The sequence below is a fragment of the Urocitellus parryii genome, chromosome 14 (genome assembly GCF_045843805.1).
Source record: "Urocitellus parryii isolate mUroPar1 chromosome 14, mUroPar1.hap1, whole genome shotgun sequence".
In the NCBI taxonomy this organism is placed as follows: Eukaryota; Metazoa; Chordata; class Mammalia; order Rodentia; family Sciuridae; genus Urocitellus; species Urocitellus parryii.
Genome location: NC_135544.1, coordinates 14,841,701 through 14,913,789, shown reverse-complemented (window position 1 = coordinate 14,913,789; position 72,089 = coordinate 14,841,701). Strand labels below are relative to the sequence as shown.

The 72,089-nt window shown below is 40.6% G+C and overlaps 2 protein-coding genes across 3 annotated transcripts; one reads left to right on the top strand and one right to left on the bottom strand.

Annotated features, from left to right (window-relative positions):
• The first annotated feature begins 19,834 nt into the window (after window positions 1–19,834).
• On the top strand, window positions 19,835–47,119 carry Plat (plasminogen activator, tissue type). Of its 2 annotated transcripts, none has more exons than XM_077792578.1 (14): window positions 19,835–19,914; window positions 33,415–33,512; window positions 34,391–34,433; window positions 36,528–36,665; window positions 37,037–37,147; window positions 37,493–37,667; window positions 38,299–38,390; window positions 39,919–40,093; window positions 40,792–40,877; window positions 42,206–42,401; window positions 42,509–42,645; window positions 43,053–43,193; window positions 44,568–44,734; window positions 46,265–47,119. In XM_077792578.1, exons 2-14 carry the CDS (start codon window positions 33,420–33,422, stop codon window positions 46,421–46,423), a joined length of 1,713 nt encoding a protein of 570 aa, XP_077648704.1. In that variant the 5' UTR covers window positions 19,835–19,914; window positions 33,415–33,419; the 3' UTR covers window positions 46,424–47,119. The 2 variants fall into 2 exon arrangements, with proteins under 2 accessions (XP_077648704.1, XP_026265121.1); XM_026409336.2 differs by having other exon boundaries at window positions 19,853–19,917.
• A 3,959-nt stretch (window positions 47,120–51,078) lies between these two features.
• Window positions 51,079–69,487, bottom strand: Ap3m2 (adaptor related protein complex 3 subunit mu 2). The gene is made up of 10 exons (XM_077792609.1): window positions 69,464–69,487; window positions 67,320–67,664; window positions 62,858–63,029; window positions 59,784–59,921; window positions 56,778–56,863; window positions 56,361–56,494; window positions 54,803–55,010; window positions 54,357–54,501; window positions 53,107–53,293; window positions 51,079–51,528 (listed from the first exon to the last, which is right to left on the bottom strand). The coding sequence occupies exons 2-9, from the start codon at window positions 67,590–67,592 to the stop codon at window positions 53,193–53,195; spliced, it is 1,257 nt and encodes a 418-aa protein (XP_077648735.1). The 5' UTR covers window positions 67,593–67,664; window positions 69,464–69,487; the 3' UTR covers window positions 51,079–51,528; window positions 53,107–53,192.
• Window positions 69,488–72,089: the final 2,602 nt, after the last annotated feature.

Here is a 72,089-nt window from a genome sequence, read left to right as displayed (position 1 = left end):
CGATTATGGAACCCCAGATTCTTCCTCCTTTCTTTTGTTTCCTGGGTATAAGATTACTTTTGTTCCACCCACCCCCTCCTGGCCCTGATGTTCTGCCTTGATACAAGCCCAAAAGCAATAGCACCAACCAACCATAAACTGAAACCTCCAAAAATATGAACCAAAATAAAAAATGTTACCTTTATAAGGTGATTATCTCAGGCATTTATTACAGTAACAGAGAGTTGACTAACAAAGCATCTATATAAAATCCATATTAAAAATTTGTAAATAATTTTTTTAAATGTCGTTTATAGCTTTGACTGCCTTGCTATTGCTTATTATGTAGGCTTTGGTCCTTTCAGTCTAGCAATACTTCCTACCCCTTATTTTCCTCTCCATGATCTTGACTTTTTAAGGAAAGATAGTAATCTTGTGGAGTTGAATTTGTCTAGATTTGTCTACCTGGTCTCTTGATATCATTTAACTTTTTTCTTTCCTCTGTACTTCTGGGAAACTGGAAGCTAAGTTTATCACCTTGATTAAACTCAAGTTAAACATATGGTACAGGAAATACTTCATGGGTGATACGGTGTGCTTTTTCTATCACAAGAAGAGACACATACAGTCAGGTTGTCCCTCTATTTGCGGGGTTAATTTTGATCCCTTGATTAAAGTGGTATTCACCAAAGTCCTCTATTACAAAAGTAAATTTTCTCTTTGAAATTTATAATTATTATGCAGATTATTCTTTAGCACCATAAAAGTATTATGTTTACTACAGTTTACTACAGCCTTTCACCTACTCGTTTTTAACGTTTACTGATGATTCTTGACTTGAGTACCTTATTATAATTAGGATTATAAACTGGTGATTTTAAGAAAATGACTATAATATCAGAGAACAGGTAAATTGAGACCCCAAGAAGAATTAGATACTTTGTTATGCTTTATCCTAAACCAACAAAGACAAAATATTTATTTATTTATTTTGCCAAAGAATTGCTAGTAATGGTGCCCATCAACAGATAAATGGATTAAGAAAATGTGAGATATATATATATATATATATATATATATATATATATATATATATTATTCAGCCCTAAAGAGGAAGGAATTAAATCCTGTTATTTGCAACAAAATGGGTGGAACTGAAGGACATATGTTAAAGGAAATAAGCCAGACATAGAAAGTCAAGCATCAATGTAAAAAAAAAAGGAGGATGGATTTGATCAGTGAACACTTTATGCAAATCTAGAAATATCATACTGAACCCCATTAATTTATACAACTAATATATGTTAATTTAAATATATTGTTAGTAATGGCTTTAAATGCAAATAATGCATAGTGCTTATATTTGACTATATATTCTATAATTGATATTTTCCTATAAGACTCAGCTTTTGGGGCTGGGGATATAGCTCATTTGGCAGAGCTCTTGCCTCACATGCACATGGTCCTGGGTTCAATCCGTAGCACAAAAAAAAAAAAAAAAAAAAACCCTCAGCTTATTTACTCACCATATCAGCACAGCCTTCGGTAAGTGGAAGAGCAAGTACAAGCATAGTTGTAAAAGTTTTAGGAAATGATGGAATATTTGAATTAAAAATAGGATACTTTCAGGACTTGGTATGTAGCTCAGAGGTGAGATGCTTGCCTAGCATGAACTAGAGCCCTGGGTTCAATCCCCAGTACAAGGGAAAAGAAGGAACATAAAAACCAAAAACTAATCTATGTTCTTTCATTTAGAGTATAAAGTTTATGAAAGTCTTCATGAGGATTTAATAATTAATAAAAATAGTCAATAAATCTTTCCTTCTTTCTTTCACCTCAATGAAAAATCTGTAATTCATAACTATCTTAATTTTATTGAACCTTATAGAAGAGATGAGACAGAACACAGTAAATAGACTGAAAGATGAATCAAATTATAAATCAATCTAAGCAACCAATTTATTTGAGGTGCTATTGGGGCCACCTGATTATTCTGAACTCACCTTAATCCTTTCCAAGTCTAATTAAACTGTTTAACACTTACTCAAACATTCATGTTCAATAATTGAAATGGAAAAATACTGGGGATTCAGAAAAAAATAGTACTATCAGAAAATAACCATCAAGTAATTGTAAAAATTAGCAAAAACTAATACATCTTTTGAATAAAAAGTTAACAAGAAGTTGGTGCAGTGTTGCACACCTGTCATCCCAGCTACTCGGGAGGCTGAGGCAGGAGAATCACAAATTCTCGGTCAACCTGGGCAACTTTGTGAGACCCTGTATCAAAATAGAAAAAAAAACATTTAGTTTTATTGATTTTATTTTTTTAAATACACGATAACAGAATGCATTACAATTAAAATTTAAAAAAATTAAAGGAGCTTGGAATATAGCTCAATGATAGAACACTTGCCTAAAAATGCATGAGGTCCTGAGTTTGTACGTGGGAGAGAAAAGAAGTTAACCAAAATTATGTACTCAAAGTTTTATCAGTTTAGAATCTCATAAAAATGAACAACTCATGAACGATTAATAGGATGAAGTCATCAATGTTACAAAATAGCAAGGAGGGTTTATTTGTGGGATAGAGATAGTTATCTAAATGGAATTTAAGTTAAACTTTAGCAATAATAACTTTAAGGTCATTTTATGATTTTTTTTGAACTATTGATTAAACTCAGAGCCTCATGTATGGTACACATGTGCACATCCCCAGTCTCCTTTAAGCTATTTAACAGAAAAAGGAAGGAATGGCTGTTTTGAAATAGGAAATACTTTTGTTAATGAATTAAAAACACCCAAGAGCTGGGGATGTGGCTCAAGTGGTAGCGGGCTCGCCTGGCATGCGTGAGGCACTGGGTTCAATCTTCAGCACCACATAAAAATAAAATAAAGATGTTGTGTTCACCTAAAACTAAAAAATAAATATAAAAAAACCCCACTCAAATCCCTCGTGGGCATGAGAGAAGGAAACAATTAAGTGGCTTAATTCCTATAATTAACCATCACTCTTAACAATCCATCAGACTATTAGCTAATCCATATATTTGTAAAAGAAATAATATTTACATAAGCTAGAAATAAGCAAATCAGATTTCCTACCAAACTTTCATTCAAAGAAGAAGTAGACTGGGACTGTGATTTAGAGGAGTGCTAGCCTAGCATGCAGGAGGCCTTGGGTTCCATCCTCAGCATCCCCTTCAAAAGAAGAGGAGATGGAGGAGGAAGGGGAGAGGACAAAGAAGAATGAAGGCTTATGGAAGGTGGGATTGGGAGCAAATGTGGGAGACTTTGAATTCTAAGGAATTTCACATTCTCAGCTGGGAGATGCACGCACGCCTGTAATCCCAGCAACAAGGGAGGTTAAGGTAGGAAGATCTCAAGTTTGAGAACAGCCTCAGTAATCTAGCAAGGCCCTAAGTAACTTAGTGAGAACCTGTCTCAAAAAAAAAAAATTTAAAAAGGTCTGAGGATGTAGCTCAGTGGTAGAACACTCCTGGAGTGTTACTCCCACCTATACTTCCACCGCCCCACCCCCACCCTGCAAAAAAAAAATAAAATAAAATTCACATTCTCTCCTGGAAAGCAAAGTGCAATGAATGCTTTGCAGCAAGGCATTAATGTGAAGGCATTGTTTTGGAACCCAGGGCCTCAAGGTGCAAAGAATGTGCTCTTCCACTGACTCACTTCCCCATCCCCAAGAAAGTTGGGAGCAACTCAGAGTTCATTTTTCTCCTCCCTGCAGTGCTGGAGATAGAACCAGAGCCTTGTTCTTGCTAGGCAATCACTGTACCACTAAACTACAACCCCCAGCTCTCTCTTAGTTTGGGTTTTGTTTGTTTGTTTGTTTGTTTGTTATTGTCAGTAGTGGTGGGTGGGTGGTTTGGGTTTTTTTGGTGTTGTTGTTGTCTTCGTTGTTTTGTTTTGCTTTGCTTTGTTTTGGAAGGTGCCAGGGAATCTAACTTAGGGCCCAACACATGCCCAGCAAGTGCTGTGGCACTAAACTATACCCATAACCTGGGAACAACTCTCTGAGAAACCAGAACTAGTAACCTGTGAGTATCTACTATGTGCCAGACACTGTACAGGCCTAGTGCATACTCTCTTTATCATTTTCAGAGTCATTCTGCAAGGTGGTTATTGCTCCTGTTTTACAAATAAGGAAGAGACTCGGAAAGCATGTCTTTCACCAAAAGCCACACTATCAGTAAATCATGGGACTAAGATCCAAAGCAGATGTGTTCAGCTCTGAAGTTGGCCATCTTTCATCTACCCATGAAGAAAGCACCTGCCTCAAGCCTGGAAGTGTAGTACCTCTTCAAAGGAGAATGGGGGTCAAGCCAGTGCTGTCTGGTATGAATAGGGATGTGGGGGACCAGGGGGTTGTACTGTCTTTCCAGGGTCAGTGGCACGATGCAGGGATCCTCTAGGTTTAGATGTTCCTCTCCCTCACCCCCACTTTACTAGCTGTCCCTTTACCTTTACTCTAAATCTTGAAAGGCTTGGTAAAGGAATGAAGAAGTAGGGCATAGGGTACACATAATCTGCGTAAGATGGGGATTCCAAAGGTGAGGTACTTGGCTCCCACCCTCAATGTGTCATTGAACATTTTTCCACTCTCACTTCCTTCTAACCTATTCAACTATCATTGCACTGGAAAATCTACCTGTCTAACCATGACATTGCTGGTAAAAGCAGGAATGGGGGAGGTACACTCAAGGGAGTTGCAACAGGGAAGAGACCTGTAAGTACTAAACATGTTTTCTGGGTTCATAATATAGCTGGATTCAGAATATGTAAAGAATATCACTTTAGAAATTATCTAAGGAATGGAATTAAGATTAGTGACCATTTCTGGGTAAAATTGCCAAATCACATCTCCAGTGTTTTTCAAAATGTAATCTGTGTATGAACCACCTAAGTATCTTACTATGGTAAAGATTCATATCTATTAAGTCTGGGGATGGGCCTGAGACTCTGCATTTTTTGTTTTTGTTTTCTTTGGGTTTCGTTGGTTGGTCGGTTTGGTGATGCTGGGGATGGAACCCAGGGCCTCACAGGTGCAAAGCATGTGCTCTGCCACTGACTCATTCCTCCATCCCTAAGACTCTGCATTTATTTCACTGTGTTGTTTTCTTCATTTGGGGGTGGGGGGATGGCACTGGGGATTGAACCCAGGGGAATTTTACCACTGAGCTACATTCCCAGCCCTCCTTTATTTTGAGACAGGATCTCACTAAGTTGCCCATACTAGGCTTGAACTTGCAATGCTGCTGGTCCAAGTCCTCCCTTTGCATAGTAAGGAGCCAGATTTCCAAAAAGGACAAATCTCTGTAAAACGATTTCAGAAGGTCTTGATGTAGAGCAAATGCAAAAAACTAAATAAAAGACATTCATATAGACAATGTCCTTCAACATTAGTTGTTTCATCCAACAAATATTTATTGAGAACTTGCCAAATGCGTGGCATATGTGATAGGGGGAAAAGAGACCTATTTTTGCAAATTTGTGCCAATTTTCAGAAGGTGGAGTTAAAGAATCATAATGTTCTGATACTAAGCAACCAAGTAAACTTGGCATGGGGAAGAGATGAGCCAGGGCTGACTCCTCAGCAGGAATTTCTGGAATTCTTCACATTTATGACCTCAGGCATAGAGTAGCCACTGCCCCTTCTCTGGGTTCCAGGTGAGCCTCAGCGGAGGTGAATGTAACAGGACTGACATTTTGCCATAAAGGCACTCCTTTCTTCCCCCAAGGGATCCAGGTTTCCTCCTGGGCCCCAGACAACACAGCAGTGCCCATGGGGGCTGGCTCCCTCTGGCCTAGGAGGGTGACCAGCCAACATCCTTCCTTCTGGAGATACCCTCTCTGCACACCCAGGGTTCAGCTTTTGTTCTCCTAACCACAAAAGGCCATCCATTATTCAACCCTGGGAAGTCATGAGGTTCTCTAAACCCTTCCCTCTGGCAGGGGCTGACCACTGGCCCAGAGCAAGGGAGAAGAAGGATCTGCAGGTCTTGAGGGCAGCATGGGGCAAGCAGGGTATCTGGCCTAGAGCAGTTTGGGCTTGAGTCCTGATCTGCCATTTAGGGGAAGAAGTGAATTTTGAGCAAGTGTTGTCATTAACAAATGGGACTGATAATACCACCCTAATAGTATCTTGTGAGAACAAAAATGAGATCATTTATGTAGACTGTCTAGAAGAGTGACTGGAGCACAATGGCATCCATGTTTATTCCTCTCCCTCCCTCCACCCGACCCTTCAGAATGGCTCAAAGAACTTCCCTGAGCTGGCCACTGCCTGCTTCCCTAGCCAGATCTGGCTGATCATTTAAACCCACTACTTAGTCACACTAGCTACCCAAACACCCATGTGATGCTGTGCTGCATGGTCTTTGCTCTGACATGTGCCTCCCTGTCCAATAATGCTGACCCTTCCTTCCCCCAGCCCAGCTGGCAAATTCGTACTTCTCTACTTCATCCCAATGCCTCTTCCATAAAACCTGTTCATTCTTCTTCCCAGCCTTACCATACCAGGTACTTACTTCTGTCCTGCACACAGGGATTGGCAACCTATAGTCATGGACTAGTCCAACGTATCACCTGATTGTGCAAAAGCCATATCAGAATGCAGCCAAATTAATTTATTTACATGCTGGCTAAGGCTGCTTTCATGTTAATGGTATATTAGCTTTCTGTTGTTCTGACAAAACACCTGAGATAAACAATGGAAAAGTTTATTTTAGCTCATGGTTTCAGTCATTCTCACTTGGCCACATTGCTTTTGGGCCTGTGATAACACAGTGAGAATGTGCAGCAGAAGAGGCTGTTCACTCATAGGGTCCCAGAAACAAATAAAAAGGGTGGCGAGGACCAGGGTCCCAATAGCACCTTAGGTGCATGCTCCCAATGACCTCACCTTCTTCTCCTGGGCTCCCCTGGTAATGGTTGCACTACCTCCTAATAGTGCCACATGCTGGTTAACAAACCTGTAGAATATAGGCCTTGGGGGACATTTCAGATCCAAGCCATAACAGATGGCAGAAGTATGCAGTTATGACAAAGACTATACACCTGTAAAACCTGAACTATTTACCATGTGGCTCTTAACCAGAAAATTTGCCAACCATCACTCTAGTATATTTCCCCTCAAAAGACAGTTGAGTACTTGGGGGCAAGGAGTGAGGTGACTAGTCTCTGTTGCACACTGCCTGGCAAGTAGCAAGAATCCAATGAATAAGGAGTTACAAGACTACATTAAGTAATTGGGAGCACATATATTTTTTCCCTAGCTGGAGTGAGGGCTCGTGTGACTTGAATTTAGACACATAGGATCTGTTTGAGATAAAACTTTCTGCATCTCAGTAAGGATGCCAGAATGAAATAGTGAAATAAAGCAATTATCTGGGTCATGAAAAGCCCAACTGCATACAAGAGATTCACCCTTCTGCAAAATGCTCCTTAAGTTGGCACCTAGGACACCCGCCAAACTACAGGACAGTGGACAACGGAAGAAAAGGAAACCTGGCAAAGTTGTATGAACCTGCTTCTATTTGGAGAAGAGTTATGTGGTCAGGTGTTGTAAAGAACATATTTTGACAAATGACCAAATAAGTTTGTTATGGAATGATAATGACATCAAATTGGATGAGAGTTTTTATACCTATGTTTGTGGAGGGTAATAACTTAACGTTTCTTTAGATGGTCAAGATCTCTGACCCTGTAGCTGCAATGAACTTCGTCTGGTTTGATTTCCTTGAAGCAGTAATGTTTGTTTCACATTGTTCTAGAGCAAGCCCTAGAATCTAATCCTAGTTCCAACACTGACTGGTAGAACTAGGGATCTAGAGAAGTGGAGAGGTACAATAGTAAGCTGGATCAGGTGAAAGCTTAGGTATCTTCTAGTTCTACAATTCTGCAAACCTGATTTCTTTTACTTTTGGCTTTGATAATATGATGTTTCCTCCTGTTCATGGGAATGAGGAACAAGGTTCTCAGGGCAGAGAGAAACTGCTATGTGTTTTCCTGAGGTGGCAATCTTTGTCAATTATTTGTCTTCCTGGTATCCATCTTGCTATAGTTTGAATCTTAAATATCTCCCAAAGACCCATGTGCTAAAAATTTGGTCCTTGGGGTGGTACTATTGGAAGGTGGTAGAACCTATAGTAGGTGGGGCCAATTGGGAGTTCTTTTAGGTCATTTGGAGCATGCTCTCAAAGGAATTGGTGTTTCCTGGTCCCTTATGCTTTCTTCTTTGTTTCCCAGTTTGTGATATAAGCAGTTTTGTACACCATGCTCTCCTGCCATGATGTACTGCTTAGCCACAGGCCAAAAGGAATGGATCCAACCAACTGGAAGGTCTAAAACTAAACCTTTTCTCTTTATAGGTTGATTCTCTCAGGTATTTTGCTATAATATTGAAAAGTTGAGTAATATACCTTTCCTGTGCCTTCTGAGAATGAATCCTGATCCTCAAATCATAACGGTAGACACATGACCCAGACTGGGATGATCCTCAGGATATTTCAGTGGTCATAGGCTATAAAATTGGAGACTGGAGCTATACTGTATATGTCTCCATGGCAGAACACCAGACTGAGAGAGCAGCTGTCATGCAGAAAGAAGCAGAGAGATGGGGGAGAAAAGACTCAGGGTCTGCTACTCATTAGATCAGTTTACTGGTGTCTCATCCACTCTGCTCCAGGTAGCCCATGTGGCTTCCATCCCAGGCTTTTCCCAGCACGTCAGGCAGCTGCCCACTTACAGCCTAGAGTCCTGCCCTTTCAATACCCTCTCCGTTCTCTCTGGGAGAATCTTCACTGCAAGCTCAGATCTATACCAGGTGGTGTTGCATTAAGGTGACACAGGTAGTCTCTGGGGTCAGGCTGGATTAAAGCCTGGTTCCATTTAGTAGCTGTATAACATTGGGCAAGTGACTTCCCCTCTCAGGGCCTATTTTCTCATCTGCAAAATGGGGATAGTCATAGCACCTATCTTATAAGAATGAATGTATCTGAAGTGCCTGTGCATAGAAAGTTCTTTGCCAGAAGTGGCTATTAATACTCTCTAAGGTAGGCCAGTCCTTCTTTGAATAAAACTATAAAAAACACGTTTTCACTTAGAGTCAGGTCAAGGGAGCCAGCAGTGGGAAAATGTGTGAAATTTTGGCAACAGGAGTGGCAGCAATCACTCTGTTGGTTCCTGCAAGAAGCAAGACCCCAGAGGAAGCCCTCCTACTCTGGATCATCTTGTGGGGATACAGGGGAGCCACACAGGATCATAGAACTGTATGTTTGCCAGTGACAGCCACTCCCGGGAACACAGCCTCACCCAAGGACCTGACACCTCTGGGAAATACAAGTGCAGTTCCTGGGTCCTCGAAATGTCCTCTCTTGTGGGGCGTGCCTGTGTGCTGATAGAGGGAGTCACAGTCCTTTGACGTCTCCTGTTGCAATTGAGGAAGTTTGGACCATTGATTGAAACGTTCTCCTTTCAGCAGCAACTTGAGCACATTGATAAACAATTGTCGTTCTTTTTTGGCCAACTTCTAGCCGGATAGAACAACTTCAGATATATTTTTGTTTATGGCTTTACCTTGAATCATTTATAGGAATTCAGTACTCAAGCCACCATTTCCTGTTTGGGGAGGCAGGAGTGCTTCAGGGAAATGGTGCAGTGTATCCTTTTAGCACTTTGTTCCCTGGACTGTCAATCCCCAGTACTGTTAAACCCCCCTAGTACAGCTGGATGACCTCAGAGTGACCCAAACAAAATCTAATTAGTCTGGGTTGCCAGTGGAGTATTCAGAGGTAGCTGAACTTTTTTCCCCAACTTTTCTGCTCCCTACCCTCATTTCTGGTCTGTTCTCTTAATAGAGAATGCTAGTTACTTTTATTTTAATTATCTATCTATCTGTCTATTTATTTGTTTGTTTGTTTGTTTATTTTACATGGCTAGGGATTGAACCCAGGGTCTTGCACATGCTAGGCAAAGGCCACATGCCCAACTAGGGAATAATAATTTGATGTATGCTTACATACCCATGTTACACAAATTATCATTTGATTCTTCAAAACCCCTCTGAAAATAGATTACATTCTCATTTTACAGATGAAGCTCTGAGAAGTTAGGTGGCTTGCTCAGTGGCCCTCAGCAAATGACCTCAGGCATGGTCTGACTTCTGGATCATGTCTCTATTAATAGAGGAAGTCAGAACCTTTGGGAAGATGTGTCCCAGAGGTGGGCCTGCTCCTCTCACCGGCCTCCTCCTGCCTCTCTCAGCTGCAAAGCAGCTTCCCGCACCTGGCCCTGCAGCAGAAGGCAGGGCGGTTCTCCAAGTGGACATAACTTCCTCCTTTTCTGACATCCTGACAGCTATATGCCAGCCAGCAGGACCGGCCACCACCACTGCAGGGCTCCAGGTGCCTGCAGGGACAATTTTAAAGATTCTGACCATGGATGGCTTTTGGCATTTCTGGGGATGAAAATAGTGATCTATCCCAAGTCCCAAAGAGTAGAGCCTTCCCAAAGGCTCTAACTTTCTCTGTTAATAGAGACATGATCCAGAAGTCAGACCATGCCTGAGGTCATTTGCTGAGGGCCACTGAGGTAAAGTGCCACTGCAGCTGCAGCTTCCTGTCGTCAGTCCACAACAGGAGGCTGTGGCCACTGAGGCCAATGGACCCTGTGGCCAGATGGGGGTTCCTGATTGGGGTGGGTGTGGGAGCAGAGAGATAGGGGCAGGAGGAGGACTCAAGGAAGGAGCCTTCTATTCCATCAGTGAGTGAAGTAAGCAAGAGGAAATACTATTCAAAGTCTCAAGAGCCCACTTGCCTGCTCTGCCTCAAGCATGTGAAGTTGTGCACAGCACAGAGGTGGTGTGAGCTCCAGGAAGCCACTTGGCCTGCAAATCTACCACAACAGAATCCCTTTAGGCCAACACACCATCAGTATTTCTAATGTGGTGTGGGCTCTGTAGGTAGCAAGACAGACAAAACCATAACAAACTCAATTATTGGAGTTGTCTCCTAGGAGAGGCCGATATTGGTCTTTCTATGTGTTCACTGATGGGAGACCAGCAGAAGTGGAGCTCCTTTGCAATATGGTGTCCCAGAAGGAGCCCAGATTTGATTTAGGTTGATCTTTTGGGTTTCCTTTATATCCTGGCAAGTAAGTACTTGGCCATTAACAAGTTAGCTGACCTCTCCAAGCCTCTGTTTCCTGTTCTGTAGATTGGGTATGACACTGTTAAAGCTTGGATGCTGAATGCCCCCAAAGATGCATGTGTTAAAGGTTTGATCCCCTGGATTGTGCTATTGGGGTTCCTGTGGACCTATAGGAAGTGAGACGGATTGGAAAGTTCTTAGGTCATTGAGGTCATACCCTTGAAGGGGATTGTGGGACCTCAACCCATCTTCTTTACTCTTTGCTTCCTTGATCATGAGGTCAGTGGTTTGCTCTGTCATGTACTCCTGCTATAATGTGCTACTTTACCAGCAGCCCAAAGCCATGGAGCCACTCAGTCTTGGACTGGAACCTCCAAAACTGAGAGCTACAATAAACCTTTTTTTTTTAATTGTTGATGGACCTTTATTTTATTTATTAATTTATTTATATGTGGTGCTGAGAATTGAACCTAGTGCCTCACACTTGCTAGGCAAGCACTCTACCACTGAGCCACAACTCCAGTCCTAAACCTTTTTTCTTTATAAGTTAGTTACCTTAGGTGCTTTGATATAGTTACAGAAAGTTGACTAATACAGACATGTTCTCTGTACCTCTTCCAGCATATGAGATGTGAAGAACAGATATGATAGTGTATATGAAAGAGCCTTCTGAAAAACAAAGCACTATAGAGTTTGTCATTAGCAACAACCACATGGAATCTGTAAAGCATTCAATGTGAGAAGGTTTTTGCTTCTCTTTGTTGGAAGTCTCCTTCCTGTTTCTCTCTTCTCTCCAAATAGTAATTAAAACCAAGCCTTTATGAATGGGTCACAATCATATATGAGCATTTAATAAAGGAAGACCTTACAATATCTTTTACAGCTCAGAAGCCTCTCTCAAGGGCCTGAGAGCTATTCTCAAGAGTGTAATCATCAAAAGAAAAGGAAACCTGTCTCCAAGACTTCCTGGGAGGGTAGAAAGCTCACTTTAATAATTACCAGCCCACAAACACAGCAGGCCCAGTCTCATTCACACTAGCCAGTCCTTTGTACTTTTCACTTCTCTGACTTTGAGCCTTTGTGCTCTCCCTTCATTATTTGCTTTTAGTTGACTTTAAACATCTCTAATTCTGGAAGTCACACAGCTTGAGCTCTATATCATTACTCTCCCAATACCTTTAATGTAGGTAAAACTGCTGATGTGTGGGGTTATGATGATCACTGTTGCCTTGGTTACCTTTCATGGACTTGAAGGCTGTTTTTGTTAAATGTACTGACTCTTCATTTGGACCTCTGCAGGTGTCTGATGGGTGGCCTTTTGATATCAGGGGACTGAAAACTCCACTCTCAGCTCAGGCTGATGCTGCCATTTTCTGAATACACACCCCAAGAAGATCCATAAACATTAATGACTCGTGTACGTATAGATCACTGATTACTTCACCTCCAATCACCTTTCCCCATTCCTTAAATTGCCCACCTTCCTTACCCCATAGGTATCCTCAAACCCTATCCTTAGGGAGGTGGATTTGAGACTAGGGTCTTCCACCTCTAGGTTTGGCCACATTGCAAATATAGTCCCTCTTTTGCAAAACTCAACATTTCAGTAATCAGCATACCATAGGCCAGGAAAATTGGCTTGATTCAGTAATATCACCATCCTCTGGGTGTCATAGTGTGGTGTAGTGACTTATAGGCCCACATCATCAAGAATTAGGAGAGATTTTCATCTTCCTTGATAAACCCAGATACCTTTCACTTCCCCTCAGTTGCATCCTTTTCCATCTTCATGGTACCCAGCAGCTTTCCAAGTTCTCCTCTTCCTGTTTCTTGAATCTCCACTGATCTTCAAAGTACCTCCCACCTAAACCCTGTCATGAAATCCTCTGCCAACATAAACTCATTGACCCTTTACCACAGTGGCCATGAACATGCTAGAAACCTTGCCCTCCTAGTCTAACTCTAAGGCCCTATTGACACACTCCACTCAGAGCACTCACCTGCTCCCTTAGGTTCATATACTAATTCAGAGCAATCACCTTTCAAATCTTCAGCCATAGCTTCTATGTTGTTAACTTTTCAAGGTAGTATGAATTTTGCAGGGTTTTTGTTCTCGCGACTAAAAGGCTCAGAGGTCACTCCAGGTAAACTGGGCTGCACAAAATAACCACACAAGAGACACAAATACCTTTTTCTTTGGGGTAGCTCTTACGGCTCCTCTGACATTAAGGGAGAGAGAGAGAGAGAGAGAGAGAGCGCACACACACACACACACACACACACAACTGCTGACCCCTTTTATTGAGGAGAAGCTATTCAAATGAGGCAAGGGGTCAGGTTTCAGGGGGCTGAGTCTATCTTCATGATGTCCACTGTCAGCAGGTTGACTGACACCTGGGTAGGCCACACCCAAGGGCACAGTAAGAGAAGGGGACACACACAAGGCACTTCCATGGAAGATTCTATCCTAAACAGGGCAAGGGTTATATTACAAAGGAACAGGTGAGCATACAACCCATGGGGCTGTAGCAAGACACACCCATGCACAAGACACCGTCCCTCAAACCTAGGAAGGGTGGGGAACGCTCTGCCACATTTCTGTGAGCGCCTCAGCACCCAGCGGGGAAGTGTGACTCAGTCACATGCAAGGTTGGTCTCCCACACATATTTTAAGGATTGGCATGAAAGTGTTTTATAACTGATTTATCTTTTCACATTGCAAATGAGTTTCTATATCAGCCCCTGTTGCAGTTTGGATCTGGAATGTCTCCTAAAGTCTCATGTGTTGAAGGTTTGGCCCCCAGTTAGTAGACTATGGGCAGGTGGTGGAAACTTCGGGAGGTAGGCCCTACTAGGAAGAGGTGGGTCATGGGGGACATGCCCCAGAAGGGTATGTTGTCCCTAGACACTTTCTCTCTCTTGCTGTACTTCTGGGCTGCCATGAACTCAGCAACTCTGTTCTAATATGCCCCTCTGCCCTGATGTTCTTCCTCACCTCAGGCCCAAAGCAATGAAGTCAACCAACCATGGGCTGAAATCTCTGAAACAGTGAACCAAAATAAATCTTTCCTCCTTCACGTTACTTTTCTCAGATATTTTGTACCAATGATGAAAAGCTGACTAATATAGTCCCGACACTTTAGTGTGAGTGGGTCTTGTGATGGTCACACCAGGTAAATGCTGACAAAACATCTTTTCTACATTATAGTTTAGGTAAGATTATTCAGATCCACAAGAGTTCATTCAGTGCTCTGAGCTCTAGTGGCTCCTTTAATAATAATAATTCTCCTCCTCCTCCTCCTCCTCCTCCTCCTCCTCCTCCACCTCCTCCTCCATCTTCATGCTAGGGATCAAATCCAGTGCATCACACGTTAGGCAAGCACTCTACAACTGAGCTATATCCCCAGCCTACTTTCCCTAATTCCTAATAAAAGCTGTGAACTGGCCACTCCTGCATACGTAGTGAGATAGATTGAAGAACATTTGACATGTCATCAATCCAGTCTGGACTAAGATCAGACAGGAAGCCCTGAGGCCCACAGATAAAAGAAGACTGGAAGGAAAAATGAGCTCAGGTTTTTTTGGATTAGGGCAAATCCTTCATAAGGGAAAAAGTACAATTTATCTAGAATGAGGCTTAAAAAAAAGCATCTCTACAAATCATGCATCACTTCCCTGGGGTGGAGAGGGAGGCTATGGAAAGGACACAAGCTGTATTCACAGGGCAAAAATGCTTGACTCAGGAAGAAGGGCAGAGCAGGGAGTTCTGTGATGCCGCACAGGGAAGGTGGATCCAGTGTAAACAGTAATGTTCCTGTCACCCTGAACATGTGCAGTCCCCCGGCTGGTGACCAGAACTGATGCAAGAGCCGCCCCTGCATAAGTCACCACGGTCACTAGGACTCTGCCTTCCTCTGGAACGAGATGGGGATGATCTCATGGCTGAGGTGAAAAGGGCTTCGGAAATTCTCTCCAGAATGCCTGTCCCAGACACAGCAGCCACGTGTGACACTTTGGGGTCACCATGGAGTCATGTGTTTGGGTTATCTGTGTCCACTTTGGTTTTGGTCGTTGCTATTATCAATATTTAAAAGGAAGAAAGAGAAAGAAAGAGAGAGGGAGGGAGGGAAAGAAAAAGAAAAGAAAAGGAGAGAAAAGAAAAGACAAACCAGGAAGGAAACAAAGTACACCACGTCTCCACATTAGACTACAAGTTCTGGCGGCACTAAGCCTAGGGCCTAGGTAAGCAGAGGAAACCAGCATCTGACAGTGACGCAAGGTGATCACTTCTCAATTTCCTCAAATTTAAAATCAAGGATTAGGGCTGGGGGTGTAGCTTGGTAAAGCTCAGTGGTAGAGTGCTTGTCTACCATGCAAGAGGGCCTAGGCCAGCACCAGAACAAAAACAAAAATAACTTGGATGAGAATACTTGATCTTCCTAAACTTATTGACCACAAACGCCTTTAAAGTTATGAGGTAATGATAGAAAACCTATAAATATTCATTAGATACAATATGCTTGGAAATAAGTAGATGGCAGTGAATGGTCCCATTGACCAATTTATCTCAGCAAAATAATTAAATTCTACATATAATCTGTATACATAAGTATGACACTATAGGTACAAATTTATAATAGCAGAAATGGTCATAGTTTGCATTTGCAAGTAAATTTTTTAAATTAATAGACATTTTTTAATAGAGCAGTTATAGGCTTACAAAAAAAAAAAAAACCTTGAGGCACTGGGGCTATAGCTCCGTGGCAGCATGCTTTGTCCAGCATGTGTTCAATATTTAGCACCACATAAAAATTAAAAAAAAAAATTAAAGGCATTCTGTCCATCTATAACTACAAATTAAAAAAAAAAAAACCTGAGAAGAAAGTAGAGTTCTCATGTACCCTGCTCTTTCCCTCCAACCTCATTACCTTGCATTGAGTGAGGTAATATTGCTTTTTGCATTTTTTAAAAATATTTTTTTAGTTGTTGATAGACATGATAACTTTATTTATTTGTTTTTTTATATGACACTGAGGATGGAATTCAATGCCTCATACATACTAGGCAAGTGCTCTAGGGATTGGGGCTGTAACTCAGCCCCACAATCCCAGTCCCGGTAATATATATATTTTTTTAATATTATGAGTCCTGAATTTTTGTTCGCATGTGACACTAATAATGCTTAAAAGACAGTTGGAAGTAATTTGAGAGGCAGAAGCTCTTTAAATTCTCTTTCAGCATTTTTGAGAAATGAGTAAGGGGCTTTCCCTTGCAAAGGGCTTTTCACCTGAGGATAGATATAGGAAAGGGACAAAGGTGAAAAAATTTTCTTTCTTTCTTCCTTCCTTCCTCCCTCCCACTCTCCCACCCGCCCTGTCTCTCAGCACTGGGGATAGAATCCAGAGTCTCATGAATTCTAGGCAAACACTCTACTACTGAGCTATACCTCCAGCCCCCCAAAAATGTTTATAAGACAATTTATTAAATAGGTGAAAGCATACATTTGTCTCAAAGCATTTTCTTTCCCATGGTATCCTATTGAGTCAAATAACAATTCTATGAGTGTATTGCTCTGATCTGAAACACAAGGAAGTGAAAGTTAAGCACAAGGCAAGCAGACTTTCCCATAGTCATGCAATTAATGACTGAGAGAAAAAGAGCAAACTTCCTGATATGCAGCTCCAGTCTCTGTGGACCTCACAGCTCCACATGGGGCTTGTGTCCAGGTAGAGTGTTTCTTTACTGAGTCCTAGAAGATTGAAACCAGCTCAAATGAGACTTAGGACTAGGGAAAGGAAGTTCTGTTCTAGAGATTCAGGAAAACAACCTAAGAAGCTTAATTCCATCCACCAAGGAATTGATGGAAAAAGAGATATGTTCCAGAAGAGTTTGATTAAATTCGTGTATAATTCCATAATAAGTTATTAAGGAAAATTCCTATCGTGGCAAGCTCTCATAGCCAACTGTGCCATTTTAGTGCTTTGTGGGGGAAGACCACTGGGCTGGACCCACCAGAACCTGCCTAGACCCAGAATGGAGTCCATAAGTCTCTTTATCAATAAAGCAATGGAAAAGTATCACTGAAGGAATGAAAAAATGCACCAATAATTACAGCACTTAATTTTCCAACACTTAATTTTCTCTTTAAAATCTTTATCCATATATCCATATAGGTCTTCCATTGCTTATATTACAGTTTGTATACAAATTTGTTTTCTATTTCTTGTGGGCAAGATAATTTTTCATTGATTTTTATCTGTTTATATAATTATGTTATTAATCATCATAATGGCTACACAGTACTGCACTATACTGACGTGTCGTTTTGTACTATTCCTCTATTTTTGGACATTGAAATTATTTTTGGTTTTCAGATCATCAAAACAATGTTTTGGACCTATCATTACCTTGTATGGGAATTTTAAAATTTTTATTTAATGGAGCTGAATAGTCAAAGGAATTACAGCTCTAAGAGGATAACCCAATTTTCAATATTTTAGAATAATTTTTTTCAAATTGTTGGAATAATTTCAAACTTACCAGAGAGTTACAAGAATAGTGCAAAGACCTTCCCTACAGCCTGGTGAACAATGTTTTGGGAGTGTGCTAGGGACTGAATCCAGGGCCTCTCACTTGCTAGGCCAGCCCTCTATTGCCACATCCCCAGCCCCATGGTGAGCACTTCTTAACAGGAATAACAATTCCTAAGTACTCCTCCTATGCCTTCAGCTTGTACTATTTGTAATTTCTCAGTGTATGTGTGTAATTCACACAACCGTACTAGCAGCATATGTCTGGTCTAGATGAAGGCTACAGCAACACTGATTTCAAATCCACTGTCACATTTATCCCATTCCTGAAAAACTAGATGACTTCCAAAATCAAAAACTCTTAGTTTAAGCAGAATTTCCATCTTTAGGTTCAGAACTACATTGTCATAAGCTCCCTGTCCACTTCTCTTTTCTCTGGGTTTCCACAGACATCACATCATTTCTTAATCTGCCTTTTTGGGGTCTCAGTATGGTCTTTGTTCTGGTGCCCCATCCTGCCACCCATTGCTGTGTTAAGGGGTCCAAGAAGCCCCTGTTCTCGGCCCCCGCAGGTGACGCACACATTCTGCGGGGGTGGTGCCCCACTGCACAAAGTAGTGCCTGCCTGGGAAAGGCTCTGGGGAATTCTTCCTTCAGTTTCTCTGTGCCACTTTGTCTTGGTGTTATCTGGGCCTGGATTTTATTTCTTTTTTCTTGAAAGCAAAGGGCTTTGATGCAAGTTTCCCAGGATGTGATGTCACCAAGATTTATTTTCATTTTTCTCCCCCCCCAACCCTGCCCCCGCTCCCTGCAGCGATTTCTTGATTAAAATCAAAGTGCCCATTGTCACCATATCAGCCTCCCCACACCCACCTCCTCGAATTCTCAGGCTTCCCTGGAGCCTGTCAGAAGGAAAACAATCTTATTTATAATGGGAACACAAAAGCCCCAGTTTCTAGATCTACAGGTATTAGCTGGTCTGAATCATTGGGGTATATTTCAGCAAAGCACAGGGGTCACTCTGCCCCACAAACTCTCTCTCAGCTACACATCAATCAAGAATAATAGACGCCAACGCTTGAACCCCTCTCATGTACTTAATATGCATGTTGTCCCCTTCTAAGCCTCACATGACCTACTGAATAAAAGTTCCAGTGCAGCACAGTTAAAAAGCCTGACTGAGATCATATCCCTAATGACTGGTGCAGTCATGTTCAAAACTAAGACTTTCTCCTGTACTAGGCTACATCTCTTTGTTAGTCATCTGAAAAGGCATCAACCCATCAAACAGGTTGTCTTTCTCCAGGAGAATTTCCATTTGCTTGCAAATTCTAGAACACTGAAAGTCTTCTTTCAGCTGCCCAAGGGATGGACGGCTCCTGATGGAACTTCAGACTTGGTTGCAAAGGAGGTTTTAGGCAGAGCACCTGCTCAAAGCCCTGCCTTTATTCCACAGCCCTGCTCAGGGACTGCTGGAGCTGAAAATACTTCTGAGACCACCTTGTCCTGATCCTTCACTTTACAAAGAAGTGAAATAATTCTCCAGAAAATTCTAGAGCTGGGGAGTGGTAGGGCAGAAACTCAAACCCAGGACCTAAGGAAGCCAGATTCCAGGCTGGGGCACTTTCCACTGCAGGTAAGTGGGAGAGGATTGCCCTGCTCTTTCACTTTAATTGCTGAGTTTCCCACCCTGGCGCTTCCTATGCCTTGAAACAGCTGGTCCATCTGTCCTTGAAACAGCAGTTATTGTTTGGATTCCAGAAGACACCCCCACTCTCAGCCCCCTGCTGGTGTGTTTGTTTAGAATTGTAAATACTTCTTGCTGGGACACAGGAGCTGAGAACCTGATCTTGAGAGTTTCTTTAAGGCCTTTGAGACCAGGATTCTAAAGGAAGATGATTCTTAAGGTCCTGTCCAACTCCCAAATTCCTGTGATTCAATGACATCAAGACTGTGAATAATCAGGCAGGCACCAAGCCAGGACTGACTGCTGCTTCCACAGCGAACTTCCTCCCCTGCCTTATAAACACAGTCCCGCCCGGTTTGGCTCCCGCACAGCCCTGTCCACTGGGCATCCTCCACCACGGAGAAATCCACCCACCCAGTCCACTGACCCCACCCACTGCCCTGAACCTTAAAGGAGGCTGGAGCTGTTCATCGAGATTGGAGCTGAGATCCTGCAAGAGCCCAGAGCCAAAAAAGAAGGCCCGTGAGGAGAAAAGTCGCAAGAAGTGGTGGTGGTAAGTTGAACTGCTGTGCCCAGCTCCTCCTCTTCTGTCTCTCTGAAGTCTTTCAGGCAAACTGAGCCAGTGAAGGCATGCTTCATTGAAGGGGCTGACTTCTAATTCAGGCATAAAGAGAATCGCTCCAAAGGGAAATCTTCTTTCTGCATCTGCAATTGCTCGAGAAAGGCTGGAGTGATTTGGAGGGAGGTGGGGGGTCACAGGAAGGGAGAGAATAGGCAAGATACATTTCTTGCAGAAATGTCTGCTTTTGCACAGTAAAGGAGAAAAATGGAAAGAATTACATAGAAAATCTTAGAATAGACAATGAGCCGACCACATGAGTAATGGGCAGTAAAAGTAAAATCAGCTGCACTCAGGACACGTGGCTGGGAGAGCCGGGAGGGCTGGGGAATGTCCAGAAGTGTTGTCTGTCTGGCTGCCTCCCTCCCTCAAGGAGCCCATGAAGAAACTGAGGTTGGGTTGCAGCAGACTCCTAAGCATGATTATTAGGTGAGAAGTGCTGGGAAAGAGAAGCAGGTGACTTCTAGGGATCTCTGATGTTTTCATTTGGGAGTTAGGGTAGAAAAAAATGCCTTTGATCTCCTCCCTCCCATCACCCCGCTATAATCTCCACCAGTTTTGTCCCCCAGCTTTTTTCCAAGTATGCATTAATCAAATGTGCAGTCCTCTTAAAAGACCTTTCAATTACAGAGGGGGAAAATAACAATATTTTTTATTCCTAACACTCTCTTCAGGAAGCATAGTAAGTCTCTTTAGGTTCTTCCTATTATTATCTTTATTTTCTTAACCTCAAAGCTGAGGGAGGGAGGGTGGGAAGGAGGGAAGTGGGAAGATATGCTGAGCTCCCAAGTAACTAAAGGCAAACTCAAGCACAAAGAAGTGTCGTAGCAATGACTGATTTGGTGGCCAATATGGAATAATATAGAGATCTCCTGCAGCTGATTGATGACAGGAGCCAGTGGGGTGGTGAGATATGTGTGTGCAATCCTGTGAAGAAATCCTGCAAATACGACTCTAAGTGGAATTTCCTGAAAGGTGACTTCCTAGCAATTCTGTGTGGGGGCAGGAAGGCTCAAACTGGGATCTAAACCCTGGCTTGTCCAGAATCAATCTATGCTGACAGGCAGGAGTGCGGGGTACGTTCCTCCTGCCAGGATGAAGGAGTCAGACTGCGGGCACCAGCGGGGGCGCCGTAAATATTGAAACATAAATAGCTCCATCCTACCCATCAATTTATTCTGCCTAAAATGTTCTCAGAGACGCCAGCCTTGAGTCTCTGGGTCTTGTCAGGATCGATGATAGCTGCCCCTATCCCCAAAGGGCTCAGTCTCTGCCCAGACTTCCCAGAACCATCTCAGTTTATTTTGTGATTCCACCTATCATATTCTCCCAGTGTCTGCACTGTTCTCTGCTGTTTCATCAAGGGCCCAGGAGAGTTCATCAGCCAGGGAGGAGCTTAGGAATAGCCATGACCCTGCGGTTCATCTGAAAGCTTATTAAGACAGGGCTCTGGTCTTTGTTTTCCCAGGGCCTAAAGAGTTGACAAGCAGAGCTGGAAAACCAGTGAATTTCCCACTCTTAGAATAGGCAACCCAGGCACACTTCTATACTTTAATTTGAAGTGACCATAGCCATCTATCAATTTTGGGGGTGAGTGAGTAGGAGGATCACAGCACAACTGGGAAAGTTTCCTGTTCAGAGGAGGCCTGTTATTCATCTGCCAACAGGAATTTTTTCAGTCATGGGGTTTTATAGCAGCTTACAGAGGTCTTGGCTGGATGCATCATTTGGAAGGACTAATGCTAGTTTTAGGACTTCTAAAGCTTCTAGAGTGTATGTAGGTTATTTTCATTTTGACAGCTGAGGTAACAACCTGGGTCATAGGCAAGAGCAGCAGACTTAACTCCATTCAAAATACAAAATCAGCATGCTTTTCTGGAATACTGAGTATCTGGTAGTGAGGAAGATTTTGAGTCTTTTGTGAAATTATTCAGTTGTCATTTGATTATTTGGCATTGCACATCTTCAGTCTTAGAATAAAATTTTTCTGGGAGTGATTTTCAGCTCTGTTTTGATAAGATGATTAAGGTAGGCAATGAGGTACTGGAATATTCTGTTCATTCCATCTTTGGGACATTTGTTTTGTATATTCAGGAGAAAAGTTCTGTCCACAGTTTCAGACTATAAGCCTCAGCCTAATCAAGCAGTTCACAAAACTCATGTAGCAGGTCTCAAACAAGACCTGGTGTTTTAGTCAGCTTTTTGCTTCTGTGACTAAAAGACCTGACAAAAAACAATTTTAAGCAGGAAAAGTTTATCTGAGAGCTAATGGTTTCATGGCTCTCAATCCATAGACAGCCAGCTCCATCCCTCTGGGCTCAGGTGAGACTGAACACCATGGCAGAAGAGTGTAGCGGAGGGAAGAGGCTCACTTGATGATCATAAAGCAGAGTGAGAGACTAAGCTTAGCTCACCAAATATATACCTCAAATATATACCTAATGACCCACCTCTTCCAGCCACATCCTACCCTTCAGTTACTACTCAGTTAATCCCTGATAGGGATTAATTCACTGATTGGGTTAAGGCTCTCATAACCCAATCATTTCACCTCTGAATGTTCTTATATTGTTTGACATATGAGCTTTTGGGGTATACCTTGCATCCAAACCATAACATTCCACCCCTGGCCCCCCCAAAACTCATGACCAACTCACCATGCAAAATACATTTATTCTATTTCCAAGAGTCCTCCTAGTCTCAACAGTTCAAGATTGCCCAGAATTTCAAGTCCAAAGTCTCCTCTGAGACTCAGGGCAAGCTCACATTGTGAGCTCTTGTAAAAATCAAAAGCAATTTACAAGTATTCAATATATAGAGGTACAGAATAAACATTTCCATTCAGAAAAATAGGGACCAAAGCAAGACTGAAATATAGCTAGGCAAACAAGTCCTGTGGCTCCATGTCCAGCATCTGGAGCATATAGCATGATGTTCTCTTCAAAGGGCCTGTGTAGCTCTGCCTCTCCGGCCTTGTTGGTGGCAGCGCAAGTGGCCTTTCTGTTAACTTGTGTCAGCTTTCCTGCAACTTTCCTCGGCAGACCATGGTACTGGCATTTCTTAATCTTGGGGTTTTCCACTGTAGCTTCAGCTTCCCCCTCACATATATATTCATTGCCCTCTTAGGGGCTGCCCACAGGGATCTTTCCCGAGGGCATTTTGCCTGGCCTCCCAGACCTTCCTTTGAAATCTTGGTGGAAGCCTTCATGACTTTGTTACTCCAGCATCCTGCAATCCTTCCAAATCAGCACCAATCTGTTGACGCCAAGGTCTATCACCATCTTGAGCAGTAACCAAGGGACCCTGGCTGCAGGAGCCTCTGAGTGCCTGGGTAGCTAGGGCCCCTTGTGCAAGAAGTGTGCCCACTGGTCTCTTCTCAAAGGAAGTTTTATTTTCACTCCCTTGATCCTGAAATGGGTATGGTCTTGTCAACTCCTTGAGATGCCTTCAAGCCATCTTTCTTTTTGTCTCTGGACAAAATCTTTAGCATTTCTTTTGTGGCAATTGAATCTTCCTTAGGCCTCATTTTACTTCCACCCTTCAAGTCCAAGTTTTTCAGATCTCTCTGCTCTGCTTTCTGTGCCTAATTATAACAATAAAATTGTCTAAAAGCCACCAGCAATATACAGGCCACTGCCTGAATGCCATATTGCTAGAAATTTCTTCTACCAGATTAAGATCCCTGTGGGCACACTTAAGAGAGGGCAATGAGTATATTTGTGAGGGGGAAGCTAAAGCTACAGTGGAAAACCCCAAGATTAAGAAATGCCAGTACCATGGAACATCTGCCATTGCTTTTAAAATTAGCCTCACAGAAGGTCTCAGGACGTGGGCAAAATGCAATTTCGCAGCCAGACCATAACACAAATGGCCTCTAGTCCAATTTCCAATAAAATCCTCCTTCTCTGAACTCTCTTAAACCCTGACTTCATTGTCCACTGTCCTGTTGACATTCTGGACTTCTGAGCTCCCATCAGAATTACCCATTAATCTCCATTTACAACAATCTAAAGCATTCCCAGTTTGTACTACTAAGTGTCTCAAAATTCCTCCCACCAATTCTAAAATGTTTCAAAGCTTATGAACCACATGGGCAGGTTAGTCACAGCAATGAACTCCCTTCTTGGCAACAATTTCTGTTTTAGTTAGCCTTTTCGCTGCTGTAACTAAAAGACCTGATACAGACAATTTTAAGCAGGAAAAGTTTATCTGAGGGTTAATGGTTTCAGAGATCTCAGTCCATAGACAGCCAGCTCCATCCCTCTGGGGTCAGGAGAGGCTGAACACCATGGCAGAAGAGTGTGGTAGAGGGAAGAGGCTCACAAAATGATCAGAAAGCAGAGAAACTAAGCTCAGATCACCAAATATATACCCCAAAGGCACACCTTCAATGACCTACCTCTTCCAGCCATATTCTACCCACCTTCAGTTACTACTCAGTTAATTCCTGATAGGGATTAATTCACTGATTGGGTTAAGGCTCTCATAACCCAATCATTTAACCTCTGAATGTTCTTGCTTTGGGGGACACCTCTCATCCAAACTGGTAAGAGTGAGGAGGACTTAGATTTATAGAAAATCAGCTCTAGGGGGAGTTTAAAGATAATCCACCCTGATCCAACCCCAATCAAGCCACATGGTCTTCTGATACCAGTTCCTACCTGAGAAACAGACTTCAGTAGAAGGATACAGAGGGAAAAATAAACTTAATTTTTTATTACCAAAAATAGCTCCAGGGTCGGAAGGGAAAATAAAACCAGTGCTGGGTACACAGCATGAATTTCACAAACATATCTGAAGGGACAGCTCAGGAGAGCTCTGGTTCTGATCATGATTGCCCAGGGAATGCTAGCCTGCTGCATGCCTCCTGCATGGTTGGAGCTCTATAGACATTTGATAGTGAATATATATTGTGAGTAAATCATCACCTGTGAATGCCAGGAAAGTGGAATCTTATCTGAGCTAGGGCTTGAGGTCTCAGTGTATGGTGAGGGGTCCCATAGGCACTGGGTAGATGGGACCTTGGGAGGTTCTTAGGCCCCTTTGTTCCAGCTCTTTAATCAGCAGTTTGATGTCAGCTGGGTTTCATGAAGGCTGAGGACAGAGGGCTGAGTGAGGAAGCTGAGTCCAGTAACCCAGTGCACATAATCTAAAAAGAAAGTCTACCAGTCAACTCCATCTCCTCTGGCTATTCACATTGTGTTATGCTCACAGCAAAGAGAAACTTGTTTTATTCTGCACAGTTGTAGCAAGAGCCAGTCTATACCACAAGGGCTGTAAAAAGAAAGAAGGGTGTGTGTGTGTGTGTGTGTGTGTGTGTGTGTGTGTGTGTGTGTGTGTTTCTGGGAAGCTCCAGTGTCCTTATTTTTCCTCACAAAATACACCTGGCTTTCAGACATCCATACCCTTTACATCAGGCAGGAATTATTGATAGAGACACCTGATATCCCATATGTCTCAGTTTCTAATTCTGACTTCCTTCAAAAGTCCACAGAGTCCCTGGCATGTGTGATGTAAATGGGCTTGGGAAAGACAAATAAAAAAACAGATTAAAAATAGGATGTAAGACACCACCCTGTCTGTATTCAGGAAATAATGGTTGCCATTCAAACCTTTCTGTGACCATAAAAACAAAGCATGAAATTTTTTTTCAATTGTAGAGAATTCAATCACAGATTATCAAGAGGTGTCCAGATGAGTTAGGAAATAGGATTTGTTATTAACACTTGAACACATTGAGGACCCCTAGAGCTTGGTATCTCTTTTATGTCTCTAGTTTCAAGCAGTTGTTCCAGGAAGACCCTGTTGATATTGGTGCTCCTATTGCTGAAGGGAGTAAAGCTCATGATATTAAATACAGCTAACACCTGTGCATAAGGCATTGAGCAGGGCCTTAACCTGCTGCTTCTCTAGTTATCAGAATAATTAAGCAAAATGAAAAATGAGGAGCCTATTGGAAAGACCCAGGAAACAGGCTCAGAGGGCCTGTAAGTGGTAGTTGGGGTTCCAGGTTGAAGGTCTAGAGTCCTTCTCCATACCTGATGACATGCTGCTCTAATATCAACTTTGAACTCGTTAAGAATGTCACAAGATGGCAGTATAACTTAGCAGGAGAGCATTTGCCTAGCATGATCAAGATCCTGTGTTCAAATCCCTAGCACCACCAAAAAGAAAAAAGAAAAAAAATTTACAAGTGAGGGTGGGAGGAGTGTGGCTCAGTGGTAAAGCACATGGTTAGCATCCAAAAAAACCCTGAGTTTGACTCCTTGCACCAAAAAGAAAGACTGTCACAAGCGAGTATCATGGAGACAAGTGAAAAGTGTCAGGTTTGGGCTAGAGAAACTCAGTATCCTGGGTTTGAAAGTCGATGCCGCCTCTTACAAGGCTTGTCATCTTAGGGTAAGTCCCTTATGCTTTCTTTGAAGTTCAGTTCTCTTATAGGTAGAAATGAGTTAAAATTGCCTTAAGTGATTTAGTAGATATAAAGGAGTTTTGTAAACTCAAATACCTGCTAAGCATTAATCCACACATATTTCTCAAACACTATAATGTTAGTTTCACAAAATGCCAGTAAAATTTGGATAAATTTATATAATGATACAATGAAAGCTTCTGGTCATTATTTTCTGATTCAAGTCTGATAAAATACAGAGATAGATGGAAAAACCACATTACTGCATCTCTAATTACCGTGTAGTGCCGTTTGCTTTAAGAAGTAGAAGGAACCTGAGAAAGCACCTTTATCGCTTACTTAACAACACATTCTTTTTGCTTATCATTGAATTTCAGGGTTTGTTTAGATTCGGGAGTTAATATTTTATTGCACTAATTGAGTTAGCTCTTGCCAGTTGAACTGTGTCTTTATTACTTTTTTTTTTTTTTAAATATGTGTGGTACTGGGGATTGAACCCAGGCCCTTGTGCATGCAGGGCAAGCACTCTATAAGCTGAGCTATATCCCCGGCCCACAAGAAAGTATTGCTTTTGCTTTTATCATGGGAAGAGGCAAGGAGAGACATCTATTTTCCTGGACCCACAATTTATACTTTCTTAGCTCCTGCAAATAACCATATTACCTGGATGAAGGTAAAAGTGGAGGAGATGACACCCAAAGTAATGGGTATAGATTTTTCTGAGGTTAATTTCATGTAGCTTAGGCATAGGACATACCTATATTTTGAAGATGCTTTGGAGAGAATTCTTCCCTGATGGGTTGGGGTGGGAGATGCCAGGAGAGAATTCTGCTCTACTCATCCCATTACAATTGATCAAATTATATTAAAAAGCAGACTCTTCTTCTCTTCTCCCTTCTTGTGAAAGACTTCTTGTTCAAGAAGAGAGAAAAATGAACATTTGGCCTATGGAAAATTACCTATTTGAAAAGTTAAGAATTGATTATATGATGGGAGTTTCTAAAAATAGTTTATGTTCTGAGAGCACGGCCTCTAAAGTGAACAGGACTTGCAGAGGTAGAATTAGAACTGCCAGGCTAAAAGTCTCTGACCTTTAGAAGAGCTGTTGTGGGAAACTTCTACCATTTCTGAGGCCTAGCCTTCCTCCCAGCCTCTCACCACACCTCTCTCTTTTGCTATTCCAAGGAGTTCTGACCATTTCTTTTCTAATTTGTTGGCACCTGTTCTGAGCTGTAGTGGTTGGAGTAGGTGAAGAGTGTGTGTTGTTTCAAAACTAGGAATCATTTTAGGGCACTGGTATTCTTGAAGACTGACTCCCTCTCTCTCAGATTTCCAGAGAAAACTTTTGCAAGGCAGTAATAACATAAGGCCCTCCTTTACCAACGAAAAAATAGACCAAATATTTTACATGTTGCAAAACTTGATAACAGTATCCACTCATTTTTATGTTACCTAGCTATTTCCATCCTCTTTTAGCTTGCTCACATTTCTGCCTTCTCTTGATGGCAAGAGTACAAACTAGAAATCCTCCAGTTCAATATCATCTCAGGAAATTGCAATGTTTCCACCTAGACTTTGACTGACTGGTTGACTGCTGTTGTATAGTTCCTTTATTGCAAATCATTTTCCTATATAATTGCAGACAGCAGATTGTTTAAATAAAAGTACTTATCCCCATTTATAAGAGTTTCATTATTTACACAGCATGTGAACACTCCCTTTCGATACAATGTAGAAACCACAGCTCTGGAGGAAGACTTAGAGCGTCCAGCTTGCTTGGTTTTATATTGCTAGGAGCACATTTTATGTTTCAAATTATAAAAGCTTCTTGGAGGGGCAGGACATTGACTTTAGTTAATGTTCAGTAATGTTCAATAATTTCTACCTTGTGTGAGTGAGTGTATCAGTTCCTTTCCTGAAAGATTTTTATGAAGGAAGATGAAGAAGTAGGAGGAAAATAGAGGGGAGACAGGCAATGCAAAGTCACTGAGGACAACACTTGGCCTACTTCTTCTCAGGTCCCTCTGTTATCTAACAGCCATTTGGCAGTGAGTAAGCTATGCCATTAACATAGACCAAACATGTGTGTGCCTTTCCATAATGACAGAATTTATTGGATAAAAATAAATTTGAGGATACACCACTTTCATCGATGGCAGTTTTTCGAATACTTGTGGGTCACCTGATAGTCATAGGCTGAGTAAATATAAGTTCTTTTATTCCAATCTTAATTTCTAATATCTACAACACTCATGTCATATATCACACTTGACACAAAAATGTGTGTGTGTGTGTGTGTGTGTGTTATAGAAAGGTTAAGAAAGGGTTAAGGCAGCCACAGGAGTTCACCAGTTAATAATTGAGTGATTCTGGATTGGCCAAAGTCATTGAAATATATGGAGAGGACATCATACCTGATCAAGTTACTCCATAAACCTGAGTTACTCTATTTTGTAACAGTAGTTTCTTAATTTCTAGTATCTACAACACTCCTGTCACATATCACACTTGACACAAAAATGTGTGTGTGTGTGTGTTATAGAAAGGTTAAGAAAAGATTCAGGCAGCCACAGGAGTTCACCATGTGCTTCTGATTAATTTGATAAGTCCACAGAAGTGATTTTTATTAGTATTAAAGAGAGCAAAGACAGAGAGCAGATAGAAAGCAGAGTCACTACAGGTGATCAGATAAGATCAAGAACCAGTTGAAGGGAACAGAGCTGTCAAAGACCAGGAACTTATTCTAGGCCAAGGTCCAGACAGTCAGTAGTTTCAGAGTGTCAGCTCGGAGTGAGCCATGGGTACACGATCATCAAGAAACAGGAGAAACTGTACTCTGCTGAAGCCTGAGGCCAGAAATTCTAAAGTTTGTCACTGTGGTGATTTTCCTGGGCAAGCCTGGTGATCAGGAGTGACAAGGATGGGGTCAGGGTGCCACTGTGTCCAGTCTCAGGTGTTCTTTCTTTTATGAGTCTTGAGTGAGGGGTAGCTTCATTTGGTGGTCTGGTGTGTTCCATAAGTTCATGGGCCTGGTTTTCCCAATGAGTTTGATAATACCAATGCATCCATGTGCTTCTGATTAATTTGATAAGTCCACAGAAGTGATTTTATTAGTATGATTAATTGATTTCTCAATTTGTGCTTTATAGTTGTGCCTCGCAGATAGTGGCTCTTTACTTGTACAAAGAAGGTGTACAGTCCTTCCACCTCAGCACTTAAGCTCAAAGTGGAGTAACTTATGAAAAACTACTGTTACAAAATAGAGTAACTCAGGTTTATGGAGTAACTTGATCAGGGCAAGATGTCATCTCCATATATTTCAATGACTTTGGCCAATCCAGAATCAATCAATTATTAACTAGTGCCCATTAATCGTTATTCTGCCATGTTACTACTGCACAAATGAATATGTTTCTGGCATTTCTCAAAATGGTACCCATCTTTGGACCTGGGAAACAGCACCTCTCCCAGGAGAATTAGCTTCTAGCCAGCTTTCCTGTCCCTGGTTACCAGACCATCATTCCCTTTCCCTTAGAGTGGTCATCATTTGCAAGTTACTCCAAGGGTCAAGTGAACAGTCACTGTTGCTCAGCCAAGAGGATGGCATACAGCTTCCAGGCAGGAAGGTCAGAGTTGCTCTGGAGACACACACATGCATGTGGGAAGCAGACAAGGCCAGCTGAATGCAGATGTGCCTGCTCACACATCAGTGAAATCCAGGCTGTGGTCTATTTGCTGCACCATGTGGCCCACATTTTCTAATTTACAGAGTGTTAACTTGCTTAACTCCTCCTACTAGAGAGGATGCCTCTTGCAGATGTGTAAAAATCAACTTTGTGTGTAGGTTAGGCCTGCTGGGTCTGGGGCTTTGCAACCTTGGAGACCACGGGCCTTACAGCCATTCTACCACTCCTCTCATGCAGTACTCAGGGATTCCAGATTGACTAAAGTCAGGCGTCCTCCTGGTTGACCAGTCTGCCTTCCTCCTTCCCTCTCTTTTTCTCCTTTCCTCCTTTCCTGCAGTCCTTCTTCCTGTTACCTGCTTGCTTGCTTTTTTTCCTTTTAAGTTCATTAATAATACTGGGAAACTCTTAAATACAGCGAAAGGAAAAGAACCAGAAAAAAATAACAATTTTCTTTGAATTTGTAAAACGAGTTTCTGAAAGACTTCTTAGACTTCTTCATCTTGCACCCTGGCCTCCCTAGCACTACTTGTGAATCTCCCTTTGGTGGGAGCAGAGTCATAGTCTGGCCTGGCCTAACCTGTTCCCATGGGTGCTGAGTAAGTCCACATTTCTGGTGTTCACTTTGTTCTTTGTTCAGGCACTGCCCCTCAGATCTCTACACCCACATCTGCACCAAAGGAGAAATAAGGACACATTTTTCTCCCCTCTCTCCTTTCTTCCTAGTCTTCAGACTGCACTTTTTTTCTGATGGCAGGATGACTAATTCCTTTGTCATCTTCTTATTCCATACAGCCCATCCAGCTGCTCTGATTGCCTCTGTGTAGTGTGAGGGAGCTGCTGTGTTGCTAATATGAGACATCTACACTGGGCCTGAGGCCAAGGAAGGCCAAAAGCAGCCAAAGAAGATAAGAAACAAGACTAATTTTCCCAAGAGCACAAGACACAAACATTCTCCTGTCCCCTTATGTTGATTCTCTAGTTGTTAAAGGGCTTAACATGATGCAGCTGTTGGAGTTTTCACACCCAGCCAGGTCATGCTTCTCCTCCCTATTTGGTATTCCCACCCACCCCCACTTGTCCAAGAAGAGAGCAGATCCCTTAAGGAAGGGCAGGGAGTGCAAATATGTCGTTACTCCACTTTTGGTTTTGTAAGTGTTCAACATCTAGAATTAGGTTCCATTTAGAAGGATCTTAAATTCTTGAAATAAAACAGTACCTTGGTTGGCAGGGAAAATAAATAGATAGATAGATAGATAGATAGATAGATAGATAGATAGATAGATGATAGATAGTCAGCCAATCCCCAAGGCTTAGTTGAATGAGTGAATTGAAATGGCTAGTTAGTTTGATCTGCAAGATATAGAAAAGAGGTTTTTTCTGTTGGTGGTTCATTTAATTCTGGACTTCATTTAGGATTCTTTAAAAAGTTCTGAGTGTGTAGAGCTCTCCCTATCCTCTAGGCTAGTGTAGCATCATAAAAGATAGGACAACCCACAGAGGACCATCAGGAAGAAAGAAAGGGAATCAGTTTAGGAAGATCTGTTTTCCAAAGCTATAAGTAATGGGATAAAAATTAAGAAACAAAATTTAAGTGAAACTTTAGGAAAAGATTGAGAAAGTGGAAATTCAAGGAAAAGAAAAGCTGAGAAAGATAATCTTGAAAAATTCAAGATTTCACCCCGCACTCCGTTTAGGATGACCTCAACTGCATGGTTCCTTTCTTCTGGAACTGTCTGAAACCAATGGATTAGTAACTCAGCTGAGCCCTCTGAATAAGAAAAGGGCCTCCAGAGTGCTCAGTCTACCTTGCCTAGGAGGCTTTGGTTGTGCCAAAGGAGAACAAAGGCCCAGAGAGAGCCCTTCTGTTCCCTCACATTGGGGAATGGGCAGAGGAGGGGAAGCCAGAGACAAGATTCCTTGGGAGCCTACATTTTTCTCCTTGGAACCACTGTTGCTCAGCTCCTCCTGCCAGGCTTTCTCACCCTCTCCAGCAGCTCTGTGCCCCCTCCTCTGCCTGTCCCCAGCAGCCCAGGGAGAATCAGTCAGGCGTGAAGAGACTCCCACCTTATCCTCCCTTTCTATTTTCATCCTGACCCTGTAGGGAACTTATGGCCATGTGAGGAGGCTGGATGGCACTTTCAGAGAGGAGTTCTTTTCAAAGAAAGAAAGAGCCAGAGCCACAGCCAGGCAAAATGTAAATCCCAGAAGGCTCTGAATTAATAGACCTTGGGGTCCTGAGGAAGGGGGGAAGGGTGGGAAGAAAAGTTGTTGTGACTGAAGGGAAATGAGTCAGGGGAACAAAGGTCGGTTTTAATTCTTGTGGATAAAGGAGAGGGCTTGCCAGACCACAAAATAACACCCCGACCAACTAACCTACTTTCAGTCACTAAGGGAAAGAAAGATCAGTGGGGAAAGGCAAATGGAAACTGGGAATTGGGGGTTCAGGAAGATCTGAGTCTAATGACCATAAACCAGATGCCTCTTCTATTTTTGCAAATCTGCATTTTGCCAGATCTGTCATAGTCTATAAAAAAGGAGACAGACATTCCAATGGAGCAGTGAGGCATAGAGGGAGCCTTCTTTTTGGTGAGCTAGACCATGGAACATGGAAGCAGCTCTGTCCATTTTAAGTGTAAGAGCAGAGGCAATCTGAGATGGGTAGACTGGCTCTGAGATGTGTCAGCAATAAAATCCCTACATATTCCTCTGGAGAAATCAGAGAGGAGGGCTGGGGATATAGCTGAATTGTTAGTGCTTTCCCAGCATTGTTTAAGACCCTGAGAGACCCTGAGTTTAATCCCTAGCACCAAAAAAACAAACCAAAAAAAAAAAAACAAAAAAACAAAACCCAGAGAGGTCATTACTGTGGCTTCATTTAGTCAACCCCAAGTCAGGAATTCCCCTCCAGGAAACCAATCTCCTGGAGTCCACTGGCTACCAAGAAGTGCCAGAGATTGTTTTGCCCTTCAACCCTTGGAAATCTCTGGGCAAGATCATCTTCCAGCCACTGAAGTGTCTATCAAAGACAAATGAATAAATGAAATATAGTATATCCAACAATGGAACATCATTTGGCCTTAAAAAGAGAGAAAATTCTGACAGATGCTACAATATGGATAAACCTTTGTGATGTGTGCAATGTAGTCAGATTCAGAGAGAGAGAGAGAGAGAGAGAGAGAGAGAGAAAGAGTAAGAGTATAATCATCTTCCAGACACTTGTCCATGAGAGCTGTAGCTCAAGGAAGAATCCAGCTATAATACTCAGGTTCTTGAACTTTACTGTACTTTGCCCTCCTGTATCACATGCTTAAGATCTTTTTCCTCTTCTTTCAGAATTTATGGGACACTCTGAAGAAATAATGAATACAATGAAAAAAGGGCTTCTGTGTGTACTTCTGCTTTGTGAAGTAGTCTTCACTTTGCCCCGCCAGGTGAGTGTCCAATCCATCTCGGCATGTCCCTCCTGGAGGCTGCTATACTTACAGATGCTCCTCAGTACAATCAAGAGTCTGCATCCTCCCAAGGATCCCAGGGGTGAGAAAAATGCCCAAGAATAGGAAGGCTAAGGGACAAAATGTCAGTAAAGCCACAGACATGCATGTGCCCTTTCTTTCTGGATCAGATACTTGGGATTTAATTCTCTGAAGTGGAACCTAGGCATTTATTCCAACTTGAGCCAACAGTTCTTAATTTTGCTCCTCTGCCTCTGCCTGCCTTCTTTGGAGTTACATTAAGGAATGTGTTTGAATTAATCCACAAAGTATTTATAGAAGACAACACAAGTTCTTTGAGCCATAGAATCAGGTAAATTGCCCTTATGCTGCTCGTTACCTGATCACTCTTTGAAAATGATTGGCAACAAAGAATAACAGTAATACTCTGCAGCAGGATCTCAAAGAACAGAGTGCCCCAGACAGCTACTTGGAGGACACAGGGAGCTATGACTCCACTGTTCAGTATTGTAACCACTAACTACATGAAGCTATTTATATTTAAAATTAAAATTAAATGAGATTGAAAATTCAGTTTATGAATCATGCTAGCCACATTTCAAGCTCTCCGTGGCTACAAGGGATCAGTGGCTACCATTTTGGACCACATAAATAGGAAACATTTCCATTGTACATAAAGTTCTTTTGGCTAGTATAAAAGGAGAGGAAGAATTAGACAAGGCAGCCAGAAATGGATATTCCACCTGGGCCAGTTACCCAAGGGAGAGCTTCTGAGTAGATGGCTTCTAATTGTCAGACTCATGTGTGATCATCTCCCAGCTTGTGCTGATCTTTACCTACTCACGGTCTCTTTGCAGGAAATCTACACCCGATTCAGAAGAGGAGCCAGATCCTACAGAGGTGAGAAGGAGCTGAGGTGGAAGAGGGTCAGTGGGGATAGGAGGCAGGGTCAGGGCTTAGGGTAGTAGGACATTAGGGTACCTTAGACTTTCTGGGAGATTCACTTCTACCCAAGACCTGCTTACTATGTTAAGGTGAATTTTTCAGGGGGATTCTAAAAGATGCTGCTAATTCACCCTTCACCCAATCTGCTGATGCCAGCCAGACAGGTTCTGAGAGGAACAGAGTCAGGATGTCAGGGGATCACAAAGCTGGTGAGAGCCTACCAGTTCAAATTCCTTGTTATACAGATGAGAGAACAGAGCCCTGGAGAGACTGAGTTTCTTGCCTAAGGCCACCTAAATGCTAACAGCAGAACAAGGACAGCCATTGCTGTCCAGGTCCTCTGGGGTCTTTCCTGGGCTGTGAACCTTCCAGAGTCCACTCAGCACCTTTGTTAGCATCTCTGTGTTTCCGTTTCTTCCTGTTAATCAGATCAGAATAATAACCTGGGCTATTTCACAGAGGTAGTGAGGAAAGAATTTTTTTCATAAGTCCATGTCTAGAGTTGACTTTAGAAAGCAGAGAAACACTTCCATCAGGATTTCAAAAAAGAATAAAAAATGCTAACAGCCTCTTGTCTTTGATTTGAAGAACTCTAGGCCCCACTTCAGGTTGAGAACTACCAACCTAGAGCCCTCATCTTTCCTCCCTCATGACCTGGTTTTTTTCAATACTCCATTTTAAAGTGGAAGTCTCCTCAGGCCAAATCACACTTAACTCTTAATAATTTTGTTGTTGGATAGCAAAGCATTTCCTACAAGGATATTCTAGCCTTGACAGAATTTTGAAAGAAGCAAGAACATTATCTTCAGTGAGCATATGTTACTTCTTTAATTAACTAAAAATACAATAGGGATTTTGTTGCTTTTTTGTTTTCGTGGTGCTGGGGATGAAACTCGGTGCCTTGCACATGCTAGGCAAGTGCTCTACAACTGAGCTGTAGTCTCAGCCCCATGTTTTCTTTTTATTTTTTAAAGTTGGCATTCTGGTTTGAAAACAGAAAAAGATGAAAAGAAAACATTAGTGGGAGTATTTCAACTATTTTAATTATATCAAAAATACTAATGGAGCCAGGTGTGATGGAGTACACACATAATCCCAGCTACTCAGGAGGCTGATGCAGGAGGATCGCAAGTTTGAACGAGCCTAGGAAACTTAGTGAGACCCTGTCTTAAAATAAAATAAAAAGGGTTGGGAGTGTAGCTCATTGTTAGAGCTGCTTGTCTAGCCTAGCATGCTTGAGGCCCTTGGTTTAATCCCCAGAACCACACAGAAAGGAAGGTAGGGAGGGAAGGAAAAATTTATGGAAACAGCACTTTCCTGCTTAGCCTAAAATGCCAATTTTCTTTGTATTGGTCCAAAAGTGCAACATTTTCTGTGTGGTAGTACTCATATAGATCAAAAACGGTAGGCAATTATACAATATATTTTTTTTGGTGAATTAAAATGAAAAATTGAATATTACTTTATATGAATATTTTGATAGATAAATTATTTCAAAAAAGGACTCATCAGAGGAAAAACAATAACAGGAATATTATCTTTAGTGACAAAATATTAGGTATTTGTATTTGTTTTCCACTTGTATTCCCAAGGAATTTACAATAGATTATAGTCATCCCTCTGAGGGGCATTGATTTGTTCAAGTACCTCTCACAAGATACCAAAATCTACACATGCTCAAATACCTTATATAAAATGACATATTTGCATAGAACTTATGAATGTCTTTAAATATATACTTAAATAATCTCAGGATTCCCTATTATATGTAATAAAGCATTAATTATATACTCCATAACATTAATGTAAATACTTGTTATACAGTATTATTTAGGAAATAACAAAAAAGATCTGTACATGTTCAATACAGATACAAGCTTTGTAGGCCTAACTGTATTTTCAATCCTCAGTGAGTGAATCAGTGGATGTAGAACCAGCAGTTATATGGGCTGATATTTCTCAGTAGGTCCACAGGTGATAAATCTTTGTTGTTGTTGTTTTGTTTTATTTGAATCTTATTCTAAGAAGCCAGCCTGTCTTTTCTTATAGTGATGTGCAGGGATGAAAAAACACAGATGATTTACCGGCAACACGAGTCCTGGCTGCGCCCCATGCTCAGAAGCAACCGAGTGGAGTACTGCTGGTGCAATAGCGGCAGGCCACAGTGCCACTCGGTGCCCATCAAAAGTAAGTATGGACTTCATGTTGAGGCTTCAATTCAGAGGTTCAATCTCATGGGCCCAAACCCTGTCTTTCATGGTTCCCAGCATGTTCAAATCTTCAAAGGGAGATTTTAGGCATGTTCTGTGTTAGGAAAAGTAAAGAAACACAACAAAAAGGAGCTACACTATGTAGCAAATGCTTTCACTTACTGATCCTTAGTTTCCTCATATGTAAATTGGGAGAATACCAATATATACTTACTTTATGGTTGTGGGGTTTAGATTTTGCGAACCATGTAGAACAGCAGCTGGCATATAGGAACACTCTTGAATTTTTAATTCATGTTATTCTTGAAGCTGAAGGTAATTAGGGGTTTCCTTGTTTACGTTTGACAGGTTGCAGTGAGCCGAGGTGCTTCAATGGGGGGGCATGTTGGCAGGCTATATATTTCTCAGATTTTGTCTGCCAGTGCCCTGAAGGATTTGCTGGGAAACGCTGTGAAATAGGTGAGTGTGTGTGTATGTGTGTAAAAGAGAGAGGCACAAAAATTCCAGTTCCCAAATCAACCAGGAAAGGAAAGGAAATGTGTGGTGGAAGGATGAAGGTAGAATACAGTATCAGCTGAGGGTGGCTGAGGAAACGAAAGTGTTGGGTCCAATGGGCAGAGCCTTGAGTATGAATCTGAGTCCAGCTCAGCCATCATCTGCTGGGTTACCTAGCTCCCAGCTTACTCTGGCAATTCCAGCAGTAGCCTGCCCCACTGATGAAGGTGACTGCAGAAACCCATGTGAGAGTCCTTTGAACAAAGGGAGAGTCACATGTGAAGGGTCACATATCCTGCTCTCAATCAGATACCAGTGCCACATGCTACAAGGATCAGGGCATCACCTACAGGGGCACGTGGAGCACTGTGGAAAGCGGAGCTGAATGTGTCAACTGGAACAGCAGTGTGTTGGCCCTGAAGTCCTACAATGGGAGGAGACCAGATGCCATCAAGCTGGGCCTTGGGAATCACAACTACTGCAGGTGAGGCGGCCATCTTCCTCAGTAGGTTCTTCTCTGGTGAAAAGCACTATGGTTGGGGAAAAGAACCTGCTAGGCCCTAGTACTATCTATACAGAAATAGAAGTAAATTGATTTTAGGGAATTGGCTCACAGCTCTGTGGGGGCTAGTGAGTCTGAAATCTATCGGCAACTCATGGCTGGAACCTTAAGAGTTGATGTTGTAGTCTTCTCATATTTTGTTCTTGAGGCCTTCAACGGATTGGATAAGGCCCACCCACAACATCTAGGATAAGGTACTTAAGATCAGGTGATTGCAAGTGCTAATGACATACCTTTGCAGAAATGCCCAGATTAATATTTGATTAAATGCCTGGGGACTTTAACCTAGCCATGTTGACACATTAAGACTAACAATTATTGCCCACCCCTTGTCAACTGAACAACCATATGCATTTCCTTAAACTATACTTAATTTCCAAATAAAAACAATATTATTAAGTCATGTTTCTGCCTAACATAATACAACTATCCAGTATTCAACTATGCAAAAAATGCACTCACCCTTTCCCCAGAAGAGTATGCCAAGTCCTTGGGTATGAGAGGAAAGTTTTCACTTTTAACCTTCCCTGGTCCTCCCTGGATGATTTTTCAGGAACCCCGACCAAGACTCAAAGCCCTGGTGCTATGTCTTTAAGGCAGGGAAGTACACCTCAGAGTTCTGCAGCATACCAGCCTGCTCCAAGGGTAAGTGACAGTCACCACACCTTCTGAGTGTCATTAGGGGAGAAACATCTGAAAGAATAGGGCTGATAGTCCCACAACTGAGGAGAGAAAAGAGTTGGGAGTTAGTGATGGCCACAGAGGGAAGAGTCCTGCCCAGACATTGCCTCCAGCTGTTTGACTATAAGTGGATTCCTTCTCCCCTCTGACCATAAGTCTCCCCATCTACAGAGGAAAGAATGGGGATGAATCAGTAGTTTCTAGTCCTTTTTGAGTGAATAGAAATTCTCCCTTTTTGAATTCATGGTCTCTCTTTCTCAAAACTTTTAATATAAAATAATTCCCCAGAGAGGAAAAAAAACTGTTACAAAAAAGGCACTATGAATTCAGTGGTGTTTTCAAAAATAATTGTATTAGTAACCACAATAGTATGAAAGATACTTTTAAAGCTCTAAATATATACATGGAAAAACAATGAGCATTTGGTTCACAGGTCTACAGGTAATGCTGGTTTACCTGTGAATGTGAAAACTCCTTTACAATAATTCTGAAGTTATCCTCTCTATCCCAAGGATTTTGTCTAAATTAATATTCACAAACATAAATGATCTTACAGATGCCTTCTAATTACAGTATTTATGTGAAGAGGTATATTTCATCAGTTTCAAATGGCGAGAAAAGAGGGTAGGGTGGGGCAAATTGATGAAAATAGGTAGCACTCTTGGGCTCATATGTTCTCTTCTAAGCCTAGCAAAGCCCTCAGAGAACTGGTGGACAAAGTAGGACCTCACATCACAACCCCCTGTTGAAGCACATTGGTTCAATGCAACCATCAAGTAGAAACAAGGAAATCCCTAATTACTTTCAAAGCAGCTCTAAGAATAATCACCACTAAGGGAACACAGCACTCTTTTTCACTAAACCTGAACAGACCCTCAGAATCAGCTTCCACACAGCAATCTAGGAGATCACATCCAGTTGATGAATGTGGAACATGAGATGAAATCTGTGTTAGTCAGTTCCATATAACTATAACAAATACCTGAGAAACTCAACTTATAAAGAAAAAGGGTCCATTTTGGTTCACAGTTCGAGAGATTTCAGTCCATGATCTATTGGCCCTGTTGCTTTGGGCCTGTGGTAACACATGGTGGGAGCATGTGGTGGAACAAGACTGCTCACTGCATGGCCAGGAAGTGAAAGAGAAAGAGACTGGGTTCTCCCAATTCCCTTTGAGGTCATGCCCTCAATGACCTGAAGACCTCCCACCAGGCCCCACCTCTTAAGGATTTCACCACTTCCAACAGTATCATGCTGCAGATCAAGCTTTTAACATATGGGCCCTTGGGAGACATTCCCAGTCCAAACTACAGTGAAACCCACTTGCCATTTCTATGTAAAAGGCCTTAAAGAAAAAATGAAAAGTTGGAGATACCACACTCTTCTCCATGCTAGACTAGCTCTCACCTCCACTTCAAACCCCAATTTGCCTGCCTCACCATTTAATTGGTTTTGTTTCAGCTTGGGATTTTTTTTGTTGTTGTTGTTCCAGGAAAAAATGAGGACTGCTACTTTGGAAAAGGGTTAGCATACCGTGGCACCCAAAGCCTCACCACATCTGGTGCCTCCTGCCTTCCGTGGAATTCTATGATCCTGATAGGCAAGAGTTATACAGCATGGAAGACCAACTCCCAGGCTCTCGGCCTGGGAAAACATAATTATTGCCGGTAAGTAGATCAGAACCCAAGGGATTCAGGTTTTGGCAGAGAAGAGTCAAGAGTGTGGGATGGGAGAAGAATTAATGCCAAAAGTTATATGAAAGATCCGAAGTGTGGGAAGGAACTCTGGATATGATCTAGTCCAACCTATTCACCTGATAGAACAACGCTTATTTCTGAAACTCAAGGTATAACAGTTTTCCAACCCAAAACCCAAGTTAGCGGTCCTGTCCCCCTCACCTAATTTAAGCCTCATTCATTCGGTTCTCAATGCACTTTTATTATAATACTTTTGTAAGAGTTTCTTCTCAAAACATCTCCCAGTTCCTTCCAACATCCCTGTGAGATTAGAATATTATATTACTGAGAATGTGTAACCGACGTGATTCTGCAATCTGCATTTGGGGTAAAATTGGGAGTTCATAACCCACTTCAATCTAATGTATGAAATATGATATGTCAAGAGCTTTGTAATGTTGTGAACAACCAATAAAAATTAAAAAAAGAAAAAAAATATATTACTGAGAGTAAAAAAATTAAAGGGAAAATTTTCCACTATCATTGGGCCTGCCACTTCGGCAAGTTGAACTTGAGATCTTCCTTTCCAGCTCAGTGTTTTTACCACTGATTTACCTCTTTCCACTCTTACGTGGCCTTTGATATAATTGAAAATGTGACTTAAAACCTTAAACTCCCTTATCATTCAGGAATCCAGATGGAGATGCCAAGCCCTGGTGCCATGTGCTGAAGGACCGCAAGTTGACGTGGGAATACTGTGACATGCCCCAGTGCTGTAAGGGCTGGCCCTCTACTACCTGCCTTTGCCTACTCTCACTTCCCCACTATTTCCTTTGCTTCCCTGTGTGTCCTCACAGCTGCTGGTTCAGACTTCTAGAAGGGCTAGGCCTTGGTGGGTAGGAGGCTTCTGTAACTGAAGCAATGGTCTTGGCAGGTGTGCACTTCCCATGCATGGGAGTGATGGGGAGGAACCAAAAGAAAGCAAAGACCACTCTGGTTTCTCTTAGAATTCAGTGGGCTCTAATTTTTCTCTCTGGATGCCTCTATTAATAGTGGTGTTGATAGTAGTGGTGAGTACAAGGAAGAAGAGAGGAGCTCACGTTTGTGACTCCTCAGAAAGTAAGGTGCTTCCATTGTGCTTTTCCAACAGTGGTGTTGGGAGAGTCTTCCTCTTGGATGGAGTCTTCCTCTTCCCATTTACTGAGGAGGAAACACTCTCTCAGAAGTCCTATGGCCTGCCCTAATTCCCTGGGCTCCAAGTAGTAAAAATAGGGCTCACTCCCATGTCCTCTGACTCTAAGGCTTATACTGTGAACTCTTCCACGTTACCCACAGAACCCATTTAACATGGGGAAGCTGCATTAATGATAAGGGATGAGAGGCAGAGAAAATTCAAATTGGCACATGTTGCTAAGAAAATAAAACTTTATTTTGGAAATAGTCTGAGAGTAGATTATAACTCGGCTCCTGTGAATACACAGTGTACCAGAATGTTCTTCAAGTAATAACTAGGAAGTCTAACTAGGAAGGTAAGACATAAACTCTCAGTTAACTCATGACCAAGGGCATTTATGGTGGGTCCTCTGTCAGCCACAGAGCCTTGTCAGCTGGAGTGTTGACAAAAGCTCTGAGAGGTCAGCTTTCACTTACCTTGAAGAATGGCTATGGTTGAGTAAAGGAAAGAAATGGTTAGACAGTCCTCAGAAGGAAACTTACAATACACTACTTCTTAAGCCAGGAAATGGATACAATTAGAAGGAATGAAGCATAGCAGAAACACCCCCAGTTTTGGAGTCAAACAGATATGGGTTCTAATCTAGATACCATTGTGAACTTGGGCCAAAATTTTTTAGCCTCCCTGAAACTTAGGAAGGGATAAAGATAGTATACACATAATATTTAGCATGTTGGTAATGCACTCAACAGAGGAAAGTTGTGGTTCTTATCACTGAGGGAAAAGTTACATCACCCTTGACCCACCTTTCAAAGAGCAGTCAGCCTATAGCAGTCAGAGATCCAAGAGAAGAAACCTAGATGGGTGCTCCGTGGCCTTGCCCCAGCAACTCAGATCTGATCTCCCTTCTCTCTCCTTTCTTCTCCCAGCCACCTGTGGCCTGAGACAGTACAAGCAGCCTCAGTTTCGCATTAAAGGAGGACTCTTCGCAGACATCACCTCTCATCCTTGGCAGGCTGCCATATTTGCCAAGAACAGGAGGTCACCAGGAGAGAGGTTTTTGTGTGGGGGAGTGCTGATCAGTTCCTGCTGGGTCCTATCTGCTGCTCACTGCTTCCTGGAGAGGTAGGGACTTAGAAAACCGATAGATTTTTCTACTAAGGTCTTAAAACCAGAATCAATGGAGTAAATTTTACAGTAAAAATAGCATTCTAAAGCTGTTTTTCCATTAGGTTTCCTCCCCACCACCTTAAGGTCGTCTTGGGCAGAACATACCGGGTGGTCCCTGGTGAAGAGGAACAGAAATTTGAAGTAGAAAAATACATCGTCCATAACGAATTTGATGATGACACTTATGACAATGATATTGGTAAGATGTTATTATTCTCTGCTACAGTTGACAGTCTGGAACACACAGCATACCCCCACACATGTACACCCACACGAATATGTTTACACACACATACACACACACACTTCCTCCTTCCTAAGCCTGGCTCCCTCCTGCTAGTTCCTCCCCTAAAACTGGAAGCGGGGAGGGGGGGGGGCTGGGGATGTGGCTCAAGCGGTAGCGCGCTCACCTGGCATGCGTGCGGCCCAGGTTCGATCCTCAGCACCACATACAAACAAAGATGTTGTGTCCTCCGAAAACTAAAAAATAAATGTTAAAATTCTTTCTCTCCTCTCTCTCTCTCTCTCTTTAAAAAACAAACAAACAAACAAAAAAAAAACTGGAAGCGGCTCTCTTTCACACAGGTCTTATTCTCTCCCTTTCAGCATTGCTGCAGCTGAAATCAGACTCATTACAGTGTGCCCAGGACAGCAACTCTGTCCGCACCGTCTGCCTCCCTGACGCCAACCTGCAGCTGGCTGACTGGACGGAATGTGAACTGTCTGGCTATGGCAAGCACGAGGCATGTAAGTGGAAGGAAGTCTCGGCCCCATCCTGTCTGTCTGCAGGACAGCAGGGGATGTGGTAGTTGAGCACATGGAGGAAAAAGTGGTCAGTAAAGCATCAGGGTCTAGCCCCAGTTCTGGTACTGCTGCTGACTATATGTGAGAGAGGCCCCTGCCTCCCTGACTGGTGAGACCCATCATCTGATTTCCCTACCTCACAGGGTCACTGTACAGGTGAGGGAAAGTCTGAATAGTGCAAATACTTTGAAGAACTTAAGATTCTAAGAAGGTGCTATGTAGGAAGTCAACGAAGGAGGTAGGTTCTCGGATGCTGGAGTTGTGTAGGCCTGATTTAAAATCTCAGTTCTACATCTTGCTTAGCTTTAGGACCTTTGATGTCTTAGTCATTTTTCCATTAATGTAGCAAATACTTGGAATAAGTCAACTTAAAAAGAGGAATGGTTTCTCTTGACTCACAATTTCAAAGGTTTTAGTCTATAGTCATGTGGCACATTGCCTGTGGTAAGTAGCACTTTGTGGTAGGACTCACAGCAGAGGCAGCTGCTTGCCTCACGGTGGCCAGGAAACAAAGGGAAAGGAGAGGCTGGGGTCCCAATATCTCCTTCTAGGTCTTGCGCCCAATGGCCTAACTTCCTCCACTAGGCCCTACCTCTTAAACGTTCTACCTCCCAACAGCACCACTGGCTGAGGACCAAGCCATAGGCCTTCGGGTGACAATCAAGATCTAATCTATAGCACTGGACATAATTTTTTGTTTTGCTTTGAGATGGGGTCTTACCAAATTGTCCAACCTGGCCTTGAACTCACGATAATCTTCCCTCAACCTCCCAGGTAGCTGGGATTACAGGCTTGTGCCACCATGTCTGGCTACTCCAAATCTGTTTCCTCATGCTAAAGTGGACCTAGATCTAATTCTCTAGTTGGTTTAAAAATATTAAATATTATTCAAGTTAATCTTGATGGTTCTCAACTGGAGTGATTCTGCCACCCTGGAAACATTTTTCAATGTTTGGAGACATTTCAAGGTCTCAAGCTAAAGGTTCATATTGACAGTGAGTAGAAAGAGAGATGCTACTAAACATGAGTAGAAAGAGAGATGCTACTAAACATCCGTAGTGCACAGGACAGTCCTCTCAGCAGATCTCATCCAAAATGTTAGTAGGGTCACTATCAAGAAATCCTAGATCAAACCCTATAAAACTGCTGCTTTTGTAAGTCAAAATGATAAAATGTTAGTGATATTATAGAATTCAACCTAACAGATGTATTAATACTTGAGAGATGTTAATTATTGAAAAATTTGGCTTTCTCCTTCCAAAAGGCTTACAAATAAGTTTTCCTAGAATTACAAGACATTTCCTCCCTCTCTTTCAGCTTCTCCTTTCTATTCTGAACGGCTGAAGGAGGCTCATGTCAGATTGTACCCATCCAGCCGCTGTACATCACAACATATGTTTAATAAAACTGTCACAAACAACATGCTGTGTGCTGGAGATACTCGAAGTGGAGGGAACCAAGCAAACCTGCATGATGCTTGCCAGGTAAATATGAATATTGCTCTACTCTTGAGGCCCACCCAAGGACAAAAATGCTCCTTGGGCAACAAGTTCTTAACTAAGGGGAAAAGTTATAGCCAGAATGGAGTGGTTTCATCTCTGTGAGGTCCTAGGGATTCTAGATAGGGTCCTCCAAGAATAAAGCAATTGGAGAAAAATCAAAGTTACGTAAACTTAAGAAATCGAAAATTGTAGGAAATTTCCCCATGTTTTCACAGGAAACTCTACCTGGTACAGGATTTCCTGTAAGCCAAGGCAAATAATTGACTATTGAAGTGATGGGTAAAGCAACATAAGTAAGAAATCCTTAATTTCTATAGGTGCTAGAGAACCAGAATCTATTTTGTATAAGGGCCAAGAGGAAAGGAAATAGGATGAATTGTGAGAAAGAAGTTTTAAAAACTCATATTCAGCCCTAATATCCTAGAATACAGGCTAATTTAGGTTCTGTGTTAGAATCCTTATCAGAATATTTATATTTCATGATTAACAAGATACTGGGGCATGGGGGACAGACAAACTGCTGGTATTAAGACTAAAATATAGCCAAGGAATTGTTATTGCTCAGACATTTCAGTTGTCTACAGTATACCAGGCTCTCCATTAGGGGATGGAAGTTAGGACACAAAAAAGTCAAATGAGGCTTTTGTGTTGAAGACTTTGCAGACATTGTTCTTATAATCATAAAAGCAATTCCCAGGCCTGAGCATTTGGTCTCTTTCTGAATGGTTTCTTCAGAAAGCTCATATGTACCACCTAGTCACAGTCAAAACAAGGGGGTGTATACAAAGTGAAACTATGATCTATCTATATGCTTAAAGTTATGCTTAAAAAACATTATTTTGATCCAATACGACAATAATTAGTACTGAGTTTTACTAAATGCCATATTGTTCTCAGCTGCTTTTTGTGTATCCTCCCAATCAATTTCCATAACAACCTCATGAGATACACAGCATCTTCTCTATTTTATAATTAAGAAAACTAAAGGGGCCAGCATTGTGGCTCAGTAGTAGAGTGCTTGCCTAGCATGCGTGAGGCACTGGGTTCAATCCCCAGCACCACATAAAAATAAAAACAAATAAAATAAAGGTATTGTGTCCATCTACATTAAAAAATTAAAAAGAAAAAAATAACAACATCTAAAGGACAGTTATCCTGAATCCACAAAGCTAGTAAGTGGTTGAGTTCAAACCAGGTGTTTTTGGAGGCCTGAAATGGCTAAGCAATTATCTTTGTCTGTGTCTGTCTGTCTGTGTGTGTGGTGTGGTGCTGGGGATAGAGGCCAGGCCTTGACAAGTGCTCCACCACTGAGCTACCATAATCCTGAGCAATTGTATCAATTCACTTTATCAGAATAGATACAACCTAATCATCTAGAGGATCAAGAAAATTGAGATAATTTGCCCTCTCTGAACTAAGTACTTTAAAGAATATATCATAATACTATAGCAATTCTAATTTTCTCCCAGAAATTGTGCCATGTTTGCAAACAACCTGTTCTGTCTTTTGCAGGGTGACTCAGGAGGCCCTTTGGTATGTGTTAAGGATAAACACATGACTTTGGTTGGCATCATCAGTTGGGGTCTTGGTTGTGGGCAGAAGGACGTTCCAGGTATATATACCAAGGTCACTAATTACCTAGACTGGATTCAAGAAAATATGCAACCATGACCAAGAAAACTCAGCTCCTTAAAATCAAAGGAGATCCTGACTTCTTCCTCTTCAGAAGACATACTGTCAAGTCCATGTGATTCTCTATGCCAATTTCTCCATGAGCCACCTCATGGTAGCAGGGGAGAAGAATCAGTAGGAGAGGACAAAGTGTTTTAGTCGGGTACTTTACATTTTGGACATTTTACAGGAGTTAAAGGCTGCTTTCAGAATGTATTCTGTCAGATAAGAAGACAGCTAAATAAATGCCAACCCCTCCTGGAATTCTACTGTCTAGAGCAGAAGCGATGTAGAATGAAAGTCCAGACTCCTAATCACTGGTTGTGAGAAAATCTGGAAATGGGAACACAAAGATAAAAGTATGTCTCAATAACAAATAATAACTAGATCCTGAAAGAGAAAAGTATTGCATTAGAAAAAGAATGTGTATTTATAGTCACAAGAGCCCAACAGGGCCTCCAAATAAGGGATGGGCTGGCTGGACAGGTCATTTTTCCCAAAACGATCCCTTAAATCAAGTATTCTTCTTCTGCCTTTCCACTCCACTTGGAAAATATTCCTTTTGTGTATAGTGTAAATCTTTTTTCTTTATAAACTTTTTAGTTAACTGAGAGATTATATCATTTTTATAATAGATGAGCTAGGATTTAGACTATTTATATCAATCTACTGTAATTTTCATGTTCTGTTGCCATAACCCTGTATTATATTGTCTTTAAATAATAAATTCAGATATATTTTTCACATTTTTCTCCAGAGTAGAATGGTTTTGTTACATATGCAGTATTCCACAGCTTACTCAGTTATTCATAATTCACATTTTTTTAATCATTTGAAATATTTCCTTTCATTCATTCAACATAAACAGAATACCCAGTGCCCACAAATAAATATGCTAGGTGCTGTGGACAGTAAAAGGGGGAAGAAAGGACAGCTTGGTATGACAGGAACAGAAGATATTTAGAAATAAGGTAGAATGGAGATGGGCCATAGAAGGGCAGAAACTTTTATTGGAATTCAGCTGCAGGAAGGATTAGGGAATCTGAAGGAAAAAAAATTAGGGAGGGTTTTCCTCAGATTGGGTGAGATCTGGATTGGTACACAGGTGCAGTAAAAGCAATCTTGAGATGAAAAAATTCAGTACCTGAAAATACGAAGATCTGGAGGCAAAAGAGACAGAGAAGTATAAAAAGAAATTAGTAGTTTGTCTACGGTGAACTTTATGAAGGGGACTGTAGATTGGAATTCAGATTATGGGGGCTGTGAATGCCAAACTGAGTTTAGATTTAATTCAATAAGGAGCTGTTTTGAGTATTTTGCTCAGGCAAGTGGGAGTATGTCAGGAAAATGAACTATGTGGTAATGGGAGAGTAAGAAGACAGGCAGTGAGACTCTTTTGACAGTAGCTACAGTTACATAAAAAACAAATGAACTAATCATGACTTTGCTAACATAGCAACATCTCAATTGTTGGTTCAGACTAGAAGCTAGTATTTAGGTCACTTTTTCCCATCCCATTTTGCTTTTCTGCTCATCAGAATTACCTCTAGATTAGTTCACAAAGTATGTTACTTGAATACTGCTGCTTTCTGCTTCTCTTAGACTACTTTCTTATCACTCTTAAGATGAGACCCATGTTCCTAGCTGCTGCCTCAGTTTTTATCATTGGCACTCTAGTTTCAAGAATACATCCAATGAAGCTTACTTTTGGGCATACGCTGACAGTTTCTTAAGGGAAGAGAAAGGTCTTTATCTCTTGAGGGGTTGTACAAATTACCCAGTTTGAGGTTCTTGGAAGAAAAGTAGTTTACACTCACAAAAGAAATTATCTGCAGTCCAAGAATTTGATTGGTTGGATGGGGGAGGGGGGTCAGGAGGAGGGACAGAGATGGGGGTCTCCCCTGAAACGCTAATGTCCCTAGGCCAGTTAAATCAATGCAAACTGTGGACACTTAGGTTGCAGATTTGGTGACTTCACACAACTTGTTTATAAGTTCTAAGATTTTAGACAGATATTCATCTGTTTGTGAACTGCAATGAGCAAGAATCCCTGGCTTCTGCATCTCTGGCTGAAACACAGCAGTTCCAACCCCTCCCCCTTGCGTGACAAGCTTTTCTTTTAGAGAGTGGGGTTAATGAAATGAAATGAAGCAGTACGGCCTCCTGGGATGGAAATACAAAGTCAAAAGGCTCCAGCATTCCCCTGAGTGGAGTCTTGGAAACCGCAGACCAAATGAAGACAATTGCTTAGAAGAGGCCACTGAGTTACAGGGTAGAGACCCAACCCAGCAATACAGATTCATTTGAGTTATACTAAAACATCAGAGCAACACATCATTACCCAGGATAGGTTAGGAAATTCAGGATAAAATGGCTGGATCTTGTCAGGTGAAGGAAATGGGTACAATAGGAAATTCAATATTATTTCCTCAATATCCCTGGCTGATTAAAACAAATAGATGCTAACAGACCCAAAGAACAAGAAAGATTCCCAAGTAATTGTAAAGTTAGTTTTAGTGGGTATAAAGGCCTAGAGGAATTCAGATGGTTAAAACTATTGTCCTCCTAGAGTTTCATTTGTGCATATCAAAATGTTATCATCAACTTTTGGCTCAACATTTAACTTCAAAATCCAAGCTCATTCAATCCCCAGTACTTAGGATCTTGGAGAAAGTTTGAGTTTCAAATTAAATGCCCTTAAAAAAAAAAAAAAAAAACTAACAATTTGTATTGATGGCACTAAGTCACCACCTGCAGGCCATAGAGGAAAGTGCAAGTAGATAACAAAATTTCACATCACATCACAATGCTACCAAAACATCCTGAGGGAAGAGTTGCAGGTGTCCCTGATCCATGGGAGACACATTCTAAAATCCCCAGTGGGTGCTTGAAAGTATAGAACATTATATATCCAGTTTGCCTGTACATAAGTGCCTGTGATAAAGTTTAATTTATAAAATTAGGCACAGAGATAAACAATAACAATTATTATCAATGTACTATTGTATAAAAGATATGTAAATGTGTTCTCTTTCCCTTTTTTACCCTTTACTTGCAATAAATGGCTTGGTATCACCTGTTACAGGGGCTTCCTTGCTGAAGTCTCCACATAGGCTCAATGCTTTTTGGTGCAATACACAATCAGCAATTGGAACATGTTTTTTGTTCATGTCTTCTGCCCATGAATTCAATACCTCTTGCATCTTAATTAAGCACTTATAAAATGCACTGTGGCAGTAACTTTGTGTTGCTACAGCAAAATGAGTAAAAATTTATTTTACAACTTCAGATATAAATCTTAGCAACCTCAGTGTAGGATTTTTTTTTTCCTTTATTAAACAGAGAACTTTCACCTTTTCACTTTAGGCTTTTCTAAACCCTTAATCGAAACTCCAAGTGTTCCTACTCTTGTGCTTTGAGGCCACTAGGTAAAATAAGGGTTACTTGAACCTAACCACTGAAATACTGTGATAGTCAATCTGATAACCAAGATGGCCAGGCCACTAAGTGACTAACAGGTAGTATACACAGTGTAGGAATGCTGGACAAGAAGATGATTCATATCCACGGCAGTATGGTGCAGGACATTTCAGTACAAGATAGAGTAGAATAACGGAGGAGAGAAAAAGATTTCATCAAGCTATTCAGAATTGTGCATAATTTAAAATATATGAGCTGTTTTTTTTTCCGGAATTTTCCTTAATATTTTCAGCCTGTAGTTTATCTCAGACATCTAAAACTTGGAAAAGTAAAACTGCAGATAAGGAACAGGGGGACTACTATACTAAAAAGTGGTGAAGAGAAGAAGCTGAATATTAACAAACCCTAAACACTGTGACTATTAAACAGGAGTTTTCAGAAGAATATCAGTATAGACAGGGAATATCAGCATCCACATTTTCCAGACTCCTAAGGTCTTAACCTTCCATAAAACCTTGACTACAATAAGGATGTCTAGTACCTTGCAGTCCTGCTCTGTGCCTAAATTAATCAACCTGAGAAGCCGGTCAAAAGGGAAAAAATAGGGAAAGAGCTGGGCACAGTAGCGCACTGCCTGTAATCCCAGCGGCTTAGGAGGCTGAGACTGGAGGATTGTGAGTTCAAAGGCAGTCTCAGCAATGGTAAGGCGCTAAGCAACTCAGTGAGACCTGTCTCTAATAAAATATAAAAAAAGACTAGGGATGTGGTCCAGTGGTTGAGTGCCCCTGAGTTAAATCCCCGGTACCAAAAAGAAAAAAGAAAAAGAAAGAAAGGGATAGGGAAAGCACTAGAATAAACACCAGTGGTTTTAAATGGTTTTGTCTCTTATACCCTGGGGGAAAATAGTTTGATTGATAGGGACCTCAGTTGTCATAACTTAAAAGTGACATTAACACCAACATCCCCTATTTCCCAGCAGTGACCAGAGAATCAAATATGATTTTATAACATCTGGCTAAAGAGAACAAAAATTAGCAAGATCCTCCTGAAAAGATAAATTGCTTATTGCTTCTACTGACAAATGCATGGCATAGCATTATTATTAGTCCTAGTAACAAAACACTTCAGCCACAGAGGTCTGGTAAAATTCAACTTTATTAAGATTTAAACAGAGAAGCTACTTCTGCACATGTTAACCACACATGGAACTGAACAGCTCAACTAAGGCACCCTGAACTATTCATGCCACCTGACACATTGTGGGAAGCTGGCAGTGATGCTTGATTGTACTCCAGTGGTCTGCTACACCCATGTGTGATGGTTATTTCACATGCTTAGGCCCACAAGTCCCATAGTCTAGACTTTAATTCTTCTTAGTTATGTCCCTTGCAATAAGATAAGCTGCCCTAGAAGACATAAAACAGCTGCAAAATCTTCAGGGACCAAGATTAGTTGATTCCTGTGACTTAGGAACCTTTCAGAGCCCTCAGAAGAGGTGATTCTGAACATTCCTGGGATTCACAGGCAGAAAAGTTTCCTCTACCATGGTGGGTGTGTACAGGCTGCAGTGTGGAGTGATGGAGTATGAAGCACATCTGGTTGTATGTAGCAGTTTATCCCAGAGAAAAACCACAAAGCAACATTACTCTGCAGCACAAATAAGTCCTGGAAGCAGCAAGATAAAACTAGCAAAAAGAAAAAAAAAAAGTTGCACAAGTATTTGGAAACAGGACTTTAGAGAACTAGAGTTGGAGAGTAAAGGTTTCCTTTTTCTCCATGCACAATGCAGAGCACACTAATGTTCTCTACTCTATACTTTGAAGATAGCAAAAACAAAAACAAAAACAAAACCTGTCTTTTACTTAGATATTTGAATAAGTAATGGACACATGAAAATAGAACAAAAATTACCCACTTGGAAAACTTTAAGTACTTCTTAAGTTGTTTCTTAAACTGGGTTGGTTACATATGACCAAATGGTCCAGATTCCTACAACATTAATTTTATTCAAAGATTTAAGGGAAATTTTTGCCTATCTATTGTTAATAAATATATTATAGAGTACAAAACAAAAGACTGAAGAAATGACAACTTTACCAAGCAGCTTCAAGGATCTATCATGTCCTCAATGCTAGGCATTATTTTTACCAAGTTCTACCTATGGAAAAGTTTCATACAGGAAGGCTCAGGATCCAGTACCAGTCTAGCACAGATAAATGTAGACATGGGATCACTCAGTTATAGCTGTGATCCACCTTAATGGGAAATGAGCTGCCATTGCTACTCCAATACTCTGACTCATAAAATCTGGCTGCACTGAAACTCCTGCTATTTAGAAAATCCTGTGGAAGGATCAGGTAACCAGAAAGGCAGTGAATTCTGTAAAAGAGTAGAATTATTTTGGGAAGAAAGTGGGTCACCTTCTCACAGACCAAGTGCTAAAGGCAAGCAAAAGAATATGAAAGCTAGCTCAATATCATCAGTCTTTAAGGAAAATTCTGATTCTACTGGGTTTTCTGTGTCAATAGTGGACTTGAATTTAAGAAGTTCCCAGTTCATTTTTAGAAGTATAAACAATATTATGTATCAGAGGGATCAGAAAGAAATCAACTCTTTTCTTTACAACCCTCCTTAATGTAAAGGTTGATCACTTTCCTTGCCAATCTTTCACTTTAATATATCTCCTCAAAACTCTTCTTTAGTACTATTTCCTCTTTTTTTCTCAAAGATTAGACCTTTTTTCTTTGTTTAAAATTTTTGCAGTGTTGGGGATCAAACCTAGGGCCTCGTGCATGCTAGGCAAGCATTCTACCACTAAGATACATCCCTAGGCTTAGATCAGATCATTTTTCATGTTGTGTGTGGTGCTGGGGCTTGAACCCAGGGCCTTGCACACCGTTAAGCAAGATCGGAGATCTGCAACTGGCTTTCTTCAACTAAGATTCATTTTTCTTATAATTTCCCTTCTTTCTAATCTTTCTACTTTAAAAAAAAATCTATAAAGTCTTTCAGTGGCTTTAGATAATTAAAGCCAAGCAAGCAACAAATGCTGGTCTTTTTCTGTGGTAATCATGTTAAGAATAGTTAAATAAGATGTCAAGTACTGCTACCCTCCATTATACATCTCTTCTTGAGAACTGAGTTGGTGCTGACTGTGTTTCAGTTCCATGCCGTTCTCCCTGGTGACTCTTTTCTCCCTTGATTAGTTCCATGGCGCTGAAGGCTAAGGAAAAAGGGAGCAGATGGGCCCTGGAGGAACTTACCTAAGAGACAGGCTGATATTTTTTACTTTTAGACAAGTAAGAAATGAAAAAGTGTTCATGAGTGTTCCAGCTACAAAACTTTCCCTTCAGGTTCGAACTTGAAACTTTCCAGCTTTTGTCATGTATTTTATGCCTTTAAAGGGTTTGTACTTTTCTCCATACATATCCAGACGATTCACTTTGAGTCCTGGAAAGGAGGAAGGGAAGGAGGAGAGAAAATAAGATATGAGTATTCAAAAGATGCAGGTAGCACAATTGTTTGCATGAATTTCAGTTCAAAGAGATCAGCAGGATGGAGACTGCAGTGACAATGAATCCTTCTGTGAAGCTAATGGACTCTTCACACGCAGTACATACACCGACAGTAAAAAAAAAAAAAAAAAAAATGCTTCATCAAAAAAAATTATTCTATAAGAAGACCTCCTCATGTCGGAAAGATAGAAAGTTGCAGACCGCAATGACGGCAAGAGCAAAAAAGATCACTGCACTTTTTGTTCAAGTTATTGGACTGAACAAATCAACAAATGATAATAAATAATGAAAAATAATGAACTCATCAGTGACTGCTTTGTAAGTATTCCCACTGTAATAAAAATATATTATATACAGCTTACAATTTATCAAGTGTTTTAAGGTGAAATAGCTTATAGCTTAACTGAATTCTCACCATTTAAATTAAATAAGGTCTTTTAGTAAAGAAAAACAGGAATATACATATAACACTAAAGTCATTTTCTTTCCATCTCATAGGGTTGTTCTAAGGACATATATAAAAAGAGCTTACAAGAGCACCTGGCACATAATAAATACCCAATAGATGATAACTACTTATTACTATCTTCCTATGGTCGGTACAGAATGGACTGGCCTGGATAGGTTCAATGGTTCCAAAGACTCAAATATGAGTCTTTCGAAATTGGGAGAAAGGAGAGGAAATTATTCTTTTCCATTACCAGCTAAGAATACAGAAGTATTCATATACTGAAAATCTTAGGAACCTCAAATTATTATTTCTTATCATTTGTGACTTAAACACTTTTATTAAGGTCCTTTAGGCCAACTTCAAAGTAAGGATTGTAAACTTCCTCCAGAAATGTACTGGAAAAGATGTACCTAAAGATTATAAACCAGGTAACAAAACCAGATCTTATATAAATAGGGAGCCTTGGGAAGGCTTTTTGCTGTGTGTACTTTATAGAAGAAAGCAACTTATGTTTGTTTCAAAGCTGCCTGAGCTTTGGGTCACTTACCAGAAATGGCCAGCTGCTGGATTTTAAACTGCAGGTTGATTGTGGGGTTTTCATCTGGTTTGGAAGCTCCAGCCTGAAGACTCATGGTCCCCTTCAAACTTGGTAGCTTTTGAGGATTTATTTTTCCTACATCCCAAGACAACATCTTCAAAGAAAATTTAAAAAGAGAAGTGATCTTTACAATAAAGTAATTAAGTATACTAGAACCCCACATTTGAGATGGTTAGACTCTAACCTCAGGGCATCGGTTCACAATATCACAAGTTGCCTCTGGAGTGTTTTTTCAATAGAGAATCCTATTTGTCACGATAAGTAAAGTCAAAAAAGAAAACAAGATCCCTTTGGTTAATCTCATCTTCCAAACAAGGCATAATGTCTGCATGGAGAGCTCTTGAAGTTTACTTCTACTTAACATCAACAATTCAAAACGCCCTGTTTTCCCCTACCTTTGTCACTGGGTCAAATGTGTGTGTCCCTTGGGATGGAGTGAGGCTCATATTCAGCACTCCTTTGGGCATCTGACTGATGACAATCACTCCTTCTATAGTCTTCCCCATAGTCTGCTTAGGTCCCACTGTTATTTCAAAGCGTCCAAGTGAACTACTGTCCCGGAAACTGATATTATGTTTGACATACACTGGAATTGCAACGAGACTGGAAAAGAGAAATAAAGAGCTCATATTATTCATGTACTGGAAAATGGCATTATTTTTCATTTTACATTATGGAGTTTTTTTTTTTTTTGCCCCTTTGGCAGCTTTTTCCTCCCTCACTTATATTCTTACTCCTTATTTTTAAAAATATAGAAAAAAAACAATTATTTTTTTCTTTTTGAAAAGCTAAGGTGTTGTGTAGTAAACTGTCTTCTGATGAATTCCTGAATAACATAAATAAAATCAAAGTGCACATTAAGCCTATCATGAGAAAAATATTGAACAATACTGAAGTCCCTATATTTCTGTTTTAATTTGTGACCTGTGACTATTATTTGTACGGGAGAGAGAGGCCTTTCATAATTTCTTGAGGGTTTTTTATTTTACCTCATCTGATCCTCAAAAAAACACTCAGAGGTAGAGTAGGCTATAATGATTTGATAGGACAGGAAGTTGACCCAGAGAAGTCACAGAATAATCCCATAGTAACCCTAACCCTAACCCTAACCCTAACCCTAACGGTTCCTGTCACTGAGTACTTCCTGTGTACCAGTCACTATTCTCAATGCTTACCATTCATTTAATCCTCACCTTATTTCATTCTCCTAATAACAATGAAATATTACTGCCACTATGTGCTACTTCATAAGTGTGAAGTAGTTACTGATTTTAGAGATGAATACTGGTGTCCTCGAACTTAACTGAAATTAAGTAACTTGTGAAGGTCATATACTATAAGCACTGAAGGTGCTGGTTAAATCCAGGCAATCAGATTCCAAAGCCTTTGACCTTAAGCATTCAGATGTTTCCCTAAACAACTGACTTCAAATCACACCTGAAGGTGTTGGTGGCTCTGAGGTCTCTTGGCTCTTGTGTCTGCACACCTTTGCCCATGCAATACTGCTTGTATCCAAAAGCCTGTAGGCTTCAAACTGAAGTGAACATATAAGATCAAAAAAATCATTAAATTTTATGCTTTTTCATAGCACAATTTAATCTTTTTGGGGGTCAAGTGGATTGAATATAGGCTTGCTCAGATTTTAATTTGAGAAAAAAAATGTTCTTGTTTAGACACAAAACAAAAATGATAGTGATAAATTTGATGAGCACGTCCTTCACATTAAGCACTATTTAGACTCACTCAATCCTGATAAAAAGGTACTTTTATTATTTTCAGATAAGAAAACACACAGCAGGGAAACAACTAACCTGAGAAGGCACACTTAGTAACTATAGGAGCTGGAACTTGATCCCAGGTAACTTTAGAGCCCAAGTTCTTAATCACTACAGATACTATCTCCACATACACAGACAGACACAGATTCCACTCTCAGTGGGAGGAGCCGCTTACTTCTGTGCACTGACATGATAAGAGAGCAGACGGAAGTTTCCATCAGGTGGGATGAAGGATAGAATACGCTCTGACTCCCAGCGCTTGAAACGAACACAAGGATGGAAGCTGACGTCATCCAACAGCCGGGGGTTCTACAGTTACCAGGCAAGGAAGAGCAAGTAGGAATTAAACACCCACTTTTCTTTCAGGAAAGTAATTCAGTTGCTATTTTTACTAAAAGACAGACAGACACACACACACACACACACACACACACACACACAAACTCTCTAATTACTTATAGAAAATTCAAGGCTGATATAAGCTTTGTGGCTGCCCTAATCATTTCTAGTTCTATTCTGTTCTTACCACTCTGGTTTTATAGAAACTTTTAATTTCCCACCCCAAGAACAGGAACTCTAGTCCAGGATTTACCATAAAGGAAAGTGTAAGGTCTGGCATTCCAGTGAGTTTTACACAGGCATCAACCACGCCCTGGATCTCAGCAGTAACTGTGGAACCTGAGACAGGAACAGACAAATAGATTTACTGAACACCTCTCTGTCCTTCCCAGCTAACTTACTTCCTCCCTCTTGCTCCTCTCTCTTCTTCTTTGCCTTCCCTGCCTCCTTTCTTCCCTTCTTCTTTCCTTCTGACCAGCTGTCCAATTCATTTATCCAACCCATTCACCCATCCTTCCAAACATGTATCAACTACATATCAAGGCTGAGACACTATGATGGGGATGAAAAGATTAATGAGATAGTTATTAGCCTAAAGGAGTTCTCAATCTAGTGTCACAATCACATAGAGCATCATTATCTTAACCAATGGTTCAGAAAATTTCCTATTAGAAACTGCTCTCCCAAAGGTCACCAATGAGCTTTGCTGCTAAATAAGACACCCATGGTCTCTATCCTACAGGATCTCTTCAGCATTTGCTATTGTTGATCACTTCTTCCTTTTCAAAATGCTTTTCTGTCCTAACCTCTCCTAATTTTCTCCTTTTATTCCCAGCTCTTCTTCTTCAGTGTCTTCTGCAGATTTCTTTACATGCCCTTAAATATCTAAGCTTTTCCACAGTTCTGAACCTCTTTTACTATATATTCTCCTTAGTAGTGTTACCTACTTCCCAAGATTTACATTTTCATTTACAACCAACTATTTCCTACTGTTTTTAAGTTAGCCTCACTTCTAATGGACATTCCACTGGAATGTCACTGTGGTGCTTCAAACTCCACATGTGAAAGAGAAATTTATCATCTTGCTCCCTGGACCACTCCTCTTGTTTTCCACATTGCTATGATGATACCACCTATCCTACTGCATAAAGTTAGAAACACAGATGCATCTTTGACTATTTCTACCTCCTTGGTCCCCATATCCAGTCAATTACCAATTCTTCTCTTTTCTAAGACTTTACAGCTCTCAAATTTATTCATTCCTCTCCATCCTGACTACCATTATAGACAGTGATATTTTGTGTGTGAACTTCAGCAACAACTTCCTGCTTTCAATGCTTACAGTCTTACCCCACTTCAACTCATTATTCCACAACAAGCCTGATGAAATTATTCCCCAACTTAAAACTCTCCAAATGCTCTCAACTTTCTTCCTTAAAATGGCACACAAGGTTCTTCATGATCTGGCCATCATTTTTTTTTTTTAAGTTTTCACTGATATTCTATAGTAAAATACAAAAACCATACAGTTCAGTAAATATCATTACATCTCTGGAAGTACCATGCACATCAAAATGTAGAGCCTTTTCAGCAACCTGGTATGCTCCTTCTTATCCATTCCAGTTAAAGACATCCCCCAAATTCTGACTTCTATTACCTTAGATTGTGCTTATTTTCAAATTTCACATAAATGTAACCACATTATTTATATAATCTTATGCACCTAACGTTTCTGTTAAATATTGTTAGGATTTACTTATATTGCTGGATGTATCAGTGGTTCATTCTTTTTCTCTACCACACAGTGTTCTACTGTATGGCCATATTAAAGTTTATTTATCCTTTCTATTGCTGAATATTTGGGTTATCTCCCATTTAAACTAATACGAAAAGATGCTTTGGCCTTAGTTTTTTTTAATTAATTTTTTTGTTTATATAGGATAGCGGAATGTATTACAATTCTTATTACACAAATAGAGCACATTTTTTCATATCTCTGGTTGTATACAAAGTATATTCACAGCAATTTGTATCTTCATACATGTACTTTGGATAATAATGACCATCTCATTCCACCATCATTTCTAACCCCATGCCCCCTCCCTTCCCCTCCAACCCCTCTGCTCTCTCTAGAGTTCATCTATCCCTCCCATGCTCCCCCTCCCTACCTCACTGTGAATCAGTCTCCTTATGTCAGAGAAAACATTTGGCATTTGGTTTTTTGGATTGGTTAACTTCACTTAGCATTATCTTCTCTAACTCCATCCATTTACATGCAAATGCTATGATTTTATTCTCTTTTATTGCTGAGTAATATTCCATTATGTGTGTGTGTGTGTGTGTGTGTGTGTGTGTGTCACATTGCCTTAGTTTTAAGGCCTCATCAGTTCTTCTTTTATGCTTCTCAACCCAGTCATACTGAACTACTTTATTTTCCAATAATATTTTGGGAGACACTGTTGGAGTGGTTGCTCCAAAATGAATGCAAATCTTAACAGCTTCTATTTATTTTGCTGCTAAAGCAAAAACTATCTTCTCTACATACTTTTCTGGATGGATATGGTCCCATTCATGCTCCACCTTTTTTACTTTCTCTCACTAGACTTTAATTAAGCCTTCCAGACACAGACTATGCCTTTAGAAATGACCACCAAACACCCACTATACAGCACTGTGCTATAATACAAGTTTTCAATAAACATGTGTTGAATGGATAAGTTCACTAATGTGAAGAGAACTTTCTGTAGACCTCTAAGCTTTAGAACTTTTAGTTATATTTATCTAATTTAGAATAGGCAGACAGGAAGGCTTCCTGAATCAGTAATTACAATTTTAGTTCCACCATCACAAATGGGAATTAAACACTTTTATAAAGGAAATCTAATCAATAAAATATTAGTTTGTTACTTTTTTTATTATTATTGAAGAGGATAACACCTACAAAACAATTAATCCACATCAAAATAAAATCCACTGTGGCTCAGTGGTAGAGAACTTGTCTAGCATGTGTGAGGCACTGGGTTCAATTCTCACCACCACATATGAATAAATGAATAAAATAAAGATCCATCAACAACTAAAAAAGATATTGAAAAGAAAAAAGTCTATCCTTTAACCAGCACAGTGCCTGATAGAGTGGGTACAAAATTAAAATGAATGGTTCTGAATAAGGAATAATTCTGATACTAACATGTATTATATAAAAGGGGCCTCCTAATTTCAAATCTCAGATGGTTCAAAACATCTTAAGAGCACCTACCCGATTTGTCAATAATGGCATCAATCTCTTCAATCACATCAAAATAGGCTTCATTGTTGGTATATTTTACCCCAGTCCGTCGCCAAGGCACCACTGACAGCTGCCCAGTTGGAAGTTGGTCACCCACATTGGTACTTCCTAGATAATTAATATTGATACTTTTATAATCAAAAAGGTATTTTAATGTCAATTTGATTCTAACAGTGTACATTTCCCCAGAAGTTTCTATGCTCCCACTATTCATGCATTATCAAACAGAAGATGAGTGTTTCCAAACTTCTATATAGGGCAACCCGGTCTATTTTTAAAACTCATTGTCTCCATCTGGTCTGTCTCCTTGATCAGAATAAAGGTTTTTTAAAAAAGTTACCTGAGAGACAGATATCATATTTTGGATTTGAAAGTAACTTGAACTTAGTGTCTCAAATTCCACAATAGCTTGAAGCCTAAATAATGTATTGGGTTTCAGAACATGTTGGTAATCTACATATTGACATAAAATTTTCATGGGTAAAAAAAGTATTGTAGCATAAGTAGGTTCTTAGGTACATTCGTGGTAGTATTAAAATGTACATATCAACATGGGCTGTTTCATACTAATGTTAAAACTTAAAAACACAAATTAGATCCTTTCCTGTCATTAAGAGCTCTAGATGAATTCTACATTTTTGCATCAAAAAGTTTTTTAATTCAAAGATTTTTTACTGAAATAACAAAATGCTATAAATAATTTAAATTGTTTCCTATTTCATTTCCTGGATAGTTCTACTCTAAAGAAAGAAACACTATATACACTATATATTCAGCATGTTTATTAAACATTTCAGCTTTTATTCTTTTCTTCAGATTGAAGTGAGATACAGGCTTAAATAACTTAATAATATCCATAAATGATTCAAGCACTAACAAAGCTTTTAAGGCTTAAAATGAACTCAGAATACTGAAAAAACGCCATACTTATTACCATATTATTAAAGTTGTTAAAACTTCATACTATATCCCATACTTGGTGAGGCAAACTTTCTTTTATTTTTTAAAAATTTATTTGCAAAACTGTCTTGGATCTTCTAGTATTACTACTCGAAGAATTTTGGTCTGCCTGACTTAATCTACCTTGACATATTTAACAGGCCAAATTCTTATAATTCTTTTTCAAAACGCCATACCTATTTTTTATATTAACACTTTTTTTTTTTTTTTTAAGAGAGAGTGAGAGAGGAGAGAGAGAGAGAGAGAGAGAGAGAGAGAGAGAGAGAGAGAAGAGAGAGAGAGAGGGAATTTTTAATATTTATTTTTTAGTTCTCGGCGGACACAACATCTTTGTTGGTATGTGGTGCTGAGGATCGAACCCGGGTCGCACGCATACCAGGCGAGCGTGCTACCGCTTGAGCCACATCCCCAGCCCCATATTAACACTTTTTAAAATGCATTTTCCACTAGTTTTCAAATTCCATGAAATCCTCGTTTATTCATTAAACAAGTCCCAAAATACAGAACATTAATGAAGCACAATGACTAATCTGACTAAATCAAAACATTTTATTTTATTTATTTAGTTAGTTATGCTGGAGCTGAACCCAGGGGTGCCCTATTACTGAGCTACATCCCCATCCCTTTTTACTTTTTAAGACAGGGTCTCTCTAAGTTGCCTAGGGCCTTGCTGGGTTGCTGAGGTTGGTCTCAAACTTGGGATCCTCCTGCCTCAACCTCCTGAGTCACTGGGATTACAGGCATATGTCACTACACCCAGCAAATCAACATTCAATATGTGTCTAAACAAACACCATGAACGATGTTAAATGACAAGCAACAGACTGTGAGAAAATATCTGCAATGCAGTATTCAAAATATATAAAGAACTCCTACAAAGTACCCTGTATATTAGAAATATATCCCTAAATAAAAGAAATTCTTTTAAATTATTTTAAATCAGTATGAGAAAAGAAAAACATTTCAACAACAAAAAATTGGGCAAAGAACATGAAAAGGTAATTCTCAATAGAGAAAAAGCAATCAAGAAACTTGAGCAGGTTTTAATCTCACTAGCAACAAAAAAATAAACAAAAACGGAGTTCATAACTAACAAGATGCCAACAAACCATCTATCAAATTGCCAAAGTCTCGGAAAAAAATAATACTAGGGTTGACTAGCTTCCACAGAAATTGCTACTGAAAACACAAATTCATGTTTAATTTTCTAGAGGGAAACTTGGCACAGCACAAAAGTCCCTAAAATATACACACCCCTTGACCTAGCGCTTCCATTTCTAGTATTGAAAATAAATCATCCCTGATGTACACAAAGATTTAAGAATATTAACCCCTCATTATTTAAAAGAAGAAATGTCAGAAATATCACAAACAGGGATTCAGTAAATAACTTGCATCTATTTAATATGAAAAAATTACAAAATCATCAATAATGATATAGAAATAAGGTGTGTTCATAAAATGTTGATAAAAGTGAAGCTTAAAAAATATACAAGAGTTTTTGCTTTAAAAAGTTTCATTTAGGGCTGGGGATGTGGCTCAAGCGGTAGCGCGCTCGCCTGGCATGCGTGCGGCCCGGGTTCGATCCTCAGCACCACATACCAACAAAGATGTTGTGTCTGCCGAGAACTAAAAAATAAATATTAAAAAAAAAAAAAAAAGTTTCATTTACCATTTACCTATTTAGAAATATATACCCCAGTATGTTAAGTGTGGTGGTGGGATTAAGAGGAATTTTCATGTTCCTCCTTGTGCTTTTCTATATTTCTGAAGTTTCTATAACCATCATGTTTTTCTTTAGACCTTTTTTTTGAGAGGCTAGGGATGGAACCAAGAGCCTTGCACATGCTAGGCAAGTGCTTACCACTGAGCTATATCCCCAGCCCATAAAATACTTCATTTTGTCATTGAAATCAGGGTATTTTCTATATAACAAAAATATTATTTCAGGTTAGATTCAAAGACCATAAAGAGCAACATTAAAGTATCTGAACACTCAAGATTCCCAAACATTCAAAAATAATTCACATACCAAACTAAGCTACACCCAGGATGATAGTAACTTTTTGTCATAACTCCCATACCTGTTATGGTGTTGACAACTGTCCGAAGGATAGTGGGAGGTTTTATCAGTTCTTTGAGAATGTTCGACTCAGTAGCCAAGGGAAACCCATTATCAAGCATCTCTTCCAAAACCTCATAAACCACAACCACATTGTCTTTGATCACCGGCTCTGAACAGACTCCAAAATAATCCTGATGAAGACATAACACGCACATTTATTGTCCAGAGACTGTAAAAAAGTAAATAAATAAAAGAAGGTTTTCAAAGAGTAAGAACTTGGTTTATCCACATGTGTTTTACACAGTATTTCTGTGGTACTCTTCTACAATGCTGGAATGGGGCACAGCCACAGTTCTCTTAGGCAGCCTGGTTGGACAGAGGTAATACTAGCATATGGTACTACTGTCATTAGTAGCTGCTTCTATAAACTAGATGAAGTCTATTTAACTCTTTGAGTTAATTTCTTCCACTTAATAAAATATGCAGAATACAAAATTGAATCCAGATTATTTTATGTGCTTAGGAATAAGAATATGAATTATGCAAAATTATGCTATGACAGAATTATACATGAAAATCTTTTTAACCTTAACTGTGCTATTTCTTTATATTTGTGCATTGAGTAAGAGTTGAGAAACAACAACAAAAAAATTAGAATGAGGTGGATGAGCTAGCACAGTAGAAAATCTCTTAGGCAGCCCTAATGTTAGAATTCTAAGAATTCTTTTTCCTTTTATTAAAAAGACTAAACATGATGGTGGAATGTGATGGACATTATTATCCAAAGTACATGTATGAAGACATGAATGGGTGTGAATATACTTTGTATACAATCAGGGATATGGAAAAAAAAAAGGTTAAACTAGTTGGGCAAGGGTGGCATGTGCCCCCAGTCCCCAGTTACCTGGGAGGCTGAGGCAAAACAACTGCTTAAGCCCAGGAGTTTGAGGCAAGTCAGGAAACACTGAAAAACCCTGTCTCAATGACAACAACAAAGTTAAATATTGTATCGTCTGGGGTCTAGAAAAATCACTGGAAGACCTGGATTATAATCTTGTCACTTATTAGATCAAACTGTTCTCTGTGTTCGTCAGCTTTCCAACACTGTGAAAAAAAATACCTGATAAGAACAACTTAGAGGAAGAAAAGTTTATTTTGGCTCACAGTTTCAGAGGTCCCAGTGCACAGAAAGCCAACCCCACTGATTTGGGCCCAAGGTGAGGGAGAACATCATGGTGGAAGGGCGTAGCAGATGAGTACTGCTTAGCTCACAGCAGCCAGGAAGCACAGAGAAAGGGGAAGGATCTTGAAGGGAAGATGAACCCTTCCAGGGAATGAACCCATCCAAGACATGTCCCCAGTGACCCAGTTCTTCCAGGCACCACCTGCCTGCCTGATGTTACCACCCAATCCATTCAAACTAGGATAGATTTATTAGATTACAGTTCTCATAATTCAATCATTACACCTCTGAATATCTCTACATTAAAAAAGGAACTTTGGAGGGATACCTCATATCCAAACCATAAACATGTTACTAAGTTAGGTCTTGATTTCTGTTGTGGTAATAATCAGGATAATGCCATTTGAATATACAAGAATATTGAAAGTACTAAGAATAAATGATTAAATGATAAGGTCCATGAATGTACTTTATACATTTAAAGTACTATGTGAAATGAAATAAATGTCTATAGTCATTTAGTGTATCCTTCTAAAATTGTCGTCTCATCTTTTACAGGGCCTCTGAGACAGGCATGCAACCCTTCTTGAATTCATCCACCAAAGGGAAATTTACCCCTTCTAAGGATCATACTAGCTCCTTTGCACAGTTCTACTCATGGACAGCTCTGGTTATTAAGAATTCTTTCTTCTGCTAAATTCAAATCTGCCTCGTCCTAGCTGCCTTACACAGCAAGCTTAAATAATAGCACTGCCATTATCTGAAGACAACAACAAACTTTCACTCATTTTCACAGAACCAAACTTCTAAGATCACTCTACTGTTCATGCTATGGTATGATTTCCAGATTGTTTCACCATCTTGCCATATCTTTGACATCCAATATTGAATGCATTATACTAGATGAAGGCTAAATTACAATAGATAATCTCCATTGTCAGATCCCAAGATTTAAGAGGAAAAACTGTCACAAATTTCCTTCCCAAAGTGATTATATTTTTAAAAATTAAATTAAATTTTAAAAAACGTCTTCACTTGATTTTATAAACCAAATAATGTGATATGAACATTTGGAAAGGAGACTTGACATGACAAAGTACCATAGCAAAAGTGCAGTACAGCTGGAACTCTATCATATTTTAGTACTAGAAAAGTTATAGTGTCAAGAAAGGATAAACATCAAAAAAAAAAAAAAAGGCATTGAGCTGGGTATGATTGTGCACACCTGGAATCCCAGCTATTCCAGAGGCTGAGGCAGGAATATTACAATTACAAAGTCAGCCTTGGCACCATAGCAAGGCCCAAAGCAACTTAGCAAGACCCTGTCTCAAAAAATAAAAAGGGCCAGGGATGTAGCTCAGTTCCTGGGTTAAATCCCTGGTAACAAAACAACAACAACAAAAAAAAAAACAAAAAAAAAAACACTGAAATCAGGATATGTATTTACTTTTAACAACTGCTTAAAAAATGACAAACTCACCAGGCACAGTGGTGCATGCCTGTAATCCTAGCGGCTCAAGAGGCTGAGACTGGAAGATCTTGAGTTCAAAGCCAGTCTCAGCAATGGCAAGATGCTAAGCAGCTCAGTGAGACCCTATCTCTAAATAAAATACAAAACAGGTCTGGGATGTGGCTCAGAGGTTGAGTGCCCCTGAGTTCAATCTCCAGTAAACAGCCCCCCTCAAAAAAATTACAAGATCTGAAGTTCTAGACTTCTAAATCAGCAATTTTACCCTGCTTTCTCAAATTCCTCTGTGATTTCAAAGAGATTACACAACTTTCCCACTACCTATCTTGCAATGAGTTACATAATAATTGTATATGGCAATAGCAACAACTGTTGAGTTTCACTAATTGGACTGTTAATCTTAGAAAAAGTGAAGTATCATATGTGGAAATCATAGCAAGGCACAGTTAGAAAGGTTTAAGATCATAACTACTGGAATTACTTCTAGTCCTTTCACATACTGGGGCTTATAATTCTTAGGGGTTTGTTGTTGTTTTTGTTTTGCAGTACTGGGAGCTGAATCCAGAATCTCACACAAACTACACAGTTGCTCTATTAATGAGTTACATCCCCAAACCTACTAATTCTTAGGTTTTCACTGTGCAAAGGAGCTAGTATGCTGAATAATTGGAATCCCAGATTAACAGTACTATCAGAGGGCTGGGATTGTGGCTCAGTGGCAGAGCACTTGCCCCCACATGTGAGACACTGGGTTCAATCCTCAGCACCACATAAAAATAAACAAACAAAATAAAGATACTGTGTCCATAAATATTAAAAAAAAATTTATAAAAATAGTACTATCAGAGAGTGTTTGGAGAAAAAATCTTATAAAATATATTTTAATTTTCTTGGGAATAAGAATAGCTCTAGACATAGAATATAGATATGAGTGCAAATGAATGGACTTTTTGATTTGCTTTTTAATTTTTATCATAATGTCTGGATTCTCATTCTCCTCTCCAGCTCCACAATTCCCATATTCATGAGACTAATTCCAGACCTCACATGACACAGAAGTTAAACCAAAGGACCTTTGCTTCTAATTTATCATTTGAATTATACAAATAACTACAACAATTAGAAGTTAAGTGATTTTGTTAGGAAGAGGATTCCACTGTATAAATCTAAAGCCTGGATACTCTAAAATCACATGCTATAAATTATGCTCTCATACCCTGGTAAACTTACCTCCCTTACCCTGCATTCCAGGACCCCCAAGATCTCCAAATCAAAATGATAACTGTATCTTGTAAAATGGGTTACAAATTCTTACAGATACAGAAGATTTCCCAACCTTATGTTTGTAACAAGAGTTTATCACTCAGCAGTTATATGCTACAAATAACCACCTCAAACCAAAAATGAAGCATGGGTTCACAAATTACCTCTGCCAGGGACAATTAAGATAAGCATTACTTGGCTTTTTCTGTATTTTCTTTTATAAAAGTTTAAACATTTATCACTTTCTGAAGCAACTCAAAGCAATACTATAATATGGTTAGCATCAAGTCCACTATATTAAAAAAAAAATCTAAACTCTACTTTGTAAACAAAATGTAGGATGGGAACTAAACACACCACACACAAGTTCAAAAGTATTCAATTTGTCATTTTAAATGCAACCAATGCAATAATTAGAAAAAAGAATCTTAATTAGATAAGAGAAAAGTGAGCAATAGCAGAGTTTTGATTTCTCAGACTTCTTTTAACTGAAGCTGAATACAATGGAAACAGGACTGTAAAGACACTTTATAACTTACATATATGAATCCTCTCATATTCACTAACCTGAAATGTGTCCACTACTCGGTGAAGGAACTCAATGACAAACAGAGGTGGGACCTCAGTCTGAATCACGGCCACAAAAAAGATCTTGTGGCGGTAAACACTTAAGAGATAATGGTGAGGGGTAGGGATAACTGGAGGCACATTTTCTGCCTCAGTTGCTCTTTCCTGTGCCTCAAAAAAGTAATCGCAAACAGAACGACTGACCACACTTTTCCAATGTTTCTCCAGGAAAATATCTCCAGAGGAGTTGATCAAGAAAAGACTATGAATCATGGTGGGAAATTGTCAGTGAAGAGGAAAGTCTTTTTCAGTGGGAAAGTCTCAGGATTCTGCAAACTTTCAAACCTAAAAACAAAAGAAGCTATATTCAGTGCCATTCTCTCCCCATCTTTTCCAGCAGTCCAAGACTTACCAATTTTTTCAAGATCAGGCTCAAGTCTTCCTTTACTGCATGAGCTTGAAGTATCCTTCTCTTGAATTCCTAAGAATAATTATCAGCCATCTCTTTTGTCAATCATATACTCCTAGTTATCTCTCCCACTTACTCTTTCTCTGGTGCTGAGGACTGAACCTAGAGCCTCTCAAATGCTAAGCACATGCTCTATCATTAAGCTACAGTCCCAGCCTTTACTCCCAGTTATCTTTACTATTGCCTGAAATATACCCACTTAAAATACTACTTAATCTTTGGGTATCTATTTTCTCTTCAACTAAGCTCTTTAAAGGAGTTTTGGGGCTTTTTGTTGTTGTTGTTGCCTTATTGCACATTACCACTTTGCATACAGGAGAAATGGAAGGTTTCAAAGAACATTAGTGACTTTGATATCAGGTTTTGGTCACAATGCTCACATACACGTCTCAGTTTAATCTGGTAGCCACCAGGAACTGAGTGAGGGTGAAGCTCAGTATGTGAGACCCTGAGATCGATCCCTAGGACCTTCCAAAATAAATAAATATGGTAGGGCCAATGAGCACTTGAAATGTGGCTGGTTAGAACTGAGATATGCTGGCCACCCCTGGTGCATACCTGTAATCCCAGTTGCTTGGGAGGCCAAGGCAAGTGGATCACCATTTAAAGCCAGCCTCAGCAAATTAGGGAGGCCCTCTCGCTAAATAAAATACAAAAAAGAGCTGGGGATGTGGCTCAGTGGTTAAGTGCCCTTGAGTTCAATCCCTGGTACCAAAAGAAAAAAGAAAAGAACTGAGACATGCTGAAAGATCTAAAACAGATTTGGAAGATTTTGTACAAAAAAAAAAAAAAAAAGATTTCAAATGTTACCATTAATTTACTGATTATATGCTATACTGTTTTGTATATATTAGGTAATAGAAAATATATTTAAATTAATTTAACCTGTTTTATTACTTTAATATAATTACTAGAAAAATGTAAAAATTACATTTTAATTTGCTCATATTTCTATTAGAGTTGTGCTGGGAGCTAATCCAGAATGGAAAGCTGCCATTGTGGTCTTTATTCATTCAATGAGACCCATTCGCTGAGCACTTCTTATACACAGGCTCTTCATTGGGTGCCTTTAAAAATTCTCTCTCTGGGGAACAGGTACCTCTGACCGCGGAATCTCCACGGCTCCAGTCGCCAGAAATGAGGCAGCCGCGAGGGACCCCAACTGTGGCTATTAGCCCAGGTGATCGCACCGCAAAGGCCTGCTGTACCGAGTACGCCAGGGCAAGCTTAATCCCTCTGCCGGCGGACTCGACTGCAGGAGGGAGGGAGGGAGGGACAGAGGGTGGAGAATGGCGAGGCTGCGGAGAAGGAGGCCAAAGTGGGTTATTTCTGCGATGGTCCCAGCCTAGGACCCCGCGAGCCACGGTGAGGAAGGCACGGGGTAGATTTAAGGTAAACGCACATTCCGGGGGTAAACAGGGTTCAGGAACCGGGGCCTTCCACTTTGCACCCATGTGTTGCCATGGTAACAGGGTCCCCTCCTCCCTCCACCATCCGGCCAGAGCGGACCACCTCCCGGAGCCCGCTACTCTGTCTCTCACCTCACCCCACTGCTTGCCGAAGCTCTAAGGATCAGTCCGTCCGGCGCCACCCCGCGCCTCTGCCCGCCCCCCGCGCGCCCCCTCTCTGACCCTCTGCCCCCTCCCCGCCGGTGCCTGAGGCCGCCGACTCTCACCCAGCCTCGCTCTTCGCAGCGCCGACCACTCGGCTGTGCCAACAAGCTCCACCCCCACGCGCGCACTGGCCGCCGCTCGCACGCTGATTGGTCCGCCCCCGGGGCTCGCGCCGGCACCGCCCGCTACTGAGGCCTGAAGGCCGTTGATTGGGCGCCAGTGCACCGCTCTTCTCTGATTGATCGCTGTCCGTGGCCTTCCCAGTTCTCGGGCTCGAACCCCTAATTGGCCCTCGTTGAGGGCCGGGTAATCTCTGATTGGTGCAGCTCAGTGGTTCTGAGCCCAGATTAGAAGGCAAGGACAGAATGAGGGCCGTTTGGTCTGCAGTCGTCCAGTCACAAAGGGCCCAAGAGGCCGCTGCTGCAACCTGCATAATTGCGGATGTGCCTTGAAAGGGATGCTTAAAAAGTATGTGTTGGGCAGGGGAGGAGGTGATTTCCAGGGCACAATTTATCTAATAGTACACCATGGATAAGAAGTCATGAATAGCAATAACTACCCTTCGCTATTAAGTGCATTTAAAAAGAGTCAAACCTTTTCATTTATGTGCTATGTCTTGGGTAAAATAAACGTGATTGGTTGTACAGCTTATTATCCAGAGTTCTGGAAAAGAATTCCAGAAGCCCCTTCCAAGCCCAGCAAGGCCACCACTTGCTTGACTTTGTATGACTTTTGGCACTTCACTTTCCAAAATCTCGATTCCCATATTTGAAAATGAAGGGGTTGGGCAGTTCTCCTTACAAACTGCTTTTGAACGTTAATAACTTTGACACTACTTTAGGTGGTTTCAGTCATTGTGATCCATAGAAATGTGCAGTAAAAGTCAAAAGACAAGGTTCAACAGCACATTAAAACTAAGAATAAGGCATTAAATAAGATGAGGCATGCAAATAGTGTGCCTGGGTGCCTGGCACATAGTAAGTGTTTGGCAGATGAAATGGTAAGTTATGGTGGTGATGGTAATAACGTCAACCTAAATGATAAAGGTTTCACTCACCCTGGGTTTTAATTTTCATTTGGTAAAATGGAGCATAGGTGGCATCTCCTCCATATAGGTGACCTTTGTTGAAGATGGTATGAATTGCTCTTTGCCACACATGTGAAGTATAGGTGGTTGATTAATTTTGAAGTAAAAGAGAAAACTGAAATGCAAAATGACTGAATAATGTAGTATTGTGTAAGTGTTGGTGTTCTGGTGTCAGAGTGCCTAAGTTTGAACCCTGTTCCAACACATTCCACCCATGTAACCTTGAGAAAGTACCTTCTATTCTCCAAATATCACTTCTTCACTTCTCAAGTGTGGTCACTAATCACACCTACTTCAATAGACTTGAGAAGATTGCATTGGAAAGATGTTAGCAATTGTTATTACCTAAGAGACAAGATACAATAACGTGGTTACTAAAAAACATGTGCCTAACGCCCAGAAACAAATCACTGCTGTGGGCAGTTCTTGTTCAGGCATAGAATTAACATTAACTAAGGGCCTCCCATGTATCAAGCCTTATAGTGGGTGCTGAAGATGCTGCAGTGATTACTATCACAGGCACAACCCTGTGCTCATATAATCTAGCTAGGAAAACATATTTGTTGAATTGAATTAAATAACAGAACTTGGAAATCTAACAGTCTTATGATCTTGAGAATAGGAAATCATTAACAAATATCTATTTATAAAACTCTCTAGAAAAAACATTTTAAAGCTGCCAATGATAAATTATTCTAGTGTTTTATAAATTATCCTAGTGTTTAGCTCTCACAGCTAAGAAATTTTTCTGTCATGGGGCTGGGGTTGTGGCTCAGTGATAAAGTGCTTGCCTAGCACGTGTGAGCCACTGGGTTTGATCCTCAGCACCATATAAAAATAAATAAAGGCATTGTGTTCGTTTACAACTATAAAAATATTTTTGAAAAGAATTTTTTCTATCATAAAAAGCCAGTCACTGGGAAAATTTGTTTATAATTTCTTAAATTTAAATTTATCTATGTATTTATTTACTGGAGCTGGAGATTAAAACCAGGACCTTATGCAGTCTAGGCAAACACTACCAGTGAACTACACCCCCAGCCCTTGTTCATATTTAAAAATTTTATTTGGGACAAGAGAGGCCTCACCCACTGAGAAAGAAATTTTTCAGGACTCTACAGCTGGGTGCCAGTACACTTCTCTGGCTTTGATGCTTTCTCATTCTCTCCATGTATGCTATCCCTGGGCAAGGGCTATGGAGGCAGGGGGTGCTCATTAATCTCACTAATGGGCATCTCCCTTCCTTGACTTTGCTTTCAGAGTTCCTTCTCCCTGGCAGGTATTCCTGTCTTGCATTTTTTTCTTCTTTTTTTCTTCTTGTGCTGGGGGATTGAACCCAGGGCTTTGTGCATGCTAAGTACATGCTTTACCACTCAGCTACACTCCCAGCCTACAGTCTTTCCTTATTTGTGGAAATTCTCTTCCAGCTGTAGAGGCCCAGCCTTCTGTTTCCTTCTCCATGAAGTCCATCCCAAGCTTGGTGCCTCCATGCTGGAAGTAATTTCTCCTTCCTCAATGATTAAATAACATTTCAAAGCCCTTTCTTGCAACCTCCAGTGCTTCAGACACTCTGCTATGCATTCATGTATGCATCTGATCAC

Coding starts and splice junctions, on each gene's coding strand:
- Ap3m2 (XM_077792609.1), bottom strand. CDS start 67,592: ATGATTCATAGTCTTTTCTTGATCAACTCCTCTGGAGATATTTTCCTG. Junction 63,030..67,319: donor GAGTAGTGGACACATTTCAG/GTTAGTGAATAT, acceptor TGTCTTCATCAG/GATTATTTTGGAGTCTGTTC. Junction 56,864..59,783: donor TGCCATTATTGACAAATCGG/GTAGGTGCTCTT, acceptor TTCCTGTCTCAG/GTTCCACAGTTACTGCTGAG.
- Plat (XM_077792578.1), top strand. CDS start 33,420: ATGGGACACTCTGAAGAAATAATGAATACAATGAAAAAAGGGCTTCTG. Junction 37,668..38,298: donor GGGAATCACAACTACTGCAG/GTGAGGCGGCCA, acceptor ATGATTTTTCAG/GAACCCCGACCAAGACTCAA. Junction 40,878..42,205: donor CTGTGACATGCCCCAGTGCT/GTAAGGGCTGGC, acceptor TTCTTCTCCCAG/CCACCTGTGGCCTGAGACAG.